Raw genomic sequence first — 52,332 nt, 5'->3', positions numbered from 1 at the left:
GAACCTTTTTATTAACAGTAATTACAGACAACTGACCAGTTTTGTATATTTCTACTTCATATATAAACACTGATGGTCCCTCTTTTCTCTGGGCTTCCTCCCCTCTTCTCGCCATCTCTATCCATCCATGCCTCCGTCTTTACTTCCCTCTCTCCACCCCCTCCTTCCTTTTCGTTTCCTATCTTCCTTATAAGTGAGGAGCGGCCAGGCAGGTCTGAGTGGCACAAGCTGTGTGGCAGGAATCAAAGCGGCCTGAGCAGGATGCCTGGTTGGATTGAGTGAGTGGCTCCATACAGGAGAACAACCTGGAGAATGCCATTACGAGGACATGTCAGATAAAACCAAAGCAGAACATTCTACGGTCTGTAACCTTTAGATCTGCAAAGACAGTGAAAGCTGGGGGATGACTGAAACGATGTTCTTGGCTGAAGAAGACCAGAAGTAAGAGAAGTTCAGCGTGTGGCCGGAAAGGCTGTCATTTGGAGAGCAGGTAAAATCCAGATGGAATCTGTTCATGAGAATACATGGGCTGTTTCTTTACTATGTTACATAGGCTTGCAAACTGGCTTTTGAAACAAAGAAAGTCCCAACATTCTTTTTTTTTAAAAAAAAATATTTATTTATTTATTATGTATAGAATATTCTGTGTATGTGCCTACAGGCCAGAAGAGGGCACCAGACCTCATTACAGATGGTTGTAAGCCACCATGTGGTTGCTGGGAATTGAACTCAGGACCTCTGGCATAGCAGGCAATGCTCTTAACCACTGAGCCATCTCTCCAGCCCCCCCCCCCCCCGTTTTTTTTTAAAAAAAAAAAAAAAAGTTCCTTTCCTTCTAAGATGGGTTTACTTGTAACACATTTTCCTTCTCAGGAGCAAACTGGGTAAAACCAAATCCTAGTGAGCAGAACAGAAACAACCCATGATTTACATAACACTTTCACGAGGTCAGCAGTGTGGTATAGTAAAAGCCACCCAGACAATGGGGAAGGAAGAAACACTGTCGCTGATGTTCAGTTGGTGGCCAGGAATGAGGTTACAGCAGAGAACTCCTGCATTCCCCCCATGACAGTCTCCAGTGATGCTGCTGGCATCGTAGCAAGGAGGCTGAGATTTGACTGGGAAGCTGGCAGGAAGGGGTGAGTTAAGGCAGAGGCTGTTCTATACATACACCCAGAGTCTGTGCAGGAAAAGGATGGGGCACCTGAGGGTGTGCCACATGATCCATCCTTCGCCTAATATCACAGGCTGAATTAAGCTGGTTTCTCTAAGCCTCTGTAGAAGTTAACTTTCCTGAATCTTCTATCAGTCATGAAGAACAAACTCAACTTTCCAAATACATTTCCTCATTTTTATGTTAGAAATATTCCACACAAGCATTGAAGGCAAGGCTCGATGTACACAATGGAATGCAATGATTGATATTTTCTTACCCACCTGTGGAATATATTCTACTGAAGAAGCTCACATGGGTTCCAGCCTTGCCCAGTATAAAACACTCTCTAAGACACCCTGCACTTTGACCAAGCTAGTTGCCTTTCTCCTTGCAGACCCGGGAGCAACACCCAGTGTATGAGATGACTCTGCAGACGCGGGGCACTGCAACCATCATCTTCTTATTCAGAGACACGCTCAGCTGTGTTTACTGTATAACTCTCAAACCTGCCCCCCTTCTCTCCTGAGGGAGAGAAGGTTCAGAGAGTCACTGGGAGTAGCCAGGACATGGACTGACTATGCTTGAGCCAGAAACAATGACAGAAGAGGGAAAAGGCAACTCTTGGCTAGAGTTTCGTCACAGTCCAGGACAGTGATGCAGGGTAAGCTATTGAAACAAAGCTCCTAGGAAGTGTTGCTGCTATACAGGATTAGGGGTGAGGAGAGCTGGGAGGATGTTCCAGTCAGTAAAATGTTTGCCTTCTAAGCATGAGGACTGAGTTCAAGCCCCTGGCACCCGCATTAACTAGTAAATAAATGGCAGAGCACACCTATAACCCAGTGCTGTAAGGCAGAGACAGGGCATCTCTCGGCTTGCTACCCGCCAATCTTGCCTGAATAGAAGCTCCAGGTTTATGAGAGACTCTGTCTCAAAAATAAATATGGCGGAGAGTCCTGGTGATGGCCCAGCAAGTAAAGACACCTGTTTTTAATCCTGGTGACCTAAGTTCGATCCTTGGGACCCATAGGGTGAGAAGAAAGAACTGACCCCCAGCAAGTGACACACACACACACACACACAATCTAATAAAAATTTAAATAAGGTGGGGAATGATTAAGGAAGATACCTAATGTTGCCTTTTGGCCTCCACATGCACACCCACACATGTAAACACACATACAAGAACACATAAAAGGTAAGAGAAAAAAAGTACAATATCATTAATTATTTTATATAAATGATTTCCCTGAATCATCTTAGAGTTAGGTACTATTGTAATAATAATCAACATTCTAAGAAGAAAAGCTGTAGTTAAGGTTGGAAAAAGGCTGCCCTCAACTGAATACAAAACCGGTGTAAGCAGATGTCCTTTCCAGTTGCTCATTCACTGAACGTCTGCTAACTGTCGCCCAAAGACCTCCAAATAGGAGAGACGACAAAGAGGAAACCTAGCCGCAGTCCCTGCCCAGGGAGCTAGTCCAGAGAGACAGAAAGCAATGCGCTCATCCCTAAAGGAGTCTAACACTATCAGCAATTTGGGTCAGAGGCTGGAAATACAGCTTAGCAGTTGAGAGCACTGTTTGCTCTTCCAGAGGATCTGGGTGTGGCAGCTCACAGCCATCTGTGAGTCCAGTTGCCACCTCTCTCTCCCAAGCCACCCGTAGCCACCATTCCACCTGCCTCCATGAACCTAATCACTCTTGGTACCTCATATAAGTGAACACACAGCATTTATACTTTGTAACAAAACTATTTCACTTAGTATAATATCCTCCAGGTTCATCCATATTGAAATGTGTATCAAGATTTTCTTTTAAAGAGACAAACAGTATTCCGTTATATGCATGTGCCATAGTTTATTCACCTGTACATGACTTCCAGGTTGCTTCCACATTGTTGCAAGCAATGCTGTTATGAGTATAGAGAAGCAAGCAGGTCCTTGAGCCCCTGCTTTGAACAGGACAAGCTGCTAGATGACACAACCATCCTTCTTTTGGGGGATGAGATCTCCTGAGGAACCGTCCTCCACGGCAGTGGTACTGTGCTCTGCCAACAGTGCACAGGGATCCAGTTTCTCCGCATCCTCACCAGAACTTGCTGTTCTCTTAGATTTTTCTCAATAACAGCCATCAACGTTGGTGTAAAATGGGATTTTATTTCGGTTTTAATTTGCTTTCCCTGTGGTCAGGAATGTCAAGTTGCTTTTCTTTGCTAATTTGTGTCGTTTCTATAATAATTTCTTTGGGGAAATGTCTACTCAAGATCTTTGCTCACTTTGTAACCGAGTGTATTGTTGAATGTGATTAGAGTACACGGCATGATGTAGGAAATTGAAACAGTAAACCCGAGCATTTTATACAATTGATATTTGCTAGTGAAGTTAAAAATGAAACCAGAACTAACCAACTCTTAACAGAGTTCCATCAGTAGACAGCTTATTTAAAATTGAAATAGAAGCTCATAATAGCATTGTTGCTCAGTCAACTTTATGACCCCTGGTGCTCCCACTCACTGTGCAAATAAAAAGCAATGACTCAGAAAAGGAACTTTGGGGATAAAGCTCTGAGTCTTACACTTAGACCCCACCCCTCTCCAGTTCCAGCAACTGGTTCAATTGGCTCACCTGAGACGGCTAAAGTGAGTAGGGACTTTTGAGGACACAAACGGGTACAATTAAGAAATGCTAGCCAGCTTTTCATTCTCAAGGTTTATGGAACCCACATAGACAGGGATCCCCCAGGCTAGGTAATGGAGGCAGTTCTGTCTACAAAGATGTCTAGAAGGATAAAATCTTCTCCAGGGGGCGAGTGGGCTGGGATGGGCAGAAGCTGAAGGGACAAAGGGCTAGCAAGGGAAGCAACGAATCCACAACAATCTAGAAGGAATTATCAAGGGGATTATCCATTCTGCTGAGGGGATTAACTGTAATGTCAAATTTAAATGCACTGATTTTTGCTTTACTGTGTAAAACATGTTCAAGCTTAACTTAAAAAGAGAATGCTAATGACAATTCTCATATCTTCCCAAATGTTTCCTATGTGACCGTATGATGTATTAGCACCCAACCAAAACCTGGTTTTAGAATGAAGGAGAATGTAACAGGAAGTGTAAAATAAGAATTCTGTGGATAATAAAGGAGTTTAAGTTATTAAAGAACTCTATCAAAGTTATTATTTAATTTGTATATTTTATAATAAATAAAGACAAAGTAATTTTACAATTAGTTAGTATTTCTTTCCTTTCAGGAAAAAGGAAGGTCACCTGATAGCCCAGGATTATCTTATACCGTAGTGCTTACAGCACGGCAGCAGCTTGACCTTGCACTTCTAGGTTAGTCCAAAACACAGTTTCACCAGTTCATTGGCCACGCAGCCGATGCCCACTGCAGGAAGCAGCTTGATGACGTTAGGGGTGAGACCCCGGAAAAATCCCCTCTTTCCTTCTTTAGTGTATATTTCTTGAATGAGCTGAAACATAGGTATTTTTTCCTTTTCCATGATAGCTATAAATTTTAAAGCACAGTATAATTCAATGTTTAATATTTACATAGTATTCTAGCCCAAAGGTAATGGGAATTTATAGAAATTGCGATCACTTCAGAGGATACTCATATATAGAATGATCCCATGTTGCTCAATAGGGTAGTAACTACACATGTGGCTATTTAAGTAAACTTAAATTTCTGCTCAGTCATATTAGTACATTTCCCACGTCTGGTAGTCACATGTAATCAGTGGCCGCTCATCACTACAGAAAGGTCCCTCCAACAACTTGCAAATCTTCTATGAGACATTTCACAGAGTCAATCGGAAAGGGGACTGAAGGGCAGTTTAATAGAAAAAGGCATGCGTGATACTGGACAGAGAAATTCTCCATCTCGATTGCAATAAAAATTGTACCCAAAGCCTCACTGAGAAAGATGGGGAGAAGGAAAAGGTCAAAGCATATTACCCACTGCGAGACCCCTTACTACACTCAAGAAGGTAATAGCATTGTGCTGCCTTTTCATCCTCGAAAAGTGATTTTTATTTGTTAAAATCTAAATCTCTAACATTTTACCAAGAAAAAGAAAATACACAGTGCTTAATGTCAACTCCCTGAGCAGACTGAAGTACAGAGTCCAAAACCAACTTACAGCAGTGGTAGCAAACCAAGTAGAGCGACTGCCTCTGTGAACAGAGAAACCCCTTCCATTGTTCCACAGGGCACTTCCTCCATCAGTAACTGGAGCAAATGTGGAGAGCCCCAGACAGAACTTCGAAGGGAAAAAAAAACCCTGAAACTTACAAAAGGTTCCAAGAGAGATGGCTCAATGGTTAAGAGCACTTTCTGCTCTTCCAGAGGACTCAGGTTCAGTGCCCAGGACCCACATGGCTGCACACAGCTACAACTCCAGCTCCTAGAGCTCTATTGCCCTCTTCTGGCTGCTTCAGCCACTGCACTTACTTACGTAGTATATGTAGATACATGTAAGCAACACACTCATACACATAAAATAAAACAAATAAATCTTTAAAATAATAATAAATTCAGATCTAGTGTTTTAAATCGGTTAGCTTTTCCTTTATTCGTCAATTCTATGGGCTTTCTGCCTTTAAAATCACCAACTCAAACTTATTTCAAACATATCCCTTACCTTAGTGATGACTTCACTAATCTAAAACAATAGAAAACTCACCTGCCTGCATGCGAGTCCTAAGAAGGTTCAGGGGGAAACTGGCTAACTGGCCACAAGTGTGCGACAGTGTGCTGCAGCCCAGCACAATGGCTATGCCAGGGTTCACAGAGTTTTCTGAGTAGTGCTCCAGCCAGTAATTCTTCAGAAGCTGGTGAAGAAGAGAGGACCTTTGACCTTGCAGCTCTGAGTAGAATAAAGTTTAGCAGCTGAGCTTGCTCTGCATTTGGGTGTCTATTTTCTTATGCGGTTTTGCCTGGCTTTGCTTTTGTTTTCCTTTTATTGTTTTGGTTTTAAAGACCAGAGCAAAAATTCTGGATATTCTCACAGGAACTAACACAATACTGTTTTTATGCCAGTGTCAGACCTGTCCTGAGACAGATGCATGGGCTTGACCATGAAATGCCCGTGACCCTGCCTGGTAACACTGTACAAGGGTCAGGGTTTCACTTCTAGGCTGGCTCTCATGTTTAACCCATGTTTATTTTCTTCCTTGATTCTAGTCTTTGCAACCATGCAAGAATAGTTCTGTTTTCTCAACCTTACCTGTGCATCAGATTCTTCTGGGCAGTTAGGAAATCCAAATCCCAGCTGTTGTGGATTATATGTTTAACCATGCAAAGATGTGGTGCATTTGTTTAGCTATGGAAAGATGTGTTACATTTGTTTAGGCTGTGGCATATTTGTTTAGTGATGACAAGAAGATGTGTTGCATTTGTTTAATTATGGAAAGATGTGTTGCTGTTCTACCTGCCTGCCTAAGGCACCTGATTGGTCTAATAAAAAGCTGAATAGCCAATAGCAAGGAAGGAACTATAGGTGGGACTTACAGGCAGGGAGAGTAAGTAGGAGGAGGAATTCAGGCTTGGGAAGGAAGAAAGCAAAAGAGATGCCAGGGAGAGAGATGCCTGGGGCCAGGGAGACAGACATGGAGCAAGCAGAAGAGCAGGATATACAGAATGAAAGGTTAAAAAAAAATCTCTGAGGAAAAATATAGATGAATGTAGTTAAATTAAATAAATCAACAGGTTAAATTAAGTTAAAAGATCTAGTGAGACAAGCCTAAGTTAAGGCCCAGCATTCACAATTAATAAGTCTCCATATCTTTATTTGTGAGCTGGTTGGCGGCCCAAAGTAAATTCCAACTACACCAGGCCTTCTTGCGATAATTAAATCAGAATACCTCAGGATGTGACCAAGGGGGTCTATTCTTTTAAAGATCTACAAGTAAGTGATTCTGATGCACACCCAAGGCTTAAAACTACCATTTTATTGGAAGTAAAAAAAAAAAAAGCAAAAATGACTAGATTACCAGATGTCTAAGAGAAAGGCAAATAAAAACACTCAATTTGATTCTTGATCAGAAGCTATTTCATGCAACACCATATCTATATTTCAGAATAAAAATCTTGTGTAACATTGTCAAATACAATGCATAATGACATATGTCAAAAATGAACTCACCTCAAAGATGGCAAGATCTAAGCCTGCATATGGTATGATACCTATCAGGTTGGGAACATAGCCTTTGCCAAAGGCCTGAATGCCCTCTGTCTTCAGAAGCTTCCTGCAACAATCAACAACCCCAGAATACTCGCCAGTTTTACCTAAAATCAGCCTGGTCTTTATCACCTGGGTGGGAAAGAATATAATAAAGGTCTATTGATTAGATTCGCTGGACTTGTGTAGCAATCTTGTGAGGTCTGTTATATCACGCTTACAAATTTTACAGAAATCATAGAATTCCCAGTGGCTTATGCCTGTAATCTCAACACTCAGGAGACAAGGCCAAGGGAATTGCCATAAACTCGATGTTGGCCTGGGCTGAATAGTGATGTCCAGGACAACTTGGGCTATAGAGTGAGATACTGTATCAAATAACCAAACACAAACAACAATGATAAAAACAATCCAAACAAATGAACAGTCTAAGGCTAAGTGTCTGTTTATTAAAACTTCCTTTCCTTTGTTAAATGGGTTACTTTCTTCCTAACCTCATGTTCAAAGCCGATGCTGTGGTCACACTTTCTCTTCATGTCTCTCATGGAATTCTTAACTAGAAATAAATCAATTCTTCCCTCTGAGTTCCCATAGCACTATATGATGAGCTTCTACAACTTTTTTCAATTTGGATCATTGATATGAATGTATATGTTTAATTTTCCCTTATAGATCATGGAATACATGATCAAAATCCCCATCTGATTCTCCCTTGGATCCTACATGGCACGTAGCAGAATATCACAAGTTTAGCATGCATACAATTCATATTTGCCTACCAAGTGATAAACAGATAAATGTATTTTCTTGGTCTATCTATTATACCATTTGTCTTAAAGAAAGCAAAGTATATTGAGACTGATACTTTATACAAGATTCAAATCTTACAAAGTTATTATAATGACCTGGAAGTCATTTCTGATTGTTAGTTGCATTAAAAGCATAATTTTTATTAAAATGTTATAATAATACATACCTCCATGGGATAAATACAGGTTTGGGAAGTGGCACCAGCCATGGAGCCAGCTATAAATCTTTGAAGAACTCCTAAATTAGCATCATCAAAACTAAGAAGTTTCTTATACTGTATAAATAAAAATGTTGAAATATATAGTATTACTGAAATATATGCCTTTCAAGTTTTATAACAGTATTTAAAAGTATAAAATTACATTAAAATATACATCAGGTACTGAATATTAACACAAACTAGTACAATACTAAATTTTAGCTCCTGTTTAATAGATAAGTTAAAGCTCTCTATTCAGCTCTTTTATTTTTTCCTATGGAATAGTTCAATAGCTACATTAAATTACCTAAGTCTATTCCTGAATGTGTTATATCATAAGGAGCATGCAAATAACATAAACAGAGGTTGTGTTTCTATTTCTTTTTAGCACTCTGCTTTCTACACAGAAGACAGTGTGTTTGCTGACTAGATAATTAGAACAACATACTAGGCCATTTTGTTACAAGGAGTGTAGTAAGGAAGACTAGGACTGGAAAGTTTATAAGGACTCTTGGGAGTTAGCCTGCAGACCACCCGTGTTAACCATATATAAGAATTAGGGTGGAAGTGGAGAGATGGTTCAGTGGTTAAGAGCACTTGCTGTTCTTGCAGAGGACCTAGGCTCAGTTCCCAGGAACCACTTGGGTGCTTAAGACCTTTCTTAACTCTGCTTCCAAGCAATCTAGCACTCTCTTCTGACAACTGCAGGCAGCAGACATACACACGATGCACATACATACATACATACATACAGGCATACACGTGTAAAAAAATATTAGGATGCCCTGGGATTTTGCCAGTCAGACTTTAAAAGAGACAGAGTACTTTATTTGGCAGAGAAAATTCCAAAGCTGTAGCATTTGGGCTGCAGTGTGCATTAGCCACTTTTATCCAAATATGCCATAAGAACTGGGGTGGGAGGGGTGAGGGTGGTGAGAAGAGTGGGAAGATTAAGAAAATCTACAGACTGTCGAGAAAAGGGGGGTCCGTGGGAAAGGTGCTAAGAGATCAGTGCCACTAAAAGGGAGCCATGCAGCTGAATGCAGCGATGTGCACCTGGAATCCCAGCTACAGGGATGCCAGGGCAGCTTCAAAACACAGCAAGATTGCATCTCGAGTTTTTAAACAATGAGGAGGGTGGTAAAAGCCTTTAAAATAAAACTAAAATCAAACTTAAAAGGGAACATTACAGTTGGCATCACAGAAGTAAAGATAATTATAAGACACTAGTAGGAAGAACTAATACCAATGAACTACAAAACCTTATCCCCAAAATAAAGTCATGCCTGAAATAAGAAGAAATGGGAAACCCGAGCAGACCAATAACAAAATAGGAAACAGGATCACCACCCAAAAATCTCTGAGCAAAAGAAAACCAATGGTCAGAAGGCTTTAATCTGAAGAACTGATGTCACTCTTTCTCCACTCTTAAAATATATATAAACATCATAAAAGAGTGACATCATATTATATATATATATATATATATATATATATATATACTCCTAAGTTCACTTTTGGAGGCCAGCATCACACTGATCCAAGTCAAACACATAATAAAACAAGAGGCCAGTATCCCAAATGAATAAAGATGAGAAAATCCTCAATAAAACTAGCGAACCAAACTTAAGAGCACACTTAAAAGATCAGATACTAGGAGGGAGTGGTATTTATCAAAGACAAAGGTTTAGCATACGCACATATACCAATGTGGTACAACATTTAAAAGAAAAAATACATTATCATCTAAATAGATAGAAAAGGCACGGAACACAGTGCATTCATTCATGATTAAAACTCGGGGGTAACATTTTTTTTCAAATAGGTATAGGAGGAACTTTTCTCCATTCAATAAAGGTCGAACAGAAAAAGCTGTCAGCTAACTCTGACTTGAGTGGTCTCTCCTCAGCTCATGGTGGAATTTAATTGCCATTGTTCTAGTTTGGCTTCTGTTGGGTGTGATAAGGAGCAGCCGAATGGAGCAAGTTCATTACGGCTCACGGATTCAGGATACATCCATCATGGCCGGGAAGTCAAAACAGCAGGAGCTTGAAGCGGCCATTACCATCCACAGTAAAGATCCGAAAGAGAGGGGGAAACGCATGTATGCCTAGTGCTCAGTTAGTTTTCTCCACTCTTAAACAGTAGGTCCCAAACCAAGGAATGTTGCTAGCCGTCTAGGCTGAGTCTTCCCAAACAGAAGAAGGAGATCAAGACACACAGGCTACCATAGACAGCCCACTCTGGACAATCTCTCATTGAGACCTTCTCAGATGATTCTAAACTGTGACAAGTTGCCCATTCGAACTAACCATCACACCACGGCAGCACTATTAACAGAAAGGCAGGCCCTCTAAGAAGTGACAGGGCCGCAGGTATCCTGCTCTTATCAATGGCTTGATAAGAGAACCCAGTTATAACCAGAGTCGGCCAAAGATGGCTAAAGTGACCTGGAATGAAGCTAGGTAGCTTCTCTCTTGCCTTTCTCTTTCGCATGCATCTTCTGACCTCCCATCTTCCAATGCAGGACTGTGTAGCTTGAAGGTTTTCAAAGGGTTAGTAGCCCTGGACTGCACAGCCTCGAGAAGTGTTGGAAACAAATCTCTTTTCTTTATAAAGTAACCCAGTGTCTACGCTTGTTATAGCAGCCTACGATGGATGTAGACAGACTGAGACAACCTCTTCATCAATGGGGGAAGTAAAAACATCCCCTCCAAGATCCAGGACAAGACAAAAAAAAACACCCATTCTTGGCATTTCTGCTCAGTGTAGTATTGCAGGTTCTAATCAGAGAAACTACACAAATGTGTACAACCTGAAGGTTTCCAGAAGCTTTCCCCTTGATCTTGGACTCCAAGGCCAATCTCTTTTCTTTCTAAGTTACCCAGTCTATACTTTCGCCAATTTCCTGCGGGTGTTTTTGTTGTAACAGATCCTAGGCATGAGGACTGGAGTACATGCTGACAAGTTTACTAAACCTGGGGAGAGAGAACTTAATAATATTTTATTTAGACACTTCTCAACCATTTCCTGGCATGATGAAAGCATATTTGCTCCATGTTTTATGTGTCTGTGTCATACACATTTCTTTCTATGGTTGTAATATGGTCTTTCTGTCTTCAGTAACAAATAAGTTAAACTATAGTTGTTATAGAAACAACTCGGGATGGATTAAAATAGCAAATGCTCACTAACGTTTGCGTCAGACACTGGTATGAGCAGGTTATGCACCCAATAATCCATCAGGTTTCACGGTCACATCCTTATTCTTTATATTTTAAGTGAAGGAACATTTATGAAAACGAAAGCACAGACAGGTGAGGTAGTTTGGCCTACTTTGCATAACTAGAAAGCGGTAGAGCTAGAAATTGAATGTAGAAAGTGTGACTTCAAACTGGGCATGATGGTTCAGTGGGTAGAGCACTTGCTTATAGGCCGACAACCCAAGTTAGTGCTCCAGATCCTACAAGGGAGAGAGAACTGTTTCCTGACAGCTGTTCTCTGACCTCCACACACATGCCCTGGCCTTGCGAATCTGCACGCGCGCGCGCGCGCACACACACACACACACACACACACACACACAAATTAATTAATTAATTAATTAATTAACTTCTTTAACTGAAATTCTACATTAAAAGTTCATGACCTACTGTTTTACATAGACTCATTTTAGTTACGGACAAATGATGGTATCTAATTTAATTTACATTGAACCTCAATTCACCTCTTTAATACACAGTAATTGTGATAAAGAAACTGAAACATGAAGATGTGGGTTCTAATTCTGACTCTTTTACCAACTAAATATTACTTCAGTAAGAAGTGACTCTTTACTGGTCTATGTTTTCACATCTACAGAAGGACACTGTGCAGCCCACCCACTGGCATTCAGGAATGAACAGGCACTGCTCTGGAAATGAGCTTGTGCACTGTATTCTAAAGAAGCAGTTTTTCCTGAACAAATATTTTAAAAGAACTCTTAAAGGAAAAGACAGAACTTGACTGACAGTGATTGTTGTTGTATCCTAATATACACTCTCCCCTTTGTCCTAAGAAATAAGCTCATTTGCAGCTAGCCATCCCACAACTAAAGACTACACTCCCAAATCCCTTTCCAGCTACACCAATTCGTTTGTCTCAGTTTAAGCTAAGGGCATGAAAGCAGAAGTACTCCGCATTACTTTAGAAAAGTGTCCTAGAAGGGAAGGATGTACCCATCTTTGATCCCTTCCCTAGTTACTGCCTGGAAGTTAGATGTGACCACTGGAGCTCCATCTCAGACTCATGACGAAGGAGACTACAACACAGAAGACACAACTACAACATAGAGAACCAGAGTGACTGAAGTTCTTTTTGCTTATAGAGCATCTTTGACTCTGTAAACTGTCTTTCCTCGGATTTCTATGTGTGAGTAAAGTGATGAATTTCTGCCTTAAAACGTGGGAGGATTTCAGTCACACACCACTGAACCTAACTCCGACTTATATTAAGTGGTGAAAGCAACCAGCAGAATAGAGCAGAAAGAAAAGAAAAGTAAGTGCAAGATATGGATTCTAGAAAGAATTAACATAAGAAAGAGAAAAAATGTGAAAGAAAATGTGAACAACTGGCGTGGGAGGTCCTTCTGTCTATATGTTGCTTTTATTAGTTAACGAATAAAGAAACTGTATATTGTCAAGTGGCCAACAGTAAGTGTCCAGGACATGTTAAATGGGGAGAAATTATAGAAGGCTTAATGTTGGCATAAGGACTTCACACAGAGTGCAAAATGTAAAATATAGTCTCTGGAAAATCACTGCACCTCATCTGGCCCAGCCTCACTCAACACTCATCCTCCAATGAAGCTCAAGAGAAAAGGGGGCCTCCTAGAAAACCTGGAGATGGATGCGGGTTAGCTGGGGGGACAGACAGGGATTCTCAACAGCAAGAAAACAAGATTTTCAGTACAAGAGAACAGGACAAGCTAACGTGTTCCCCACCTTCAGTGGCATCCCCTTCATTCTTATCATCTCTACAAGGCAATGAGTCCCTGGACAGGCCAGCAGGAGGCAGGATGGGGCCTAAAGAGAGGAAGCACCAAGTCGGCTGTTGTCTGTCACTCAGCAGAAGTTGGCACCAAAGAGGAAAAGGATGCCCTTTTCTGCTTCTCTGTGATTTTTTCCAGCGCACCAGGGCTACAGACTAGACATCTGAAGTCAAAGGCCTGGGTAGTAACACCATTACCTGGGGTGTCCTCTGTGTCACTGTATGCCCCCTGAAGAAGTGATGGTGGTATGCTGATGGCACAGAGTCCAGAACATTCTTTTTATTCATAAATAACAGCATAGGCATTCCCAGTAACAGTCATGAACACACACTGGACATGACTTTATGTTTGCAACACCGTATTTTTGTCTCTTAAATTGGTATTTTTATTTGGATGAAGCATTCCTGAATTTCAACATGGAGTTTTAATAGAACATGGATCTGGAAGGGCAGAGAGTTAATATATGTATCTTATTTTCTCATCTACCCCCCAGACTCCAGTGTAACCTAGCTCATGTGTAGGCACATGACAAATACTGAAATACAAGAAACTGCCAAAATTCAAAAGATACTGTAACTCAGACTTCCTGGGTCTCTCTGCTGCCTGGTACAAATAAATTTATACTCATGACTGTTCAACTGAACTTTGCTACCAACAGTCTTGTTTCATTTCCTTGTTCCTATACTGTGACTCTCTTAGTATTTGATATTTCCTCTTCTTCCTTCAAGTCTCCAACGTGCCTTTCCTTCCCCTTTTAACCAAAGAAACTGAAGCACTGAGAAGAAAGTTACGAGAAACCTGCGTATAGTTGGACCCGCTCAGCTGTGCTTCTCCCGGGACTGCAGCTGAGGGGCCTGGCAACGCTAAGTCCTCCTTCTGAGGACAATCACTTCACATACCCGCTCTGGGCTCTGTAGTGTCCTCCTCACTGGGTCACTTTAGAAGCACGGGCTTTTTCCAGTGGTAGAAATCCCCGCTCTTTGGGCTCATTATCCCTCTGGTTCCCACCTCATTCCCCTTCGACTTTTCATGGCCAAACTCCTTGAAAGATTTCCCTGCCTTGCTCCTCTATTTTCCTAGTAACCACTGGTAACACCTGACGTACCAGTCATTCATTCATTCATTCATTCATTCATTCACTCACTGTTGTTGTTGTTAAATCCACAAAAATAGATGGAATCCTTTGTGTTAATTTTTGTTTGCTACGTTTCTATCACCTAGAAAAGGGTCTTTAACAAATGAGGCATACACTAGCTGATAAAAACAGTATCGTTGGATGGATCAGCAAATCCCCATTTGAGGAAGAGCTGTGTGTTCTAACGACAAGCGTTCAAACCAGTCCAGTGTCCTCATGTATTGCTTGCTCTTCAACCATCTGCCCTAAAAAACGACAGCACCAATCTTTTATGTTTGCACACACATTGAGGCTCTAGGACCATGAAGAAAAGGCCCTACAAAAGAAGCACTTTAATCCCATAGCTAAACATTTACTTAAAAGAGGATAGAATTATTCTAAAATTTACAATAAAGAGCAAGAACTTGAGAGGCCTATAGAGCATCCTTAGACTCTTATGAAACCCAAGTAAACTGCAGTATCTGAAAACTGATGTCTGTCCTGTCTCAAAGTAAATTATTTAAGGAAAAGCAAACGTCTAAATCAGATTGAAAAATTTTGAAATTCAGTGCACGTTTCTCAACTTTGTCTTCACTAAATAGGAAGATTAATTTTTGATTCATTAACAAATGGACTGAAATCTCTGAAAAACATTCAAATTGTTCTAAGAAAAAAATATGAGTCTCTTATGTTGTGACAATTAACTTAAAAGAACTAGTCACAAGCTGGGCGGTGGTGGCACACGCCTTTAATCCCAGCACTTGGGAGGCAGAGGCAGGCGGATCTCTGGGAGTTCGAGGCCACCCTGGTCTACAAGAGCTAGTTCCAGGACAGGCACCAAAGCTACAGAGAAACCCTGTCTCAGAAAACAAAAAAAAAAAAAAAAAAAAAAAAAAAAGAACTAGTCACAGCCCTGCTAAAATAATACAATGCAGCCCACAGAGGCACACTGATAGTAATCAGAAAGCACAAAGGTGACCAAATGGAAATAAAGATCAGTAATATTTGCACCGACAACTCTTGCTTACATACACTTGTGTTCTCTTTCACAAAAGTCTAAACTTTTCAAAAGCCAAATTTCAAACATGATCATTTAAAAGCCCCACAGTCAATACCGCCTCACCTGTTCATAGGCCCCGATCTTGATGGCTGTCTCTGGTGCAATTTTAAAGACATTGACGCCGTTCCCTCGCCACAGAGAGAGAAGGCCACCTTCCTTCATCATCTGCTGGAACTCGCTCACCAACCCCACTTTACTGACTTTTGAACGACGAACCTAGAAATAAGTGGCAAGGTTATTTACATTTATTTTGCTGCTAATGTAAAATTACTTCATTGCTGGTGAAATAACTAAATCTATAGAATTCGTAACTTTCAACAGCAGTTTAATTTTTCTGCAGTCACATAAAAGCAATGTTACTGTTTTTCTTGCCCCCAATCACATATCCACTGTTTCGCATCCTATGTTTTGAAAAAAGTAAAATCACAGAAAGCAACATTTCACGTGTTTTAAATTGCAGGCTGCTCAGCATAGATGATGAAATCACCCACAATTTAACTCCACCTTGCCTTGCAGATACACCTCTGTGCAGTGCATCCATGGGGTGTATTCAAACTACCCAATAATCAGTTAGGAGCTCTCTCCGTTATCAGACTACAGCTACAGTATTACCATAGTGCATATATTCAAGTATCCCTTATTTCACTCCATTAAGGCTCCAATTCTCAGCAGAAGTGATGTTTGCAATGTGCATATGCCAGAGGCAGCACAAAGTGCTTTCTTCAGTGAGAGGATGAAAGTCCTATAACTTGCATTAGGGTGTAGTATTATGATTGTTACACTTTAGTATTGATGCTGGTAATCTCTTCTTATACTTAATTTATAAATTAAAATTTATTATGTATATTTATGTATAGGATAAAATACAGTATTCTAGGGTTTAGTGTTATCTACAGTGTAAGGTAACCGATGGGAAAACTTCTCCCAGAGACAGGAACTACTGTAATCTAAAACATCAAAGAAAAATAAAGACAATTTATGGAAGACAGAATTCTAATTCAATTATCAGAGACCCTCAGCATGAGCAAAGTATGTGCCTGTTACCAAAAATACCCTGAGATTATTAAAGAGCACATTGAAATGTGCATTGAAAACAGAATTGGATGAAAAATACATCAAACTTCCAATGGGCATTGTGGATTGGATTGTAGCTCTCAAATGTGTTGACGCCCTAACTCCTATCCCTTCAGGTTCTGGTCCTACTTGGAGGGGGCCTTTGCAGATGGGGCAAGCTGATCTAATAAGACCTTTATTCTTACAAAAGGAAGATTTGGGCATAGAGACATAGCACAACAAGAAGGAAGGCAATATGAAGTGACGGGGAAGATGGCCTTATCCAAGTCAAGGAGAGGCACCGGGAGCAGACTCCCTGAGCATCCTGGGAGCAGCCAGCCCCGTGGACCACTTGACTGGTCCTCCAGAACTACAGCAATACGTTTCTGATTTCGTGCCAGGTCGTGGCACTTTGTTACTGAATTCCTAACAAAGGGAGCTGTGGAAATTACAGGTCAGAAATTGTATGTCTGCCTTCAATGTTTTCCTGTCATTTTATAGTTTAAAAAAAAAATATGTGCATCAGAGAGACAGAGAGACAGGTCTGGCCTGAACTTCGCTATGTAACTAAGGATGACCTTAGACTCCTGCCTCTCCTGCCTCCACTTCCTACGCGCTGAGACTACAGGCACGTGTCATCACACCTGGCTTTAATTCACTTCTTACCTACTCTCCCTCCATAGTCTCTATTCTTCCTTTTTCACATCCTTTTCCTACTCTTGGCTTTATTTCTTTCCTTTTTTTATTCTTCCCATTATCCCACGTTTGATCTATATTTTTAATCTGAGATTTCCTTGTTTGATAATAATGCATGCATAATGTGTTCTGATCATTTCAGCCCCTTCTCCTCCTCCCCATCCCCTGTATCACCTTCCCTCTCAAGTTCATGTGCTTTTTAATCCACCATGTCCACTTGATGCTGCATGTGTGCGCATGGGTCTAGGACCGTCTCCTCTCAGGGGCCCCTTCCTTGGAGAAAGCTGACTGTTCCTCTGGCAGCAGCCATCAGCTGCCAACCACTCCTCAGAGGTAGGAACCTGCCCTGCCCATGCCATGGTTTTGGCTGGCTTGATCTTAGACAGGTCTTGTGCATGTGGTCGCAGCTGCTGCAAGTGCATGGGTGCAGCAGCCCATCGTGTCCAGCAAACACTTTCACTGCAAATGTGGCTGCATGCTTTTCCACCCTCCTAACCCAACGAGCCTTAGAGATCTAATCACCCCTCCCTGGATGTACCTACAGTATTCTTTCCCATGGTGTATGAAGCAAAACCTCTCAAGTGACAACTGCTATTTTCAATATCTTATCATCACAGAATTATAGGTCTGTCATGTTCAGAAAATAAGAACTATGCTCTTTCATCTTTGCATTTCTAGCACCTAACATGTAATAAGCACATAAGATCATTTTCTTCTTAATTTTCCCCCTTGGCCCTATTCCTGTCTCTGTCACAGATCAACCATGTCTCCTCTGTGTTGCACTGTGCATGTCCATATTTTTTCCTTTACACATAATTTTTAAAATTTTTTTTCTTTCAGACCCAGGTACTGGAGAAACTTGGTTTTCTACTTTAATGCGTAACAGAACATTTTCAATTCTGTCTTTCCTAACAATTGTCCAAACTTAGCTTCCTGGCCATGGAAATAAGGACGCGGAAGGATAATGGGTTACTTGTTCTATTACCACGTACTAAACTATATTCCCCATACTTAGATGATTAAACTAAAGCCTTTATTTCTATTGGATAAATTAACTGAGATATTGTTTTAGATCTATATGAGGAATGTAGCACAAATAATAAAAACCCAGAGACAGATATTGGTGTTCAACCTAAGATCAGAGAAGCAAAGCAGCCAAGCCAGTAGAAAGCTCTTACCTCTATGGAATCCTCAGACTGAAAGAGAGCGAGTTCCTGTCTCATCCTGCGGTGTGCACCCCACCACCTGACCTCTAGGGTGGCTGCTGGGATTAAAGATATGTGTCACCACTGCCTGATCTGTACGGCTGAACTAGTGTGGCTGTTTTGCGTTCTGGTCTTTAGGCAAGGTTTATTTATTAAAATACAAATAAAATCTCACTACAGAGAAATGATAAGGAAAAATAAAATAGTATCCATTCCCCCTTGGTATTCCCATAGTACTAGTGTGTTTTCTGTGTTGTTATATAATGGCATTTCAATATTTATTATCTAATTAAATATTTCCCTGATGTATTGTAATTCCTCTAATGTTAAAAAGTGTATCTAACTGTGTACAGTACTTAATGCCCATTAAAGACCTAATACATAACATATTCTGCTAAATAGGTATGGGATGAATAAATAAAGCTCCCATAATCCAAAATAATATCCTTCTAACACATTGTATTTTCTAAAAATGGCATATAAATTTAACATTTAAGCACAGTCGTGGATTTTAAGAAATTAAAGAATAAATTGCAAAGTTATTAATTAGGTAACATTACAATTTTATGCAATTATCATAGTATACTATAATAACTATCTACAACTCATCACCAAAGGTTACTAATATCACCAAAACAACAAGGGGCAATGAAATACCCAGATATATCATTTTAATTACAAATTTAAATTCACTATATTGTTTCTTGATTTTTATATTCTTATAGCAAAGAATTCAGCAAGTATTGAATTATAATTATGAATTTTAATTACTAGAGAGTAGATTAATTATACTTCTGAAAAATAGTCTAATAGGGTGGATCTATTGTTAATTTAAGTTAAAATTAATTCAAGTATTGTATTAGGTAGCGTTTTCCCATTATGAGCAAGCAGCCACACACGGAAAAACATCTTCAGAGGTTTCATTCATGGCAGCAAAGCAGTGGAATTCCCATTCTGTGGCAGGGAGCAGAGAGAGGGAATGTCTGCTTGGCCAGCTACTCCCCTTTTCCTTCTCTTCCTCAGAGGCCCAGCCTATGCCCTGGTGCTGCCCACCATCAGGTGACTCCTCTTCCTCAGTTAATCCTGTGCAAATGCCCTGAGAGACCACCTGGGTGAGCGCTCTGCTAATCTGCTAGGCTCGGCTTAATCCAACAAAACTGACATTCAAGATTAATCTTTCTAAACACCAAAGGAGCCTCTTGAACAAAATGAAAAGATATTTTAACAGTAAAGAGAAAATAATTTAAATTGTCAAGAAAGCATAAAATTCAATGAGAGATACCATGAAATCTGACAGACATTTAAAATTAGCATTTTAGTTATCCTGGGCTCCAGGTCCCTTCAAGGCACACAAAGTACCTGCATCAAGACCTTCAAGCGGTCCAGAGGCGCCGTGCACGTCCGTGTTATCGCGCTCGCTATTCCGGCTGCCACTAGCCGCTTCCACCATACCCCAGACTTCTTTTCTTGCTCTGTGAATTCATCTGGAATACTTATACTCTCTCCCATGTCAATTATCTGATAAGTAAAAGAATTAGACAGTGAACTGTAAACACTTGAGAAATAAAAGTTTAATTTTCTATAAAGATCAAGAAAAACTTTTCATGCAGACCAAAAACTTCAACATTGGTTTTTTTAAATCGGCTCCTATACTGAAGATTGATAACTTGTTTACTACTCAATGCTTAGACGCAGATGATTTTGAATAAAATAAAATTTTTGTTAAATTAGCTATTAATTTAAAATAATTCTCAAACCATTTGGATAATCCCTTCCATGAAAACAATGTAAATCTGCAAGCAGGGAATGAGCCACTTACCCAGTGTCTGCCACACAGTAGGTGAGGAATAAATACTGAATAAATTTCCACACCTTATTCCAAATTCATACATGTGAGCCAAAGTCAGGAGGCAGGACTAACATCTGACATGCTCTGACTTACTTTTCTCAGTGATCTTTTGTGGATCAATTTTCTCTTTAAATATGTGTATTACAATGAATTTATATTTAGTAATTTTATCTTTAGCAACATAATTTATTTTCTGAAGACTGTTAAGTGTTAAAGCACCATGTTTCAGTGAAGAATGCCAACTAAACTTAGATTCTATTCCTGTTGGTGTGACAGAGAAGATACTGTTCTTCTTAGCCTCTCCACTTGGATTTATTCATTCTATTAATGCTCTTTCAGGAACCTTCTCAAATTATCTTCCCTCTGCCCCCAAAGAGTTCTTCTTTACTCAGTAGCTTCCTGTCTAATACAGCATGATCTTGATTGATTAGCTTATTTCTGTTTATTGCTTGGCTAGTCTTTTACAAAGTAATCCAAATAAAGTCAACAATCTGGTCTCTCTTGTGTACTGCTGGAAACCTAGATCTTAGCTCCTGAAGGTAAGTGTTCTCAATAAACATTGCTGAAATAAGTGTCAACAAGCCAGGCCCTGGGCTTTGTGTTAGTGACAGTCATGGAGAAGTTGGTTTCTGCCTCTAGCATTTACGGAGCTCTGTTATTTTTATCTCTAGAATAAGAGAAATAGGAAAAGATACAATCAAGGACAATACAGAGCAATAACTACAACAACAACGGTGACAATGGCAACAAATGAAAGTGTCCTAAGGAAATCCTGCAGAAACACTGGATGCGCAAATTGGACTTTGATGGGTTAAGAAAGCAGAGACAGAGGTGGGGGGGTAGGGAAAGCAGAGAGGACATGGGAGGAGTTCAGTGAGGGGGAAATACGATCACTACACATTGCACAAAGTATCAAGGAACTAATAAAAGTAAAAAAGCGTTTTAAAAATAAAAAAAAACTATAAATTTAAGATGAAAGAAAAGAATTCCTTATAGTCAGAGTAACTAGAAGCCCCAAAGCACCAGCTTGAATCCAGGAATCCTGATCTCGGAGGCAATCACATTATACTATCTTTCTATAGATCTCAGAGGGATTCATATTATACTATCTTTCTATTTAAGTAAAGATTACCCAAAGGGATGTTGGTATGATTGAAGATATTACTTATTCTAAGAACCAGAAGATTATAAGTAGGCATAGAAAGGGATGTTTAAAAAATAAAATAACTAAAAGAAAACAAAAAATAAAATAAATTAAAATAAAATAAAGGGGTGACAGTCAGTGAAATGGCTCTACAGATAAAGATGATGGCCACCAAGCCTGATGAACTGAGCTAATTTTCCAGAACCTATGCAGTGCAAAGAGAAAACTGTGTGAGCACACATACTTACACTAGATCTGATATCTTTTTAAAGGGTTTAGATAATTACTGATTAGAAAGCAGAAAGTGATGATGGGTTCAAGAGTTTGAAATACCCATTGCTTTCCTACGTCGTTTGTAAAGAACAAATGGCTAAATCTCAAGTTTTGAGTTTATGTACATTTCATGTAGAAAATTAGGTTGATCCATTTAGAGATGACCTAATGTCATGGACCAGCCAATTAGAAAAGGAAATGAAAGTAAGAGATGACTGAAAGAGAGAGAAAACTAAGGTGTCAAAATAATAAACCATGGAGCACAAACCTAAACGCCTTTGAAGTCAGGCTCTAATGAACCCAGAAAACTGATTTACCTATGAAATTTCTCTAGTTTTAAGCAATATCTGAGCCAAACAGAACACTTAGCCTTTGATGGATGCTTGAAAACTTGAGCTCCATTCAGTCAAGCCCATACCTGGTTTGGGTGCTGTTGAGAGAACACTTTTGTTTGGGCTTTAAAGCTGATGTTGGAACAGGTTAAGAACAGAAGCTGTGGGAAGAGTGGGATTTATTTTGCATGTGACAATGTGAAATTTGGAACTAAAGAGCAGAATGCAATAGGATGAATGTTAGTGCCTTCCCCAATTTTATACACTTAAATCCTAATCCCAGTGTGATAATTATGTAGAGTTGGGCTTCACTGAAACATAACAATTCTTAAATCTAAGGTCCTCAAGAATAAAATGTGTGTCTTAAGAAGACACCTATGCGCTACCTGACTCTTTTTTTTTTTTTTTTAACCTATGAGGGAAAAAATATCCCTCTATAACCAGGAAGAAGATTCTGCTAAAAACCAGACTATGAGACTATACACCTTTAGCTCAGGGCTCTAGCTGAGATGAAAATACATTGCTTAAGCTACCATGCTGGTGTTAATTTGTTACAGCAGACCACATTAAGACAAATAAAATCACAATCAATTTTTATTATTTATTTATTTGGTTTGGTTTTTCAAGACAGGGTTTCTCTGTGGCTTTGGAGCCTGTCCTGGAACTAGCTCTGTAGACCAGGCTGGTCTCGAACTCACAGAGATCTGCCTGCCTCTGCTTCCCGAGTGCTGGGATTAAAGGCGTGAACCACCATCGCCCGGCTCAATTTTTACTTTTAAAATAGCCAGAATCTATAAAATCTATGTAAAGAAATAAAGGTCATTAAAAACTCAAGTTAATTGGGCTTTTAAAAGTAAATGATGCGGCCCAGTGGTAGTAACACATACCTTTAATCCCAGCACTCAGGAGGCAGAGATAGGCAGATCTCTGTGAGTTTAAGACCAGTATGCACAAGGCCTGCCTGGGTCTGTATCAGATAAGAAAGAATATATGAATATATTGTATGAAAAAATCTATTCCCAATAAAATAAAGATGTAGTAATACATCCTGGATAGTAGATAGAGGAGATAATTTAAGTGAACATGGAAGGACCAGTCAAAAAGTAAGAAATCAGATGTGTTATCACAATACTATCTAAATTAAAACCAGATGAGAAATTATGTTACATTGCCTCATATATGTCCAAACATTCAGGAACACAGATGAAACCAAGTCCCCAACATAACTAGTGTTTACTGAATCCATCTGTTCTCAGTTTGTTTTAAACACATTGACTAATGCACTAACTGAACTCTGAAAACTCACACCCCTATCTCTACTGTCTAATGGAAGAAACTGAGGTAAGAGGGGGTTATATAGTGAGTGAATGTGAGACGTGGGTTCAGATTGGGCATTCTGACTCCAGAGCTAATGGTTTCATCTTCTTGTGGACTGTCGATGGAGGGAAGACAGAACACTGATGAGAGCTGTGGTTGTGGGTGCGGTATTTTAACTCCCCACCTTACATATAAAGAACTTAAAAGTCTTTAAATATAGGATTTCCTTTACTCCTTGCAATCTCAGATCGAATAATCCAATTAAAACATGGGGTAAAGAACTAATCAGAGAATTCTCAATAGAAAAATCTCAAATGACTGAAAGACACTTAAGGAAATGTTCAACATCCTTAGCCATCAGGGCAATGCAAATCAAAATGACTCTGAGATACCATCTTGCACCAGTCAGAATGGCTAAGATCAAAAACACCAGTGTTAGCATATACTGGAGAGAAGGTGGAGTAAGGGGAACACTCCACCATTGCTTGTGGGAGTGCAAACTTGTACACACACTCTAGAAATTAGTATGGAGGCTTCTTAGAAAACTGGGAATCAACCTACCTCAGGACCCAGCAATACCACTCCTGGGCAAATACCCAAAGGATGTTCAATCATACCACAAGGACATTTGCTCAACTATGTTGTTCATAGCAGCATTATTTGTAATAGCTAGAACCTGGAAACAACCTAGATGCCCCTCAGTCAAAGAATGGGTAAAGAAAACGTGGTACATTTACACAATGGGGTACTACTCAGCAGGGGGAAACAATGACATCTTGGAATCTGTATGCAAATGGATGAAATTAGAAAAAAAAAAAATCCTGAGTGAGTTAACCCAGACCCAGAGAGATGAGCATGGTATGTACTCGCTCATAAGGGATACTAGCTGTAAAATAAAGGATATTGAGCCTATAGTCCATGATCCTAGAGAAGCTAAGTAACAAGGTGAACCCTAAGAAAAACATATATAAATCCACCTGGAAAGGGGAAATAGACAAGATTGCCTGACAAAATTGGGAGCATGGGTGCTGGGAGCCGATTCGAGTGGCCGCCATTACAAGATGGCATTTGGCCCCGGCCTCGCTTGATAAATAACTCCATATTAGGCAATGCAGTGCTTAGGGCCAACCCCGTGGCCAGGAGCATAGGCAGGCGCGCATCGGCCAATCCAGGCACGATTCGTTTCCATAATAAAGGTTGCAGTTCCTCCACCAGAAAACAGGGTGAGTTGTTGTGATCTAGCTGCCCACACTCCCCCTGACCGGCAGGGGAACTTCCTTGTGGTCTGTAATTGACAAGGATGTTTGTTTTCTTTCCGGCCTGTGGGTCTCCAGAGAAGCAGTTGAAGTATTAAAGGTTGCTAGGCAGACTCCCTATAAAAGCAGCTGCAGCTCAGCGCTCGGAGCCCCTTGCTTCCTGCTCTCCCTATAACCAAGAGGCTCCAATAAAGCGTGATTTGAGAAGAATCTTCGTCTGGTGGCTGTTCTTTCCTGCTGGTCAGGGAGTTCGCCGCACATGGGCGTGAGGGGAAAAGAGAGATTGGAAGGGTAAGAAGAGGGAGAAAGGAAGAGGGGAGGAGAACTTGAGGGAACAGGATAGTCAAGATGGAGAAAGAACAGAGATGAGAGCAACTAAAGAGGTATTTTGACTGAGGAGCCATTGTGGGGCTAGCAAGAAACCTGACACAAAAGAAATTCCCAGAAATCCACAAGGATGACCCCAGCTAAGACCCTAAGCAATAAAGGAGAGGGTGCCCAAACTTGTCTTGCCCTGTACTCAGACTGATGAATATCTTCCCCCCCCCCTCCCCGAGACAGGGTTTCTCCGTAGCTTTTGGTTCCTGTCCTGAAACTAGCTCCTGTAGACCAGGCTGGCCTTGAACTCACAGAGATCCACCCGCCTCTGCCTCCCAGTGCTGGGATTAAAGGCGTGCACCACCACCACCCAGCTTGATGAATATCTTAAATGTCATCATAGAACCTTCATCCAGCAGCTGATGGAAACAAGGGCAGAAACCCACAGCGGAGCACTGGGCTGAGTTCCCAATGTCCAGCTGAAGAGTGGGAGGAGTAAGAATATGAACAAAGAGATCAAGACCATGAAGGGTTCACCCACTGAAACAGTTTACCTGAGCTAATGGGAGCTCACCAACTCCAGCCGGACAGGGAAGGAACCAGCATAGGACCAAGCTAGTCCCTCTGAATGTGGGTGACAGTTTTAGAGCTGGGCAGACTGTAGGGCCACTAGCAGTAGCAATAGGATTTATTACTACTGCTTGTACTGGCTTTTTGGCTATATCCATTCTCTTTGGATATAGTAGGAAAGGCCTTGGACAGTCCCCAAAACAATGTGCCTTACCCTCTCTGAGGAGTGGATGGGGTGGGGCTGGGGGAGGTGGAGGGGATGGGAGGAGGGGAGGGAGTGGGAACTGGGATTGGTATGTAAAATGAAAAAAGATAGCTTGTTTTCTTTTTAAAAAATTAAAAGGGCAGATAGCTTGTATATTTGTTCCTTTTTACTCTAAATTCTGAAATCTTAATATGTAATTTTATATTCCCATGCCAAAAGACCCACTTGAGCATATGAAACCTGTATAAAAAGAAAGCAAAACAGATATTTTTCCCTTTTCTAGGACAAAGCAACTACACGTATTAACACTATTTTTAACACAAGCAACTTATAGCTTCTGTGTTTGCACATAAAATACTAATGTCCCTTACTAAATGAGTAGAAAAGAATACAGTTAAAAGTAAATAACACATCTTTAGTCATTGAGACTAAAACTATCACGGGGATTATGATATTTACTGCTACAACGTTTAAACGAAAATAAAAACAATAAAACACAGATTGGCCTTACAGTGGAACGCTTCCAGAAACGAATGATCTCGCTGATATTTTTTGCAGGGTGGAGGAAGAAGTAGTCTCTCCATTCATCCCAGTCTACTGTCATTGACCCGTCGCTGTCCATGCTGAAACACAATTTTAGATGGGTTTAGAGGGCTTACAGCAGCACCGCTCCTCACAGTACCCAAACGCTCCTGGGGTGTCTGTTACTGAAGTCATTCCTTGGGGTTCTATCAATGTCACTATGTTCTCCTTTTCCCTTTTTAAGGAACAGACTGCCTTTTAGAGCAATGTCCGACTTTAAGAGAAATTGAGAGGATAATATAGACAGCTCTCTATATCCCCACCCCTATGTTCTCCTATTAGTTAAACTTACATGATAGCATTGTTTTTCCCCTGCTGAGTAGTACTCCATTGTGTAAATTACCACATTTTTCTTATCAATTCTTCTGTCAAGGGGCATTTAGGTTGTTTCTACGTAAATGTTGCTATGAACATAGTTGAGCACATGTCCTTGTGGCACGATTGAACATCTTTTGGGTATTTGCCCAAGAGTGGTATTGCAGGGTCCTGAGGTAAGTTGATTCTCAGTTTTCTGAGAAGCCACCATACTAATTTCTAGAGTGTGTGTACAAGTTTGCATTCCCACAAGCAATGGTGGAGTATTCCCCTCATTCCACATTCTCTTCATGGCTAATGGCTGGCGCAATATTCATAACTACATTTTATACTTTATTCAGATGCTTTCATTTTACACTAGTGTTCTTCTAGCCTTGGTATCACACTGAAATATAACACTCCATCAAGTTATCATTCCTCCGTAAGTTCCGCTTGATTATAGCAGTTTTCAGACTTTTCTTATTTTTGACAATTGTCTATTCCCAAAGAGCACTGATGATCAGGGGCTAGAGAGCCATCCCAGCATGTAAAATGCTTGCCTTGCAACCACAAGAGCTAACTAAGGTCAGTCCCCAGAACCCGTGCAAAAACAAGCCAGGTGTGCCAGCCTTGCATACCCAGAATGTTCTAGCCACTGGGAGACTCCCATCTCAACAAAAAAGTAAACAAAAACAAAAGACAAGCAAACAAACAAAAAGGTGGATGGAACTTGTGAAACATTGTGGAACAGCACCTGGCTGGCTTCCACATGCACATATACACATAAGCAGGAGGGCGCGTGCGCGCGCACACACACACACACACACACACACATACGCACGAGTGCAGAGGCTTTGTAGACTGCTCTTCCACTAAAATCCACTATATATTGTTTTTGTTTATTTGAATGTAATTCTCATATTTTCCTCATATTTCTTGGATAGAAAGATTATTTTAAAGCCATATACATATCTCTAGTACTGAGCAATCGAATGACTAAGTAATAAATCTGACCGAATAACCTTGTATCTTTTGGATCTACTAGGATTATTTTTGCCTTTAACCTCTTTTTCCTTTTTGGCTTTCAAATCAACTTTAAAATCACCTTTTCTATACAAGCTCATTTTTATACCTAATACTCCATTTTCACCATTTAAAATTCAATGTTCCCTTGGCCTTCAAGCATCTCCAGAGAGGATGGCTCGGTGGGGAAAAGTGCACTTTGGAACCCACGGTGGGAGGAGAGAACCTACTCCTGAGAGTTGTCTTCCACCCTCCACACATGTGTCTGCACACACACAATAACAAAAATTAAAACTTCATCTTCAAAATGTTTTCTAAGTGTGTCTGGGCAAAATGTAGAGTGAGGTGGGGGAAAATTTAGTGATATTTTTCTAAATGGAAATTTTGCAAAAAAAAAAAAATCGTTCTCCTGACAAGTAGCCTTGTCTAATGTCCAGCACCAGCAAAACCTCTGCAAGCATTCATGCTCTGACAAGATGCAGGAAATGAGTGTCCACAGGCACTGTGGGCAGAACTGGGTCCTGTGTAGAAAAGGGAAACAGATGAGCCAAGCGCCCACCAAGCTGGTTTCTGGCTGGGGATAGGTGCCAAGCAGTAGTATGCAGAGAAGTAGGAGCCTACGTAGAGAATGGATGGGTAGAACCAAACAGATGTGCAACTCAGAGCTCCCAGGGAGCAGGGACTCACAGTGTAATTCTGTATACATGTAACTTTTGCATCACTGGTGAAAGACTAAGCCCCAACGACTCCATCGGCCTGACCATAAAATGACTGTGGTGGCTCCTACTGGCAGTTCCAGCGTTCTTGAGGCTGAGACAGAGCATGGTTTCAAGGGCCATTCTGAGCTACAGAGTGAGGTCCAGGGCAGCCTGGCTACACAGACCTCATCTTAAACAAACAAACCAAAAGGACAAAGCAAAAGAAAAGTGCTGAGGGTTGTGTGCTTGCTGGCAAGTCTGTGGCTGCACTATCTTAGGAAGAAGGGAGGAGTAGAATGTCAGTCGGCACACCAGTTCTTGCAGAACATGCAAAAGGCACTTGCAATAGTACTTTTGTTCCTGGGTACAGTGCGGTGGGAGAGAGCTTGCCCAACATGTGTGAAGTCACGGGTGTAAAACCCGGTGCTACCACTAAAACCGAAAACTATTCTTACTATAACAGAAATCTGGAATTGATGAACTAATTATATAATGCAGCAATTTGTACTAACAATGAAAACCACAAATAAAAAGCACATACACTACTTGAAGCAAATTTAACTTATAATGGTAAGCAAAAAATGCATGTGACAGCTCATAAATACAACAGACTCCTGCAGGTTTCCTTTGGACCTCCACATGCACAGGTGCCACATGTGCCATCCACATACACACATACATACGTACACACATACATACGTACACACATACATGCATACATACATACACACATACATACGTAAATACACACATACATACACACATATACATACATGCGTAAATACACACATACATAATACATACACACATATACATACATACATACACACATATATGCATATATACATACAACTAAAATAGTAAAAATCTAAAAATAAAATAAGGAAATCTTCAGTGAAATTTTTTTTAAATACACACATGAACTTTGTGGTTAAAGAGAAGAACATAACTATCGATATGGAGAGAGCGAACAGATTATAAGAATACAATAAACAGCTCCCACAGGCCGCTGTGGCAGGTCGCTGCGGTTAGTGTGGTGGCAGCTAGCAGCGTAGCTCTATGGCAGGCTCAGCATCACATGCGCCTCCCACCTAATGCTGCCGGGATGGCCAAGAGGAAGTCTAGCGTAGCACATGCAGACACGGCAGCAAAGGTGGAGCCCAGGCGCCGCTCTGCCAAGCTGTCAGGCAAAACCACTGGTAGACCTGAAGGAGGACCCAAAACCGAAAAAGGCTTCTGCTGGAAGATAAATCACCAGACCCAGAAAGTGCAAACAAAAGGAAGAGGCAGCAAAGAACAAACAGGCTGCAGTGGCTGGCCAGCCAACTACAGATCTGCCTGCAGAAAATGTGACACGGAAAACCAGAGGCCAGCCTCTGAAGGAGAAGAGAAAGAAGCCACGTCCGGCTGACCATCCATCGTGCCTGGCAGTGGTCCCCACCTCCCTTCTTGTTCAATCCAGAGGAATATTTTTTTTATCAACTATTTAGCAAATGTGAGTTTTTTAGAAGCTCTGGCAACATTTGTAAATGGGAGGGGGGAGATCCACATCAGCCCATTTTTGTAAGCATAAATGATATTTTATGAGGTGAAATCATTCCTGGGTTGTTTATTTTTTGTTACAACAGAAGATAGTGGGGTACTGAATCAGGAGAGGCTGTGACAGTCTCGGGGACAGTTAACACCCCATGGAGGGGCTAGCTTTACATCCTACAATACCAAGCATACTAAACTGCAATTGGGAGTTTCGGCTGTGCATTTATGTCTGAGACAGTTTCAGTTACATCCGGTCTCACGTTTCTAGCAGAACCGTTTCCTAGAAATCCACTAGTCACTCATGTTCCAGGCAGGACCACAGCACCTGTGGTAATGGCAGTTCATTTTCCTAACTGTTGTCATAATGTGCTCTGAAAGATGGAGATTTTTTGATATGTGCCGCATATAATATAAAACTGTGAGTTGGTGGAAACGAAGATGCTGAGCATTTGCCTTGTTATGGGAAGTCTTACGTTTGAGGCTGGAACATCACTGAACTGTTCAGAAAGAAACGCTCATGGCTCTTCAGAGTTTGGGGCACATGAACACAGTGTATGACTTCAGAGTTGGGGCTCATGTGTTAAGAACTGAAATGTCTGTGCAATGCTCCTCAATAAAATCTCAGTTGTAGAAAAAAAAAGAAGACAGTGAACAAACATGTCAATATATTTGAAATATATTAGGTGAAACAAATAAATTCCTGAAAATATTGATTCATTTATTTATATGCTTCTTATATATTTATTATTGGTTCATAATTATTCATAATAATGGGTTTCATTATGAAATTTACATACATGTACATGTCTTTGGATCATAATTCACTTCCTCTTTATACTTTCTTGTTCCCCTCCCAACTTCCTGATTTCCTCCCAATGAGGAACTTACACTTCCATGTCATGTGTGTAGTGTTCATGGGGGGGGGGGGGAGAAAGACCTAATGTGCTTAGTTAGGTTTGCTTACAGGAACATGGGTGAGGATTTGTTTAATGGAGCATGGGCACCTTACAGGGGCTGTACCACTGAAGAAAAAGCCTTCCCCTTCCCTGTCAACCAGAAACTTTGTATAAACCCTCAGGGGTAGGGCCCCAAGAGTCCCCCCATTCCATGGAGGGATCCTGATGAGCCTAAAATGGTGCAATCTTCTAGGGAATCACGGATTCTCTAAGTTAGGAGTGCAGACCACACCATGCCCTAAGTCATGTTCCACACAACTTCTCCCCATCTTCCTCTGGCTCTTACATTCTTCTTCTATCATGATGCTACCTGGGCCTTTTAGGGGGTGATATTGATGTCCCAATTATTGCTGAACACCCAACACTCACTTATTCCTAGCACTTTGATAGTTACCTTTGACCACTGCAAAAAGAAGCTTCTCTGACAAAAGCTGACAGAAATAGTAACTCTTTGCTAGACATAAACCAGTTACCTAAGGCAATCTGATAGACACATCATACCCATTTAGCAAAACAACAGCAGCTTCACCAGAAGGCCCATGATCTCACAAGCATATGTGTGCAGGTGAGCTCTTTTGTGCAGCATGTGTGGAGACCTACAGCTGACCTTTCCTCAGTCCAGCCTCCAGCTTACTTTTTAAGACAAGACTCTAACCCTGAAGCTCAGTATCTCAGCTAGATTGTGGGCAGCAAACACCCAAGAGCTGACTGTCCACCCTGCTACTGGATTCCAGGCTTGAGCCATTCCGCTAGCTTTACACGAGTTCTGAGGACAGAGCTTGGGTCCCCATGGCCATCAGCAGGCACCATCCCCACTGAGCCATCTCCCCAACCCCACAGACAGTGTTTGATTGGGTTCTTTGTTTCATTGTTTAATGGTTTGAGCTCTATACATTTTTGAATCTTAATCCTCGGTTGGAGTACAGTTGGCAAAGATTTTCTCCAATTCTCCTCTGGCTTATCTCTTCTCTTTGCCTTTTCATTACATGTGGTCTCATTTGTAGATTGCTGCCCTTACTTACTGAGCAACTGGGGTCCCATTTACAAAGTCTTTACCTACGCCTCTGTCTTGGAGTGCTTTCCCTGCTTCCTCCTCCAGCAGTCTCAGGAGGTCTTTGATCCACTTGGAGTTCATTATTGTGCGGGGTGAGAGAGAAGGAACTGGTTTCATTCTCAGCCCATCCAGTTTTCCCAACACCCAAACAGGCTGTCTTCTCTCTAATGTGTACTTTTGGCTTCTTTGTGAAAAAAAAAAAATGGCTGTACCTGCCTGGACTTATATCTAGGTCCCCTGTTGTATTTTGTTTTTTTTTTTTGTTTTTTTTTATATTTATTTATTTATTAAAGATTTCTGTCTCTTCCCCCTAGCCGCCTCCCCTTTCCCTCCCCCTCCCCCTCCCCCAATCAAGTCCCCCTCCCTCATCAGTCCAAAGAGCAATCAGGGTTCCCTGCCCTGTGGGAAGTCCTGTGTGTTTTGGTGCCAGTGCCATGCTGTTTTTATTACTATGGCTCTGTAGTATAATTTGAAATTAGGTACAGCACTGTTCTTTTTGCCCAGTATTACTTTGGCTACCCAGGGTCTTTTGTGCTTCTACATAAACTTTAATATGCTTTTCTTTCTATGGAAAATGGGATTAAGTATTTTTCACAGGTATTGGGCTGAATTTGTGCATTGATTTTCACAGGACACACACACAAATACAGCTTTAAAAACACAACTTTTAAAATTGACTCAAGAAGGATTAGAAAGTATGAATGGTTCTATTAATGTTAATGTCATTTAATTAGAATCCTCCCACACAGAAAACACAAGGCTCAACTAGTTTTGTGTAAGTTCTTTTAATCCTTTAAGAGATAAATAACTGTAATGATTAAAATTGTCAATTAAACACCTAGGAGACAAGCCTCCGGGCACACCTGTGAGGGACTGTCTGGGATAAGGTTAGCCTCTGAGAAGTCTGTGAGGGATTATCTTGACTATTGATGTGGACCTGCCCATTGTGAGCAGCTCCATTCTTGGGCAAGTGATCCGAGAGCTGAGTACAAGCATGAATGAATTAGTTCATGGCTCTCTGCTCCTGACTGTGGATATCATGTGATTGGTTGCTGGAATCCTTTAAGTTGCTTTTGTCAAGCTATTCTCTCACAGCAACAGGAAAGTTAACTAGGACAGTAATCCAATTCTATTTTATGCTTGACAAAAACCACCCCCAACTTATTCCAGTCAATATAACTAAAAAGGTGAAATTAAGAGAGTCAGCAAAGAAAGGCTGATCTGGACTATCTCTCTTATGAAAACAATTGCAAAAAATATGAAGAAATTTTAGCAGATTTCATGCATCAAAGTGTGTGTGTGTGTGTGTGTGTGTGTGTGTGTGTGAGAGAGAGAGAGAGAGAGAGAGAGAGAGAGAGAGAGAGAGAGAGAGAGAATGAGCATTCAATTCATGTGCATCTGAACGCCAGAGGCCAACCTCTGATGTCATTCCTCAGGAGTCATCTACCTCATTGGCTTTTTTCTTTTTCTTTCTTTCTTTCTTTCTTTCTTTCTTTCTTTCTTTCTTTCTTTCTTTTGTGTTAAAATAGGATCCCTCACTGAGATCTGGGGCATCTCGGTTTGGTATCTATTGCTGTTATAAGGCCATGATCAAAAGCAACTGGAGAAGAAAAGGGTTATTTCATCACACAGTTTATAGCCCATCATATAGGGAACTCAACTCAAGGACAGGAACGTGGAGGGGGGAACTGAAGCAGAGGCCATGGAGGAACGCTGCTTACTGGCTTACTGACCTACAAACCATGGTTTGATCATTGGTTTCTTACATAACCCAGAACTACCTTGCCCAGGGGTGGTACCCCATGAATAGGCTGACCCCCTCCCTCATTAATCATTAATCAAGAAAATGCCCCCAGGGACCTACCTATAGACAATCTGATGGAGGTACTTTCTCAGTGGAGGCTCCTCTTCCCAGATAACTTTAGCTTTTGTCAAGTACACACACACACACACATACACACACACAACACACACATACACACACACACACCAGGCCATGGGACTTGTTGGCTAGGCTGGGCTGGCTGGCTAAGAGGTACAGGAATTAATCTGTCTCCACACTCCTAAGCATGTCACCATACCTAGACTTTATGTGGATGCTGGGATCGAACTTAAGTCCCATGCCTCACAACAAGCACTTTGCCAACTGGGGTACCCTCCATAGACCCCCATGAGAAAAAAATTCAATGTGTTTACCACAAGAATGAAAGCAGATGAATTAATGTAGAGAAAACTAAACAATATACCACACTTACAGACTAAAGAAATACATGTTCAATCATCTCATAAATGTAACTCATTTGATTTTAAACTGTCCCTATAAAGTGAGAGAAGGAACTTGAAATGTCACATGTATAGCAATACCTTTTCAGGATGCCGTTTGCCTGAGCGAGAGAAATGTAGATCCCCAAAGACTTCACAGCAGCGACTATTTCTGAAGCATCTATAACTCCTTGAAAAAGTGAGAAAGATCAGGTTAAGTATCTGAAAAGATGGCAAAAGCAAAATATCCTTAGAATGCAGCTGTTTTTGATTTAGAAGCCTGAGTTTGGTGGATCTTTACTCTCAAACCCTTAACTCAAAGCCTAAAATCTACAAAAGGTTGGCACCAAGATTACATTTGGCAGAAATGTCTCTTTAAATTGAGACAAGGTAAGTTCTACTTAGTGATTTATCTCATTAAGTGTGAACATTCATGTTTCAGGAAGAAAACATTTATAGTCATAACTGTCATACTAGCCCATGGCACAGACACCACTTGGGACATCACATATCACAGGCACAGTGCGTTGCTCTAAATGCCAAACCACATCTGCCCCAAAGACTACATATCATAACACATTTGACTCTTGCACCTATTTGAACTGAAATAAAAGAACAGAAAAGTTGGTGCTGAAGACCTGACTCAGGGGACAAGAATAAATAATTATTTATAAAGTAATCTTTAAAAGATCCTTATAGAACCAAGCTCTCTTAACAGAAACATGTATTGTGCTAAATAACTCAAATAATATGTATATATATAATTTAGTTATATATAATATGTAATTAAGTATATAAATAAGTGTATATATGTATATATATATGTAATTTAAATTGTCCCTCTTGTTAAGTAGGCCTTAAGCCCAATAAGAGAGCTGTTGGTTTTAGCAAGGTATATGTATGTGTGTCATATGTGTGTATACAATATGCCTAATATGCAGTTCATTTTCACATTGCTAGTAGTTGTGAAGGGAAAATTAAAAATTACATATTCTCCTCAAACTATAGAACACAAATATAACACATATTATTTTCCAAAGTAAAACCAGATTCTTTTACTTTTATTATATCTTTTTCTATTTTAATATTGCAATATAATTATATCATTTCTCCCTTTCTTTTCCTCCTTCCAACCTTTCCCATATACGCTCCCCTGCTTTCTCACAAATATATGGCCTCTTTTTAATTGTTATGATAAATATATATATGTGTGTGTATGTATATTCTATAAATTTACATATGCATGTATTCTTAAATATATAAATACAGCCTGATTAGTTCACATAGTGTTACCTGTATGTGTATGTTTTAAGGCTAAACATTTGTTCCTGAATAACCAATTGGTATGCCCTTCTCTGGGGAAGACTATTTGTCTAGCTCTCCGAATTCCTTAGTTGCCTGCTGCTCTTTGTCTAAGGTAGAAGTTTCTTGAGCTTTCCTCCTTCCACATTGGTATAAAACTGCTGTCGTCCTTGTTCAGGTCCTGTTTAGGCAGCCATGTTGAGACTTCATAGGTGTAACTTTCTGCCCCCTCTGATTCAGCAATGATCCCTGAACCTTAGGTGCAGACGTTGTTTTATAGATGATATCACTTGGGACTTGACGCCACAGCTCTGCATTTTGATCAGTTGTGATCTTCAGTAATGGTCTCCATCTGTTGCAAAGAGAAATTTCCTTGATGAGGAATGAAGACTATACTTCTCTGTGGGTATAAGGACAAATATTTATCATGTTGTTAGGGATCACGCTGGTTTAGTAAGCAGCAGTTGCAGGTTCTCCAAGATCCATGACTTCACTAGCCCTGTGTAATTGGCTAGGGTCTCAGTACCAGCCATGATCTCCCTCATGTTGAGCAGGCATATGTCCAATAAGAGAGCTGTTGGTTACTGCCAAGGTCTATGTGTCACTACTGCACCCTTAGGGCTATTGTGCCATGTTGGTCAATGTTGAGGTTCATAGGCATGTCCAAGTGCCACAGCATATATGTTGAGACCAAAAGACAATGTTCAAGAATCAGTTTTCTTCTTCTACTGTGGGATCATGGGTCAAATTCAGGTTGTCAGGTTTGCACAGCAAGCACCTTTCTCACAGAGTCATCTCATTGGCCCTGATAATTCTTGAATATATGTATCATTCTTTATAACAACAACATCAAAATGTGTAGACACAAGTTTCTGTCCCCCCACCCCAGTCCAGCAGCCATTCAGTCCCAAAGAAAGAAACAGAGGCTTATATTAATTATAAATTGTTTGGCCTATTAGCTCAGGTTTATTATTAACTAACTCGTACAACTTAAATTAACCCATAATTCTTGTTTTTGTTGTCTTGTCTATGTCATGTTGCTCAATACCTTTTTTCAGTAAGGCATTCTCATCTTGCTTCATTTGTGTCTGGCTGGTAACTGCTTCTGCCTTCCCTATTCCCATAATTTTATTAGTCTGTTGCCCCACCTATACTTCCTGCCTGGCTACTAGCCAATCAGCATTTTATTAAACCAATATAAGTGACCAATTTAACAGTGTACAAGAACATTCTTGCATAGCAAAAATGCTACCAGTAATCTACTCGTACTTTTCATTTGTATAATACATGAGAAACTATATACATGTGAGGTATTATTTAATCCACCAACAAAGACATTTTTCATACAGAGTCACAATTTTTCTTCATAAGAATCAAATTTCCCAAGACCCAAACAAGGCATTTTACCGGCATACAAACCGAAGTTTCTCCAAATGATAAGCTCTAATCCTTACTTAACAAATTGCAAATACTATGCTCATCTGTTAGATTTTTTTTCTTTTTTCTTTCTTTCTTTATTTATTTATTAAAGATTTCTGTCTCTTCCCCCCTGCCGCCTCCCCTTTCCCTCCCCCTCCCCCAACTAAGTCCCCCTCCCTCGTCAGCCCAAAGAGCAATCAGGGTTCCCTGCCCTGTGGGAAGTCCAAGAACCACCCACCTCCATCCAGGTCTAGTAAGGTGAGCATCCAAACTGCCTAGGCTCCCACAAAACCAATAGGTGCAGTAGGATCAAAAACCTATTGCCATTGTTCTTGAGGTCTCAGTAGAATACAAGAAATAGAAGAAAGAATCTCAGAATCTGTTAGATTTTTTATATTGATAATCTGCTACGTAAACCACCATCCTCACTAGGGTTACTATTGCTATAAGGAAGCACCATGATCAAAAACCAACTCGGGACAGAAAGGGTTGATTCCACCCACAGTTCCCTGTAACAGTTCATCCTCAAAAGCAGTAAGGCAAATAGTAATGCTTCTAGAATGGTATCTCTGAAGGTCTTTGGGGGCTAATTTGTAATATTCCAGTTTGACTTATCAAGACTTAGAGCATGATACTAATATATCAACTTGAGAATTTCTTCTTGGTGTCAAATTTATTTAGTCCATGAGGCTGAATAGCTAGCTCAGGAGCATTTTCAACTACCAAGGTTTATTAACAGATGTAAGTCAAGGTTCTCTAAATGAACAAAACTTATTAAATGAACATTTATTACACTGGTCTATGCAAGATGGGCTGGATAGTCCAACAATGGTTATCTGTATGGTGGAGAGGCTGAAAATTTCATAGGTGTTTAGTCCATGAGGCCGAATAGCTAGCTCATCAGTCTCATCTTAAAGCTAGAGGATTCCCAGAGCCTGAACTGTCTTCAGTTCAGTTTTAAGGGCTGCCTTACTTTTCTATTGCTGCAACTGAGGCAACTTATAAAAGAAAGTGTTTAATAAGGCATGTGGTTTCAGACAGTTAGTGTCCATGATGGTGGAGTAAAAGCATGGCAGCAGGAACATCTGAGAGCTCACATCTTGATCCACGAGTAAGAGGCAGAAAGCCACACTGGGAATGAAGCAAGTCTTCTAAAACCTCAAGCCCACCACCAGACACCTTCTCTCACTAGGCCACACCTCTTAATCCTTCCCAAACACTTCTACCATCTGGGGACCAAGTTTTTTACATATATGTACTTTAGAGGGGTCATTCTCATTAAAACCAAACGTTGTGTTCCAATGTCAGCAAAAGATGGTAGTAGCAGTAACAACAAGAGTAGATGAATTCACAGGCAAAAAAATAGAACTTCCTTTACTCAGACTCTTTATACTTTGAACACTGCTGAAGAGTGCTGTCCACTCTAGGGAGTGTCTCCGCCCAAGCCTTCTACCATCACCAACCCAACACATATACTACCACATACACATCACTCCCACAGTTAATCCTTCCAAAAAGTCCCCTCACAGACTTGTGCAGAGGCATGTCTCTTAGCAGATTAAAATTCAAGTTGGTAACCAAGATTAATCATAACAGGGACAATAGAAATACTATATTTTCCTAAAAGCATTTTAACCTCACTAATTATCTGAGGGTTTTCAGCTTCACAAATGACCATGGTGGTAGCAGTCAAGAACAGAATAAAATTCCACAACAACACTAGAGTTTATCTATCTTAGGCCAGCAAATAACCAGCTGTAATTAACCAGACTATAACTAAGTCTGAAAATCTGTATAGATAATGACTGCACTACTGTTTATAAATGATCAGAACTAACAATATGAGAATGACTGGATGATCCACATCCTGTTACCAGAGTTGTTAGGGTCACAGCCAGGCTAGTAAGTCACACTGGGCCACTTGTCCTCAATAAGACAATTAAAAACAAAATGAGGTTGGAGAAATGACTCAACAATTAAGAGTGTATACAGCTCTTACAGGGGACCCAAATCTGGTTCCCAGGACCCATGTAAGGCTGTTCACAATTGCCTGAAACTCTAGCTCCAGGGGATCTGAAGCATCTATCCTCCATGGGCACCTGTACCCATGAACAGACACAAGCACACATATGTACACATAAAAAGTAAAGATAAATTATAAATATGAAAACAAAAAGATACAATGGTGAAAACCAGAAAAAGGGGGGTTCTTAAGTATGACCATATTAGGAAGAACAAGAAGGCCCAGTGATCCACCACCCACGAGGTCCATCTTTACACATGGTTCAGTTTTAAACAGAGCACCAGAGGTCTGAGGAAGGAAGCAGTCCTGGTCAAGGTCATCCATCCTCAGGTCCCAGCTCCACCTCTCTTTTATAAACATGACAGGTTGTTGAAACTGTGTGAAGTCTCTTTCCAGGTTCCTTCTGGGGGAACCAACGAGCCAGTCTTTTCCTTCTCCCAGCAGAACACTCCTTTGGAAAACCCTGTGTCCTGAGATTCATTATTTCCACAATCTGATAACCAAAGGGAGTAGGGATATCTTCATTCCTTCCAGGACAGCCACACAACTGGAATATTTCCCAGCCACTAAAAATTATGTTTGCAAAAGAAATGAAAACACAATATAACATTAAAAGGAACACTGAACACCAAACTATACATATGTGACTGCAAGTTCATGTAAAGAAAGAAAGAAAGAAAGAAAGAAAGAAAGAAAGAAAGAAAGAAAGAAAGAAAGAAAGAAAGAAAGAAAGAAAGAAAGAAAGAAAGTCTATTTGGAATTAAGAAACTGATCAAAATGTAAAAATTGACCTCTAAATAGCAGTGTTAATTGTCAACTTGACAGAACCTAGAATCACCCTTTAGGCATACCTGGGAGATAATCTTGACTGTATTAATTGAGAAGGGAACCCTTGCCCACTGTGGGTGGCACCATTCCCTAGATGGATCTTACATATACATATATGTGTGTGTGGTCTGTGTGTGTGTGTGTGTGTGTGTGTGTGTGTGTGTGTATAAACTAGTGAAAGCAAACTGGAATTCATTCATCTCTGTCGACCAGCTGCTTCAAGCCCCACACTCAGGCATCCCACCAGGATGGACTGTACCCTTCAACCGTGCAACAGAATAAACTTTTTCTCCCTTCTGTTGTTTTTGTCAGTTTTTTCTTCTTTGACAGTTTCATATATGTGCATAGTAAATTTTAGCAATTTTCACACCCTCTCTAACCCCCCTCTCCCAATGAAACCTTTTTTCTCTTCCCAAGAAATTCTCCACTATTTCCATGTCTTTTTCCATGTGGCCCACTTGAGTTTAATTAGGGTTGTTTGTGAGACATGAGGAGGAGGTCATTCACTGGAGCGTGAGCAGCTTATCAAGAATTACATCACCGAAAAAAGTGACGCCTCTTCCCCCAGCCACCATAACTGCTCAACAACCCTAAGGAGGGGTGGGCCTCACTAGGAAAGGCTGACAGGCCAATCATGAGCAGCTCTTGCGCAGGTACCCTGGGATTGTGAGTTCACGAGCCTAACAGCCAAGTCATTCCACACATCCCCCCATCCTCCGGCTTTTCTGCTCTTTCTGCTTTTCTCTTCCTCCATGTTCCCTTGAGTCTTGGAGGGCGTATACAGCAGACTTATCTTAATTAAAGATATAAGATATCAGATGTGGCAGGTATGGTGGAGCACACCTTTAATCCCAGTATTCAGGAGACAGAGGCGGGCGGATCTCTATCTACATAGTGAGTGCAAGGCCAGCCAGGACTACACAGTGAAACTCTGTCTCAAAGAATTAATAAATTAAACTTGAAAAGAAGGGCTACAGCAATGTTCTCAACCTGTGGGCCGTGACCTTTTTGTGGTTGAACAACCCTTTGACAGCGGCTGCCTAAGAAAACAGACATTTACATTACAGTTCGTATCGGCAGTAAAATTACAGTTATGATGTAGCAACAATAAATCTTATACTGAGCAGTGGTAGCACACACCTCTAATCCCAGCATTCCTCAGGAGACAGGGGCAGGTGGATCTCTGAGTGTGAGGTCAGCCTGGAGTCTGGTCTATAGAGCAAGTTCCAGGACAAGCTCCAAAGCTACACCAAGAAACCCTGTCTCAAAAAAAAACAACAGACAAACTAATAATAATAATAAATTTCTGGTTGGGGGTCAGCACAACATGAGGAATTGTTTTATATATATGAATGTGCTGGACAAGGCACTCAGCACTCAGGAAGCAAAGGCAGGAAGATCTCTGTCAGTTCAAGGCCAGCTTGGTCTATATAGCAAGTTTCAGGCCAGCAAGGGCTACACAGTGAGATTTGCAACCTCAAGAATTTCCTACAAAAAAGAAGAAATTCAAGTTGTTTTGGTTCTGATGTTTTATCATAGCTATAGAAACCCAAAGATATCAATTATATTATTCTATGTAATATAAAAATTATTGCTAAATAATAAATTGGATCTGACAGTAGGAAGAAATTAAAAAGGCTAGTAAAATTATTCATTAGCACAAGTACTTATGCATATCAAGCTAACTGTGGGGAATACATACACACACCATCATTATTTCTGTCCAGACTCTTAAATGCCAGTTTCATTTTCTTCTCGTGGTCTTGAAGGTACTGTACAAATTCTTCAAAATCTAGTCCTGCATCAGCATTGGAATCTGCAGCCCGAAAAATGGTCTACAAGAGAAGAAACTCATTGCAACAAGTATATGTGACGCCAGTATGCCATGCTAGCATTAGCTCATTTCACTCACACTACATGATTTCCATTATAAGTGTCCAGTCCCTAGTGTTTAGTCATTAACGTAAGCCTAAACACATTCAATTATTCAATTTTTTTTTAGATTCATGCAGTACTGAAGTCAAGAGCCATCATGTCATCTCAAATCAATATGAAATTTATTAGTAAATATTTACTTAATTACACACACTTCAAGGGCTTAAGGATACTAAGGTATAGAGCCTTTGCCATCAGAGAAATAAAAAATCTGTCTACTAAATGTGATAAACATGAAACTCTGATGTTCCTCAGATTATGGTTTAAGACCTAGCCTTGTGAAGTAAGCATGTATGTTCGAGTCTCACTAAGTCCTTACTTTTTTTTTTTCTTTTTTTGAGACATGGTTTCATTGTAACTTTGGTTCCTGTCCTGGAACTAGCTCTTGTAGACCAGGCTGACCTCCAACTCACAGAGATCCACCTGCCTATGCCTCCTGAGTGCTGGGAATAAAGGTTTGTGCCACCACTGCCCAGCTTTGTCCTTAAGCTTTTTAAAATAAAAAAGTTAACATTATAGGACTGGATAGATGGCCCAGCAGTTAAGAACACTTGTTGCTCTTCAGGGACCTGGGTTCAGTACCCAGCACCCACATGGTTACTTTCAACCACCTGTAACTCCAGTTCCAAGGGATCTAGCATACTCTCTGGACTCCACAGGCACCAGATACAAACACAGTACACTTAACATAAATGCACATAAAACATTTATACATGTATATATAAATAAATTTTTCAAAAACAATAATATGTTACAAAAACTGTATATTCCCAGAAGACTCTTACCACTGACCATATATTATTCATCTTTGTATGATCAAATGTCTAGCATAAAGTATGAAATATTGGCCTTTAATAGATTACATTTCTCAAACTTATTTATTGAATTTGAAAATAAATGCTATGAGCTGAAAACTAGATCACTGAACACCACACACACCTTACATTGCACACACCATATGCTGCACAGTGCAAATTTGCCATACTGTACACTGGATACTGCACACTGTACACCACACACTGCATGTTGTGCACACTGCACATCACACACCACACTCGCATACTGCACACAACACACCACTGGTAATAAAAAGACAAAAAGCTACGGTCTCTGGTCTGAAGCAAATTATAGACTAATAAAGCTGACTCACATAACCAAGGTAGTACGTTAGGTGAAATAATGCGAGAAATTCAAGTGTGAGACAGTAAATGAAGTGAGAGTGCTGAGCGTCTCCAGAGAGCCTTCAGAAAGGAAGACAGCTTGCGCTGAGATCCACAAGGAAAAACATTTGCTAAACAGATAAATAGGAGTAAACATTTCTATAATATGTGAAATATTTACATGGAGATAAAACAGATGTTAGTTATAAAAAATATAGTAATACTAATGGTGATAATAACATTCCAAATATATTGATCATTTAGTCCTAAGCAAGTTATGGCTATAAGATCATTTCATCTATATCCTGCTGTAGAATAATCTTCTGTATACTGTAAATATGTCATAGGGATTAGTTTAATAAAGGAGCTGATTGGCCAATAGCTGAACAAAATAAGGTTAGGCAGAAGAGACAAACAGAATGATGGGAGAAAGAAGGGTGGAGTCAGGAGTTACCAGAAGAGACAGAGAGGAGCAAGAAGGGCATGCTGTACTGAGAAAAGGTCACAAAGTGTAGATAAAAATATGGGTTAACTGAAAATGTAAGAGTTAGCTAGTGTCAAGCCTGAGCCATTGGCCAAGCATTTATAATTAAGACTCTGAGTGGTTATTTGAGAGCAGCTGCCAGCACAGGAAAACACCTACACTACACAATTTGCTAAAAACGAAATGAATGGAAGAAAAGATAAAGAGGGGAGAAATGCTACAAAAAATTATCTCAAATTAATGCTTCAGGTTAGTGGTTTCCATTAAGCAGAACATATATGATGCTCACATATCTTGAGATTTCTACTGCCATGAGGAGACACCATGACCACAGCAACTCTTATAAAGGAAAAACACTTAATTGGGGTTGCTTACATTTACAGAGGTTCAGCCATTATCATCACAGTGCAACATGGCAGCACGCAGGCAGACATGGTGCTGAAGAAGGAGCTGAGATTTCTACACCTTGATTCAAAGGCAACAAGAAGATTGAGTCTACAGTGAATGTAGCTTTAGCATAGACCTCAAAGCCACCCCCATGGTGGCACACTCCCTCCACCAAGGCCATACTTCTAATAGTGCCACCCTTTGGGGGCCATTTTCTTTCAAGCCACCACACATGAAAACAGTATTAAATCACAGCTTGAGAAAATTAGTCTTTGCTCCACAGAGCCATTGCATCTGGCTTGAATTTTATAGACACAGCACCTAGGCTTTGAACTACCTTTTGTTTAAAGTCAGGAATTCTTCTCTGAGTTCTTCCTGAAGAATTTCAGAGCCTTTGCAAAACTGAGTCTTGAGAGGACCTGGCAAACCAGGAGGTCTGTGGCTGAGAATTGCTTAGGCAAATCATTCAAACAACTCCAGATAAAAAGTTTTGGTATATAATCTGGTCTGTAAGGCTGACTAGGGGGATGGTTTTACTCTCAGATCTTCAGGCAGTCTTTATTAAAATACAAATGAAATGCCACTAAACAAACAAAAAAAAAACACATAGAAACAATAACTAAAGGCTTCGTCTCCAGAACGACTTCATATTCTCAGCAGGCCCTTGATTCTCTAGTTGCTCTGTCTTTCATGTCACAAGGCAATTTCTACAAGAAGTCCATGATTTTATTCCAGCTCTTCTTCATATATTTGATTTTATGAAATACATTTGCAAGTTGTATAAAAATAATCGAGTTAATTAAAAATTAAAAAAAAGTTTTGGTATGCAGAAACTGACTTGCAAGAGGAAAAATTTGTGTAACAATAAAAGGAGGTTTTTGCAAAGCTGCAAGTTTCAGTCCATCAGAAGCTGGACCTCCCTACTGCAGAGAGCCTAAATTTTATCTTGGATAACCCTTCTTGGACTTGACCCCAACAAAACACTGACGTTCATGTACCATTCCCTCTTGACTATATCATGAGAAATGTTTCTATTATTCTAACATGCCTCAAAACTTACCAACTTCTTAAAACACACAAGCCAGAGTAGATGTCTCAACTTCATCAGGTAATATGGTATTTAAACAAAATTTTAAAATACAACTTTTAAAATGTCCATTTTATGGTTATTTGTAATCTACTAGCTTTCTACGTATGGCAGAAATACAAAGTTTTACTTTCAAAATAAATCTTTGAGAGTGATATTAACAATATCACAGAATAAAGTTTTAGGCTCCTCTCCACCACATGCACACGCACCAGAAAACTTAACTATTGACAATACATACCAGAACATCTTTTTGAAACCCCTAAGATTTAGAAGCAAGCCTAAAACAGGTACATAATTGGCAGAAGTGAAGGATAAGAACAAGAACAAGAGTCTCACTTCAAGCATGATGTCGCTCCCAATTCACTGAAGTCAGACTAAGGCCAGAAAGAATCTCTTCATGACAAGCTCCTATAAGACAAAAGACAACCAGGGGTAGCCACCTAGATTCCCTAGCATTCTAACATAGTTGCTGGAAGGCCCATCCAAGTCTAAGTGCACATAGGCCACAAGGAGTAGCAATATGGTTGACTACTTGCAGTAAGACAGAAACCCAAAAAAGGGAAGTTGGGTCCAAGAGTATAAGGACTATCACATAAATCTTGATGTCATCTCTCTGTTCCTGCCAAGTTTAATAGGCAATTAGAAACATCAGCCAACCTCATGCCCACTTTTTAAACTGAGCTGGCTGCCCTCAGAAACACGGCATGAAACGTAACCTGATTCTACATAGATTATGTATTAGCTAGTTTATACACACAGCCACAGGGCACACTCGATCAATGATTACCTAGAAAAGAAATGCTCAACTCCCTTGATTACAAAGAATCATGGAGACTGGAATTGTTCGATCCAGAAAGTCAAGGAGTAGCTCCACTCATCCAAAATGCCTGCCAATGACACCAGACAAGGAGAGTCCAATACACCTGCATTTTGAAAAGGCACAGTAACTCAATTTCCCCGACCTAATATATCAGACAAATACTAAGCCAAAAGCCCAAACCTATAGCTCCAATTTGACCAAGAGGCAGTACTCAATGTTACATTTCTAAGAAACATGATCTGTGGTAGTTTGATTTAAAATGACCTACATAGGTCCATAGGGAGTGGAACTATTAGGAGGTGTGGCCTTGTTGGAGAAGTGTGTTTCAGTCACTTCCTGCTGCCTGCCAGTCCAGTTTGTGGAACTGGCAGCTCCTTCTCCAGCACCATGTGTCCCTCCATGACAATAACTGACTGTCAGCCAGCCCCAGTTAAATGGTTTCCTTTTAGAAGAGTTGTCGTGCTCATGATGTCTCTTCACAGCAATAAAATCCTAACTAAGACAGAAGTTGGCACCAGAAGTGGGCTATTGCTGTGATAGACCTAGCCATGCTTTTGTTTGAAGGAATGCGGACTTTGGGGCTTTGAATCAGAAAAGCAGCTAAATGCGTTAAGTGAGGGCTTAATGAGCTATCCTAGTAGGAGCATGGAAGACAGTAGTGCTCAGTTTCAAAGGAGAAGAACTTTAGCATGTAGCCAAGAGACTGTTCTTGTGATATTTTGATGAAGACGATGGCTGGTTTTTGACCTTGCCTGAAGAATCTGTCTGAGACTAAATTGAAGAGTTTTGGATTAGTTGTGTTGGCAGAGGAAATCTCAAAACAGTCTAGTACGGACTCTATCGGTTGTTATTACTTTTCACTCATAATGAAAAGGTGCAAGCTGAGCAAGGAAAAGCAGAAAATGTACAATCTGAGGAGGAAAGGGGCACCAGGAAGTAGAAGAGAGCTAAATCCTGTGTTCAAGGAGATAAATAGATTTAAAAAATGAAATGACCTCAGGATAAGTGCCAGTTAAGTTTCCAACTTTTGAGAAGGAACTAAAGACAAGTTTAGAGCTGGGGTGGTGGTGCACACCTTTAATCCCAGCACTGGAAAGGCAGAGGCTGGCAGATCCCCGAGTTTGATGCCAGTCTGGTCTGTAGCACAAGTTTCAGGACAACCAAGATTAGGCAGTGAAAGACAGAAAGCTGGTGAAGAGGTAACTGAACAAGGGGGCATGATTCAGTTCTAGCAAGTAACAGAATTTGGCAGCTTTGGCCATGTGGTTCTGAGAGTTAAGGATAGAAGAAAGGGGTTATGGAATTTGTCCCTAAAGAAAGCCACTGAGATCAGGCATGTGTCAGCAATGTCCCTGCATGGAAACCTAGTAGAGAAACCATTCCATGAAGCTGTGAAGTTGAAGCCTGGATTGTCTTGGAGAATCCAAGATGTTAGAGGTGCCAGAATCGTGGAGTACCTGCCGAGGAAACCTGCTAACAGGAAGTGGAACCAGCCCAAAAGAAAGAAGTATATTATAGTCAACAGGCCTAGCAGCAAGCAGAAAACCACACAGCACTTGTCTAGGGTCTCCATCCTGTTCTCTTCTGGGCTGAGTCTCAGGTCCAAAGCTACTGAGTCAGCAGCTATCCAAGCATGCGCAATTACCCTGAAATGCACTAGCACAGTGAGATACTGTGAATTAATGCCTTCACCAGACATTTAGGAATTGCCAAGTAGAAGACACAACAGCTTTTAGGTTGAAGATCACAGGAAGGATTCAATTTCCCTGACATAATGCAACTTTCTTGATTAAGAGCACTTAGCTTAATTTCAGATCACTGAGTAGGAAAAGCAACAGCCCAGCATGTTCTGACATGTTTGCAGGCTTGGGAATATTCCACATAGCAAACTTTAGGGCTAGGGTACAGAAGACTAAGTTTTTAGAAGCTGACATATCTCACACACTGCCTGGCTCCCTTCTGCAGAAGAGCAAAGAGGGGGCCCTGTAGAACTGAGAAACCAGTGCTCACCTGTAGGCATGCACTCCTGTCCCCAATCCCTGATGCCCTGTCAAATGCTCCCTGTAAGGTCAGTTCATTCAGCTCAACAAGTTTTGGGGTTACCCTCTAATAGGAGCCAGCCCCCTTGCTCAAGCTTGAAATCAGGTCTTTTTATCATGGCCCTCTCTCCAAATGAGGGGTACAGGGAGAGCTGTTGAATTAGGAGCGGCGGGGCTGCATCCCCGGCACCCGGCCGCCCGCCCGCATGGCTAGCTTATGCCCAGAAATAATTACACGGAAACTGTATTCTTTCAAACACTGCCTGGCCCGGCTAGTTCCAGCTTCTTATTGGCTAGCTCTTACATATTGTTCTAACCCATTTCTAATATTCTGTGTAGCCCATGAGCTGGCTTACCAGAGAGGATCTTAACCTGCATCTGTCTGGAGTGGGAGAATCATGGCGACTCCTCGACTAAGCTTCTTTCTCCCAGAATTCTCTTCTGTTTTCTCCACCCACCTAAGGGTGGGCCTATCAAGGGGCCTAGGCAGTTTCTTTATTAGTAAGAAATCACTCCCACATCAGAGAGCCAAAGGGTCCTTCCTGGGAAGGGGGTGTTCTGAGGACAACCAACAGTGGGGGCCCCATCAGTCCCTGACCAGGCGGGTAGATGTGTTCTTGGGCTCTGTGTTCACTGGTGGAGACATCAAAGATGTAGGCAGTGCACAGCAGCAATTCCTGAGTGTCCCTGTTGGTCACTCCTGGAGGATGGTGAAGTTCTCCAAGACACTGTTCATCATGTAGCAATCGAGCAGCTGGCGCAGCCTGTGCAGAAAGTTAATCAGGTACTCACACATGGGGAGTGCATCAGGCGGTACACAAAGCGCCCATCCTCCAGCTGCCCCCCCCCACTGTCTCCACCTTCTCCACCACTTGCTTGCCAAAGGAGCACACCTTGGAGGAGCAGGTAAGTGCCATGAACTCCCGGCTCTCATACTGGCTGCTCACTCCATAGAAGCCACCGCTGCCTCCACTGGTCCCTGCCTCTTCACCACTTGGGCCCCAATTCAGGTCCGCCCAGAACTGGACCAGGAAGAATGCATGGGGTGGCCCTCAGTCATACAGCTCCTGGAGGCCACCCTTTTTCTCACGGAACTTGTCATAGATCTGTCACACGTCCACACTCTCCAGGGGCGGCGCTCTAGGACTGGGACACTGCTGAATGAGATGGACAAACAGATGCCTCTGGACCAAGTCAACTGCGTCTGGTAGTTCCACAAAGGCTGAGAACTCTACCAGCTGCAGGCATGCAGTGCCCAGGAACCGAGCCTGGCAGGCTGGGGGAGATGGAGCAGGCGGGCACAGGGGTGAGAGGGCTGGGGGCGGCTCATACCCTGGTAGGTCAGTGGATGGAGGATTCAGTGACACAGAGAATGGTGTCTGGGAAGAATGGCTTCACGTCTGGAATATTCCACAGTGGCCCAGAGTTCCCAGACCAGAACTGGAAAAGCTCAGTGGTCTGAGGGCCAGAAGGATCCAGCTTGGCCTGGAGGGATGGTGCAGAGATGAACTGTGCCTTAGACATACATGGTTGCCATCGTCTGGAAGGTCTTGTCCTTGGAGACTTGGTCCTTCAGCTTGGACTGAATTTCTCTCGATTTCCTTCTAGCCAAAACCTGGATGTGGCTCAAGACCTGCTTGTGAGTTCCCATCTTCCCTGTCTTCAGGCAATGAGTTCATTCCGGCCATACACCTTACCCTCATCTGACAAGATGATCTTGTATCGGCCACACGGAGGGTATATGGCCTGGGCCATATATCGGCCACACGGAGGGTATATGGCCTGGGCCTCTTGAAAACTCTGCTCAATGTCTGGGCTCCACACACCCTCTGCATTAGGGCCCACATCACCTCCAACACCCTCACTGCCTCTAGTGCCCTCCTCACTGCCTTCCTAACTGCCCATCCAGGCCCCACCATCATCCAGGAGGGCCTCAGTCTGGGGTACCCCCATCTGGGCCTCCCGGCCTGGGCAGGGCCAGAAGAAGGTCTTATAAACGCGGCTCTTCCCATAGACACATATATGAAGAATTTAATTTGATCCTTATCTCTCCCCCTGCACAAAAAGCCATTCCAAATGGATCAAAGATCTCAATGTTAGACATGAAACTGAACCTTCTAGAGGACAGATTAGGGAGTACACTTAAGGCTAGAATAAAGACTTTCTGAATAGAACCCCTCAAGAAGGACCTAGGGTCAATGATTGACAAATAGGTCTTTGTGAAATTAAAAGACTTCTGTGATGCAAACTGTTAAGCAACTAAAGGGGCAGGCTATAGAATGGGAAAAAAATCTTTGCCAGCTATACATCTGATAGAAGATTAGTGTCTAAAATATACAAAGAACTCAAGAAACCAAACAAGTCCATTTAAAAAATAGGGCAATGAACTGAACAGAGTTCTCAAAAGAAGAAATGCATATTGCTAAGAAATCATTAGTGTTAAACATCTTGAACTATCAAATTAATAGAAATTAAAATGGCATTGAGATGTCAACCAATCAACGTGGTTATCATCAAGAAAGCAAGTAACAATTGCTGGTGACATTGAATGGAAAGGGGAACCCTCATTTGTTACTGGTGAAACCAGAAACTAAAGCCACCAGGATGGAAATCAGTGTCAGGGGAGGATCCTCAAAAGGCTATAAATAGATCTACCGTATGAGCCAGTCATATTACTCAACAGGTATATACTCAAAGGACTTTATATCCTACCACAGAAACAATTGTTGGGCCATGTTCGTCACCTCTCTGTTCAAAATAGTTAGGAAATGAAAACAGCCTAGATGTCCAGCAACGGATGGACGGATGGACAATGAAAATGTGATGCATATATACAACTAAATTTTGTTCAGTCATAAAGAAAAACGAACTCATGAACTTTGCAGGTAAATGGATGGAACTGTCTTTTAGAAAATTACTTTGTTAACCCAGACCCAGAAAGATTACTCTCTCGCAATTGGCGCCACAATTTGACTAGTGTGTTTAACTTGGAGCACCTGTAGACCAGGAGACTAGAAATGGGCCCTGGGATGGTGGACCTAGTTTTCATAAAAATCCTAGTTTATGAATGATACTAATAAAATATAAGTCTGTTGGCTTGCCTTGGATTTGGGGACTGTTAAGTCAAAGACACCAGTTCTGGGATACTCATCTGTGTACAGTTCCTAAGACAAGCTCCCACAGGCTGAAAGCCTCTTGAGAACAACAGGCTTACTTTGGACAAAAGCTAGCACAGTCCTGACCCTTCTGGATAGGAAATGTTCAGAACCCCAGAATCTCCTTCAAATGCCAGGGCGGTTTTGTCACTACAGATAACGACTATTTTGAGAATGATGACATGTTTCACTGTGGCTGTGTTATTCTGCATGAAGAACCCAACAAAAGGGGATTCCACTTCTGCTCCACAAGCTCAGGAAAGCTCTGGAAAATTCTCAAAGGGCCAGGGTTGCAGGTTGGGTCCGCTCAGTGCTACAATGTCTTTCCAGCATGCGCAGGGCCACATGCTCTCCCTCCCTGACTTACCTTTTCTGAGTCGGAATCAAAGGTGGAATTCCAGTTCCTCAGCCCATCTCTGAGCTCCACGATGTCCACCACACCATCCCCATTGCGGTCCAGGTCTTCGAAGAGGATCTCATAGGCCAACTGGGTATTGACACTCTGGCAGGCCACAGAGGGCAGCACGAAGCCCCGCAACCAGCACAGCATGACCCCCACCGCGGCCCGCCACCACCGCTGGGGCCTCTGCACAGGGTCGCAGGTCGGCGCCTGGGCTGCACCAGCAGCAACCGCCTGAGCCCCGAGCTCCACGGTTCTCCCCACCACCACCACTCCCGGAACCTTGAGAACCGGGAGCGCTGCCGGGTGGGAACCTGGGCTCTGCGTGCGCGCCTCCCTCGCTGGAAGTTGGACGTTGGGGAGCCCGAGGCTGTGACCACCCAGACCTAAAGGTTGTGAGTGTGGAGTCCTGCAAAATAACGCTAAGGGCAGCACGGTTCCCAGGAAGTGTGGAAAGTGCTGCTGGGCCTGTAGGATCTGCTCACTCACAATTTCCCAGAGGAAGCTTCCTGAAGGCCCGAGGTGTGAGGGTCGATTCTCCCCTGTGGGCTTCTTCACGAAGAACAGCCCAGGGACACAGGTTGGCAACCTTTTCAAAATAACCGTTATGCGCAGTTCCATAGCTGCTGCCTCAGGCCCTGGGAGCCATGACTGTGTTTGTGGCCATTCGTTCACTGTTTACTGTTTCTCAGATGCTGAGACTGAGGTAAGCGGCTGTGCCTCGTGGAACTTTCTCCGTTTGGGATCTAGTGCCCTAAAGCCACCCCGCACTCCAAGGAAGACCAGCAGGTAGGCATCTGGACTGGGTGGAGACACGCTCTACCTGGTCTGAAGAGGGAAGGAAGGAGCCTGCCCTCATACCTGTCCTCTTCTGCTCTCCCCAAGAAATGATTTCCTATTAACCCATTTCCTCTTCCTTGTTTATCACTTTATTTATTTATTTATTTGTTTGGTTGGTTGTTTGTTTGTTTTTGGTTTTTCGAGACAGGGTTTCTCTGTGTAACTTTGGAGCCTGTCCTGGCACTAGCTCTATAGACCACGCTGGCCTTGAACTCACAGAGATCCACCTGCCCCTGCCTCCCAAGTACTGGGGATTAAAGGCCTGTGCCAATACCGCCTGGCAC

The 52,332-nt window shown here is 41.4% G+C and overlaps 1 protein-coding gene and 2 pseudogenes across 1 annotated transcript; 1 reads left to right on the top strand and 2 right to left on the bottom strand.

The window, feature by feature from the left end:
• Positions 1-4,482: 4,482 nt before the first annotated feature.
• On the bottom strand, positions 4,483-51,358 carry LOC126487904 (calcium-binding mitochondrial carrier protein SCaMC-1-like). Its single transcript, XM_050120955.1, has 10 exons — positions 51,176-51,358; positions 41,447-41,573; positions 34,269-34,356; positions 26,273-26,384; positions 19,857-20,015; positions 15,607-15,759; positions 8,308-8,415; positions 7,296-7,463; positions 5,835-5,982; positions 4,483-4,658 (listed from the first exon to the last, which is right to left on the bottom strand). Exons 1-10 carry the CDS (start codon positions 51,356-51,358, stop codon positions 4,483-4,485), a joined length of 1,422 nt encoding a protein of 473 aa, XP_049976912.1.
• LOC126487923 (non-histone chromosomal protein HMG-14-like) lies at positions 29,464-29,769 on the top strand (annotated as a pseudogene).
• Positions 48,240-49,606, bottom strand: LOC126487903 (transcriptional enhancer factor TEF-4-like; annotated as a pseudogene).
• Positions 51,359-52,332: the final 974 nt, after the last annotated feature.

This window comes from Alexandromys fortis, unplaced genomic scaffold, assembly GCF_014885135.2.
Source record: "Alexandromys fortis isolate MF-2015 unplaced genomic scaffold, M_Fortis_MF-2015_v1.1 scaffold_176, whole genome shotgun sequence".
Lineage (NCBI taxonomy): Eukaryota > Metazoa > Chordata > Mammalia > Rodentia > Cricetidae > Alexandromys > Alexandromys fortis.
This window is presented reverse-complemented; position numbering and strand designations above follow the sequence as displayed.

Excerpts from the sequence above, each read along its gene's own strand:
- LOC126487904 (XM_050120955.1), bottom strand. The coding sequence starts at position 51,358 with ATGCTGTGCTGGTTGCGGGGCTTCGTGCTGCCCTCTGTGGCCTGCCAG. Across the intron at positions 15,760-19,856 it reads GCTTGAAGGTCTTGATGCAG|GTTCGTCGTTCAAAAGTCAG; the intron begins GTACTTTGTGTG and ends ACTTATTTCTAG. Across the intron at positions 4,659-5,834 it reads TAGGACTCGCATGCAGGCAG|CTATCATGGAAAAGGAAAAA; the intron begins GTGAGTTTTCTA and ends TAAAATTTATAG.